The sequence below is a fragment of the Cyanistes caeruleus genome, unplaced genomic scaffold (assembly GCF_971803275.1).
Source record: "Cyanistes caeruleus unplaced genomic scaffold, bCyaCae1.hap1.1 HAP1_SCAFFOLD_117, whole genome shotgun sequence".
In the NCBI taxonomy this organism is placed as follows: Eukaryota; Metazoa; Chordata; class Aves; order Passeriformes; family Paridae; genus Cyanistes; species Cyanistes caeruleus.
The window spans coordinates 225377-294870 of NW_028255917.1; the positions used below are offsets into that span (position 1 = coordinate 225377).

Here is a 69494-nt window from a genome sequence, read left to right on the forward strand (position 1 = left end):
AGCTCCAGCAGCTCCTCAGCCATCACGGCAGCAACACACGGGCAGCAGGACACAGATGGCGCTTCCTGCCTGCCACAGGGCTTGTGGCTTCAGCACAACCACCAAAGGCCATGGGGCTTCTGGCCATTTCCCCTGCGCCACTGCATGCCCCGGCAGGTTGCTGAACACAAGAACCCTTTTCCCTCTCTTCCCCTATGCCCCACACACCCTGGGCAGCAAAAGAAAGGTCTCGGGACTCCTGTGGTTTATAACATATTCTATATTATTTACATACTAGATGGAAACGAAACGAAGAACAATCTCTATGAAACAAAAATTAAAGATGGCCCATGTGGCCCCAGAAGACAGAGCCTCTCAGCCCTAACATTATCTATATTATTTACATACTAAAAAGAAGAGAAAAAAGGAAAAGAACAACCGTTATGAAATAAAAAATCCTGTCTTGCCTGTGTCGCCCCTGAAGACAAAATGTCTCAGGTCAGCTTTGAGTACACCTCCAGCAGCGCAGCCAGCCCAAGCCCGACAGACGAGGCCGTGTCCTCCATGCCCTGAGGATTTGGTCTTGCATCCTCTGGAGAATGGAGTAACGGGCACTCTGGATGGCCCGGAGGACATACAGCGTTTCAAGTGCCATGTCTGACACGGCACCGCTTCTGTCCTCCGTCAGGCGTTCGAGGGCTGCAAGAGAGACAAACAGAGCCACGGTCACACCCCAGAGCTGCAGGGGCCCAGCGAGAGCCCCCTGCCAGGGCCATGCCAGCCGGCTCTTGCCTTGGCCAGGAGGGAGCAGGGACCAAGGGGGTCAGCCCAAAGCTGCTGGCCACAAATGCCCCACGTGGCCCTGAAATCTCACTGTGCTCTGCCCACGCCGCCCCTCATCGGGACAGGGAGCAGAGCCCTCCACAGCCTGGCCAGGGCTTGCAGCTGCCCCCGACAGCCACCGCTATCAGCCTGCTGCCGTGGCTCACCTCTGCACAAGACCTGGAGCTCTGCCTGCTGCCCCCTCAGCTGCTCCCCGGCCATCCCTGAGAACACAGAGCCTGTCAGTGTCCCAGCAGCACAGCTCCCTGCCAGCGGCGCTGCCAGCCCTGTGGCCACACGGCCTCCTGCCCCGGCAGGGCTCAGCCCGGGCCCTTGCCGCATCCTGACTCAGCCCAAGGGCACGGCTGCCAGAGGCCGGCAGCAGCAGCCCCGAGGGCAGACGGGGCTCCCGGCCGCCGGGCCCGGGTGCCGCTGCCGGGGCAGCAGCCGGGGCTGGGGCCGAGCTGCGGAGGGGCGGGGAGGGAGCCCGGGCTCGGGACTCACTGATGACCCTGATGGCCGCCGCTCTCAGGGTCTCCTGTGGGTCCTGCAGGTACTGCAGGGCCCGGCGCAGGTGCTCGGCCAAGGGGATCCTGTGGTCGGCCAGCTGGAGAGAGCGGCAGGAGGGAAGGGTTGGCGCGGGCTCTGCCCCTCGGCCGGGCGCTGCTGCCTGCGGCCAGTCCCGGCCTCCCGTGCCCGGCCAGCCCTGAGGCCCGGCCAGCAGCCGCTGGCGCCGGGCTCTGGAGGGGGTAGAGGGCCGGCTGCTGTCCGAGGAGCCGCGGTGCTGGCCCGGCCCGCAGCCCCGCTGGGCCGGGGCTCCATCGGCACCCGGCTCGGGGCCACAGGGGGCTGGAGAAGAAGCCGTGCGGCCCCCGGCTGCAGCAGGGGACACGGGCACAGCTGCCAGCCCCACACACTGAGCACCGGGGCCAGGGGGCTTCTCTAGCCTGAGGCTGGCACTTCCAGGCCGTCCTTACCACGAGCCTGGCAAACTTCCACAGTTTCTCCTTCCTGACAGCTTTTTCCAGGTCTGGCCTCTTCAGGAAGTCAGCCGCGCGAAGGAGCGTTGTCCGAGAGGCCTGGGGAGCAGCAGAGAGCCGCAAATGGCCCCACAAGGCAGGGCACAGGAGTGTCCCAGTGCCAAGGGCTGGAGGAGGCTGCAGCCTGCAAGCCTGCGTCAGGGCAGGAGGCAGCTGAGCCCCCTGCCAAGGCGCAGCAGCAGCCCAGGAGTCCTCACCTCTGCCACATGCCGATTCTCATCTTGGCAGTGGAAAAAGAGTGGGAGCAGGCTCTGGTACACTCGTTCCTTCAGGGGCTTTCTTCCTTCTTCTTCTGCCGAAGACATCACTCTTCGAAGGAGAAACATGGAGAGCAGCTGCACCTGGCTATCGGGCTGTATGAAAGAATGGAAGGAAAAATGACCTCTTCATTGGCTTCTTGTGGCCCACATTGGCGCAGGCCTGCAAATGCACAGGACACAAAGTGTCCGGGCAGCAGGCAGTGGCCGTGGCTGGGGCACAGAACCTTACATTGTCCAGGAGTTTCAGGAGCGGCTCAGCCAGCTGCAGGGCCCTGCGCCAGGATATTGGGGTGTCTTCATCCATGAAAATATAGCTCAGGAGAGCAATGTTCATCCTGGCCACGTCACTGTCAAAGTGACACCGCGGCCCAGCAGCGAGTCGATCCTGTAGTGCTGCTGCAGGGCCTGCTGCGCCTTCCCTGGGGAAGAGACGCTGCCGTCAGCGCTCGGCCCGGGGCCAGGAACGGCCCCCGAGCGCTCCCCGACCTCCCCGGGCTGGGCATTCGCAGGCGTTCCCTCATTGGAACGCGACAGTGGCGGAGCTCAGGCCCGGGAAGCCGCAGCGGAGGCGGCGACAGCGGCCGCGCCGTCTGTGTCCTCCGCGGGCCCCAGGAGGAGCCGGGGCCGGGGCCCGAACCAGAACCGGAACCGGAGCCTGCATCGGGGATGGGGCCGAGGGCAGGGCAGGCGGAGCCAAAGGGTGGCAATGCCGCCCCAGCCCCAGGCACTGATGCCCACCCAGCACAGCCAGAGCCAGGCAAAGAGGAGACCTCCACGGGACGGGCAGGGATGGGGACAGGGACGGGGACGGGACAGCCCCACCTGGGGCCGGGGGTGGGCCGGGGGCATGGAGAGGGAGGCTTGGAGAGGAGGGAGCACTGGGAAAGGGAGACCAGGAGAGGATGCGGGACTGCGGGAGAGGGAGAGGAGAGACAGAAAATTGCTAAATTCTCTTCTTGCCGCGGCTGCCGCTGCTGCCGCTGCTGCCGCGGCGACTGAAGCACCGGGGCCGTTTGTCCCCGTGTCCGTTTGTCCGTTGCCCGCTCGGCCCCGCGCCGAGCCCCACGCTCCCCGGGCAGCCCCTGAGCCTGGCCAAACACGGGAACTTTGCCCTGGTGAGCCAAGAGCCAGAGTCTGGACTCCTGCACAGGGACACAGCAATGCCCTTGGCTGCTGCTGTACCTTGTCCCTGCTGAGCGTCAAACACTGTCTGAGCACATTCCCTGAATGCAGAATTTGTACCTGACCCAAGCACTGCACTTGTGTCTCCAGCATTGCTTTCCAAGGAAAACAGGGCAAGGCAAACTGGGTATAGCTCATGGTATTTTACAGTGTCTAAAACTTGCCAAGTCTCAAATCTTACAGGTGAGATCCATTTGGAATGAATGGGATGGAGAAACAGTGCAAGATGGAAAAGGGGAACATAAAAATAAATAGAGAAAAATAGAGAAAAACATATTGGTTGTCTCTTTTGATTTTATTTTCATTTCTTTAAAAAGCTGTTTCAATTTTCCCAGAATTTTCTCCACAGTCCCGTCTGTTCTTTCCAAAAACCTGTCCTGGAGAACGAGGCGCAGCTCCTGTCACAAGATGTGCCCCCAGCTGCAGCTTCTCTTGGCTCCCCACACTGTGAGTGCAGCACAACTCTTGCAGCAAAGCAGGACAAATGGTTGAAGAACCTGACAACTTGTTCTTTCTTTTCCTTGTGCACTGGGGAGTTGTGCCATTGCTAAGGTTTTCATCGTTACTCTTCTAGCCAAAGAAAACATGATGAGGTACCAGGAATTGTGAGGGAATACAAGCCTGGCTGAATGTGGAGAAAGAATCTCCAGAGCCTGCAGCCAGCAGTGGAGAGCTCATCATTCCAACAGCCCCATGGACATGTTGAAAGTGATCTGGAACATGAAGATGGGCTGACAGAGAGAGTTTGTTTCTGTGTTCAGTTGAGATGATTCTATATCTTTTGCAGTGGTAGAAATCAAGAGCACAATCAGTGGATGATAAGCAGCAGAACATGATAAGCTGGACCTCTCAGTGGATGACAGAAAGACTGTGAAAAGGAGAAATGCAGGGAATGACTTGGTGAACTTTGTGTGTAAGAAGGGTCATTTTTTCCTAATAATTCCCAATTCATTCCCTTTGCTTTTATCCTTTTAACAAGACCAATTGCATCTCCGATTCCCCAGGAAATGAGAACCCTGAGCTTGTGGAACTGCCTGAAAGGTGCCCTGTTCCTTTTTCTTCTGCTGCTCAGAAGAAACAATGAAGTGAATTGGGAAGTTCTGGTTTTTCTTTCTCCTGGTGGATTTTTTCATTTTATTTGCCACTGCAGAGGCAATTTCTGTGATGGCCTCTGTCAGTTGATTCTATTTCAGCAGCAGCAGCAGCAACAGGGCTGTGTTTGAGCACTGCAAATGTGACCTGTGTGGCTTCAATTCCCCTCGACTTAGTGCTCAGGGACCTGGGAGCATTTTAATGTCTGCTACTCATGATGCCTGAAACAAAAATCCTGAGTTCCCCATCACAAAAGCATAGTGGGTAGCACTGATTGGAAGAGGCAATTGCAGCTGTACTGCTAAAATTCAGGTGGCAAGCAGAAGAGGGGCAAGAGCAGCCGGGATCTAAAACTGCCACGGCAAATGTAGGTTAAATAATTTTGTGGGACTTTTCTCAAATTTTGTGGGATTTTTCTGAAATTTTGTGAGATATTGAGAAGATTTAAATAATTTTGTGGGATCTTTCTTTCTAAATATATTTTGTGGGAATTCTGAGGTATTTTTCTTGAATTTTGTGAGATTTTTGTGGAATTTAGTGGAAATTTGAGGAGATTTTGTGGGATGTTTCTGGAATTTGGTGGGGTTTTGAGAACTTTTAGGGAATTATGTGGGATTTTTTCATAATTTTGTGGGATATTAAGGAGACTTGAATTTTGAGGGATTTTTTTAGAATTTTTTGAGATTTTGAGGAGACAGGAAGAATTTTGAGGAATTTTTCTGGAATTTTGTGGAAATATGTGGAGATTTTGTGGGATGTTTCTGGAATTTAGTGGGGTTCTGAGAAGATTTCTGCAATTCTGTGGAATTATTCTTGAATTTTGTGGGATTTTTCTTGAATTTTTTTGGATATTCAAGAGATTTTGTGAGATGTTTCTGTAATTTTCTGGGTTTTTGAGAAGACATGAAGAATTTTAAGGTATTTTCTTAGATTTTGTGGAAATTTATGGAGATTTGGTGGGATGTTTCTGGAATTTAGTACAGTTTGGGGAAATTTTAGGAATTTTTTTTAGTTTTTGCAATTTCGTTGAGATTTTCTTGAGTTTTATGGGATTTTGCAAAAGTTTAAATAATTTTATGGGATTTTTCTGGAATCTTGAGGGATTTTGAAGAGACTTGAAGAATTTTGTGGGATTTTTCTTAGATTTTGTGGAATTTTGTGGAGATTTGGTGGGATGTCTCTGGAATTGGAGGGGTTTTGAGAAGATTTAGGGAATTTTGTGGGATTTTTCTGTATTTTTGTGGAATTTCTCTTGAATTCTGTAGGATTTGGAGGAGACGTGAAGAATTTTGATGCATTTTCCTTGAATTTTGTGGAGATTTGTGGAGATTTTTTGGGATGCTTCTGGAATTTTGTGGGATATTGAAAAGATTTAGGGAATTTTGGGGGATTTTTCGTGAATTTTGTGGAAATATGTGGAGATTTTTGAGATGGTTCATGAATTTGGTAGGGCTTTTTCATGGAGTGACTTGACCTTTAAGACAGCTTTGGGAGCTGGGAGGAAGTTGGAGCTGCGAGAGGCTGATGGGAGTCTTTTCTTGTGACCAATTATTGGTCATTTCTAAGAACTGACAGCAGTTTTGACCATTGAAAAGTGAGATCAACTTGTGAACACCACCTTGAGATGTAAAGCCAGGGCTCTCTTGTTCTCTTTGGTTTCTGGCTTCTGACGAGGTAACAGGCTCTGTCTCGGCCTCCTCCCCCCTCCAGGCCGGACAAGGCCGCAGAGGGCGGGGGGGGAGAAACGGAGCCGGCCGGCCTGGCTTGGTTTGCAGTTTCTGCTGCTGGACTGAAACCTGACACCATCAACATCTGCAGCTTTCCAAGACTTTAACTCTTTTACTACCTGGATAAAACATACAGATTACTCCTTTTTCCCAGAGAGACAGAGAGAGAGAGACAATCAACATGAAGAAGACATCATAAAACTACCAAAGACAGTGAGGAAAAGAGTTAAGTTTTAGATGGGGAAGAGAGAATAAGGAGATGCTTTATAAGCTGAAATATTTGTCTGTTAAAGCTATGGGGATGGATAATAGTGTCCTGAAAAAACTCCTTTAATTCATGACAGAGTATATTGGGAGGAATGGAGTGTTCAAAGTGTGGATTTTGAGCAAGAGGTGGAGTAATTGTGATACAGTGAGGTGCTGGAACAGAGCGGGGAGAAGTAATAGTTGAAGATTTGATGCATTTTGAGAGGCAAAGAGAAAACTTCTGTTTCCAGGGAAGCTCACAGAGACAGATGAAAAGAACTTTTGCCTTTGAATAACTCATCCTCAAAAATGACACCCCTAGACTCATTGACCCATACACACCTCAGAGTGATGTGAAATGGGAGGAGTGAACTGGTGACAGATTTCTGGGCAGCTGGCATCAGGAAAATAGAAAACTATAACAGAAATGGTTTTTGTGTGAAAAACTCCATAGATTAGCAGAAGACTTCTTTTACTATACAAAGTCTGATGAAAAGACTCTAACAGGAATTGGGACTGTTTTAAACACCAAAGTTCCAAAGTTTTTTGTCTCTATGTTATCATGTGAACAAGAGAATGGTGGGTAGTGGGGGTTAAAAGTGTTTTCTGGAAGTTTTTTCTGGTGTTCTTATTCTTGTAGTTTTATTAATAAACTTTATTTATTTCTTTGACGTTTTGAGCCTATTTTGCTCTTGTTCTAATCCATATCTCATAGGAAGAAATAAGTGAGTTTTCTAGTAATTTCTTTTAGTTACTGCTTTAAAACCACGACACTTACTCTATTCCTTTTAAGTTTTAAGCATCTTTTGCCCTTCTCATAATCCACATCTCACAGCAAGAAATGAATAAGTTTTCCAGTGATTTTTGAACTAATGCTTTAAAACCACGACAGGTGTAACAGGGAGGAGGAAATTGGGGCTGTCACTGCTCTGGTGTCAGAGAGAGTGGAACACTGGGGCTGTTACTGCTGTGGTGTTTGATATATTGACATTTAAAAAAAAAGAGAAACAGCTATGGAAGTTAAGGTTGCTGGAGGCTGATGGGAGTTTTTCCTCCTGGCCAGTAACTGGCCATTTCTGAGAACTGACAGTAGTTTTAACCATTGAAGAGTGACATCAACCTGTGAACACCACCCTTTAAACCTTAATCCCAGGAATTTCTCTTTCTCTTTGGTTTCTGGCTTTTGAAGAGGTCACAGGGCTCCGGTTCAGCCTCCTCCCCCCCAGGTCTGACAAGGGCACGGGGGGAGCAGGGCTGGCCGGAGTTCTGCGGTTCCCGGCGGGGGATGGAGACTGTGAAGTGACAGGAGCCCCTTCCCAGAGGGAAGTACTCCCATCTGTACTACTGGACTGCCCTGACTGTCAATCTTTGACTTCTTCAAAGGGTCATTGCTAAACAAAACCTTGGTTTTGCCTGCTGACATTGCTGGCCAGGCAGTGTCCCGGGAGATGCTCTTGATGGTTTCCTCTTTTCCTGGTCATGGCACTGGAGGAGGTCCAGGCCCAGGTGATGCCACTGAAGGAAATGTGCCCTCATCCCAGGGACGCTCAACACGGACTCCCCCAGCCCCTCAGTGCCCCGCTGCTGGTCACAGCAGCCCCTGCCTGGCTCCTGCCACCCACACTCTGGTCAGCCCTGCCTGCTCCTGGACATGGGGCTCAGCCAGGGCTGGTGCTGTGTTGGCTTTGCTGGTGGCACCAGCCAGACACTGGGGTGAGAGCTCCATCTCTTTATTGGAACAGAAGAGCTGTGCTGGGCCCTGCCCTGGCAGGAGGGACCCACCTTCAGTCCAGGCCACAGAGCAGGGCGGGTCCCTTCAGGGACACAGGGCCTTGCTGTGGGTGGTGGCAGCATCTGCACAGCAGCAAGCTGGTAATGCAGCTGTGCCAGGGACATTGGGCATGGGCATGGAGATGTGAAATGTGTGGTGCAGGTGTCCCTGAGGGAGGTGTTTGGCCTTTCTCGTGAAGCTGCAGAGGGGCACCTATTGAGAGAGGAGATGGCTGAGGTCCCAGCTGCAGCTGGCACACAGGGACCCTCCTGCACAGCGGGAGATTCTCACTGTGCTCAAAGATTCCCTCTGAAGCCTAAGAGGGGAGCTTGTCAGAAGTCCCGAAAAATATCTGGGGAAAGGTCTTAGGTTAGTTGTTGAGACGAGGTACAAATCTCCAGCGGGAAAAGAGCCTCTCCAGTAGGCTGGGTGTTTTGGGGTGTCTTAGTTCTTCCTAGAATAAAGATTACCAATTGACTGCAATTTCAGTTTTTATTCTAGATGTGTAAAAATGTTCCGAGATTTTCTGAATTCTAAAACTACCTTGAAAAATACAGAACTACTATGGAAATAATAATCTATAATTGTAGATTTCTTTCTACAAAAAATATTTCTAAATATTTCTAAAAATTTCAAATTTCTAAAAATGAAAAGCAAAGGCAAAACGAGGTCGCCTTTTCAGAATTCTAAAACTAATTTGAAAAATCCTAAACAACTGTGAATATTGGGAAGAAACATTTGGGGATTACTTGCTACCAACAATATCTCTAAAGGGTTCTAAAAATTTCTAATTTCTACAAATGAAAAACAAAGATGACATGGTACCCCATGCCCGGCTGCTGCCTGCCCAGCCAAGGCTGTGGCCAGCCAAGCAGCTGTGCCAGTGCTGGTGGTACCAGCCAGAGCCCAGAGCAGAAGCCCAAAGGTGTTGCTCAAGCCCTTCCCTGGCAGGAGGGGCCCACATTCAGGCCTGGCCAGGCACCAGGGCCAGCACCTGCAGGGACAGAGGGTCCTGTTCTGGGTGGTGGCGGCACAGCAATAAACTGATAATGCAGCTGTGGCAGGGACAACGGACACTGGCTTGGAGATGGAGGATGACAGGTGCAGGTCTCCCAGACTAATGTGTTTGGCAGGACATCTGGAGGTGCAGAGGTGCTCCTGTGGAGAGAGGAGGTGGCTGAGGCCCCCAGCTGCCGCTGGCACTCAGGGATCCTCCTGCACAGCAGGGCCCAGAGCGGCCAAGGCTCCCCAGCACGGCTGGAGCTGCTGGCACAGCTTGGCCCAGCTGGACAGCTGCCCCTCAAGGCCCCGGCGAGCAGGGGATGGCTCTGGGCAGGGTCCCTGGCCAGGAGCGGGCCCCAGAGCGCCTCTGCCTTTCAAGGGCAATCTCGTCCCCGCTCTTTCTCCTGCCCACCTTGCTTTGCCTCTGCCCGCTGCTCCTGGGGCTGCTCTTGGCCAGGCAGCCTCAGTGGCAGCCAGCACTGGCTGCAGCCCCAGCGGGCTCCCCAGGACAAGGCCCAGCAATTAAGAGGCCAATTAAAGGCCTGGGCAGCAGCAGAACTCTTGGCAGAGTTATTTGGACAACCACTGACTATCTACAGGTCCACAGCAGCCTCACTGGGTATGTTTCTATTCTACAATAGACTTTCAAAAGAATCTGTTTGAGGGAAAGATGAACAAAACACTCACCGTTTTGTCTTCCAGCAATACCAGATTCCAACACCACATAAAACGAAGAAATGCACCAAAAAAATCAGGCCTGCCATTACTTCTGGCCAACAGCGTGTTCCCTGACAGAAACCTCTTCCGATGTCCTTCTGGGAATTGGGAACACGTGTTGTGGTGCTGGCTGCATCTGTGGGAGCAATGGGCAGTGAGAGCCCGTGCTGTGCTGCGCTGCTGAGCTGGCAGCATGGTGGGAATGTCCAGGATGTTCTCTGTTTCCCCCAGAGCTGGGGCCTGCAGGCACCTTGTTGGCCCTTGGCACAGGCTGTGCCACCCAACAAAGCCCAGAAGGCCGGGAGCAGAGCCCGGGGGACAGCACAGCTGCTTGGGCAGTGGCTCCTACCAGGGACACAGGCCAAACCCATCCCTGAGCAGCCGCTGCCACCCCTGACCCTCCCTTCTCCATGACATCTCCCCCAGCCCAAGGGAACAGAGCCAGGCCCTGTCAGGGGCCAGTGCAGCCCTTGCCCAGTTGGGAGCCAGGGCTGGCTGTGGCCCTGGGCTCGTGGCAGGGCTCCCGCTCGGGGCTGCTCCTGTGCCTTGGGCCTCTGGGAGCATGGCTCATGGCTACCTCTAGGAGCAGCTGCAGTGGGATAGATGTTGGTGCATGAGTCCCATTTCCCAGGAGCTGGAAACGAGCTCCAGAGGCCTGGAAGCCGAGGTGCCTCCAGCTTTGCCTGCTGCTGGGTCATGCAAGGGCCAGCCCTAGGGGAAGAGCTGCTGGCACACAGCCCTGCCAAGGGCTGAGCCCAGCACAGCAATTACCTCCTGTGTCTGGGCCTGTGCCTGGCATCGCCTTCTTTCCTGCCAATGAGCCACTGCTTCCTCTGGGAAACGTCTCCACCTGCATGGTCTTTTGGTCCATCCCTTGAGAAAGGAAGAGGCACAGCTGAACCAGATGGAGAAGTTCTTGATTTGGGTGCTGGTATTTTCAGGACCTCATGCTTGTCAAATATGGGGATAAGGTTCAAAAAATGCCTTGGCTTTTGGGCCAGGGCCAGGGCCCTCCCTCCTCCAAAAAGCTGCCAATTCTGAGCAGTAGTGAGGGGATCGTGCAGGGCGAGGGCACACACGTGCACGGCTCTGTCCTGACACCTGCAGCGATGCTGCCCTGGCTGAGCTTTGGGCTCTGAGCTGGCAGCTCTCCCAGGGGGAAAGGCCTTCACCTACCCTCGCCATCTCCCCGAGCCTCAGTCCTGGACGTGGGTTGGGAAGCCAGATCACCTTCACCAAGAGGCTTGGCTGCAAGGAAAGGCAGGACAGAAGAGCTCCCGTGGCTCTGTAGGAGATCCTCAGGCTCCCTGGGGCTGGCAAAGGAGCTGCACAAGGCACAGCCCCGGGGCACAGCCCCTTCCCTCTCTGCTCCTCTCCGTGGCTGCACAGAGCACATGGAAGGAGACACTGGCATTGCACATGGGAAGAAGATTGACAGCTAAATGCTCCTTCCTCCCACTGACAGCGATGCTGTGGGATCACTCAAGGCTCCAGAAGGGAGCAGGGCAAGGCTTCCAGAATCCTTCAGCCCTGAGATTATGTTAAGGGATATAGCACATGAGTGAGCTCTTGCCACCTTGACATTATTCCATCAGGAAAAGCACATTGAGAACTTGCCTCGAGCATTCTCCAAGTCTTGCCAGCTGTCATCTAGCCGGGCTTCCAGATAATCCATGTCCTGATCCCAGTCTAGAAGCCAGTACAGATCAGAGCCACGTCCATGCTGTGCTGGGATCCACTTCTGCCTTGGGGTAGTGGGCACTGCAAGGGGTTTGGGTTAGATCGTGAGTACCAGATGTCGATGGACATGGCCAAAGCTGCAGAGGGGCCTGGGGAGCTCTGGGCTGGCTCTGGTCACTCTCCACCCTCTTTGCAGTCCCTGTGCAACATCCCTGGTAGGGGGTGACAGGGCCAGAGCAGGGGTCCTGGCTGCTGAGTCTCAGGAGAAGGCTGAGGGACATGGACCCACCTTGTCCTCCCTGCAGCATTTCCTTCAGCATTTGCCTCATGGGTTTTGATGGCACATGGGGTTTCTGGTGTCCTGCAGCTTTGTTCTTTCCACTTGGAGGACCTTAAGAGAAAACAGTTCCCCTTTGCAGGAATGGATCCCAGAAAAGCAGTGCTCAGCCTGTGGGGTCAGGAGGGACACACCACTCACCCCTGCGATGGGAGCCGGGCTTGCGTACAGTTACCAACCCAGGAGCTGGGAAAGTCCTGCCTGCAGACACACCTGTAACTCAACAGCCACAGAAGCTTCTGTCACCTCTGCTCATGTGCACAGGCAGCACTGAGCCACGGGAGAGGTGAGGGGAACGCGATGGGCGAGGGCACACACGTGTATGTCTCTGTCCTGACACCTGCAGTGGTGCCAGGACATTGAAACTGCTTATTCTGCCAGGAAAGGACCATTGAGAACTTACCTCCAGCATTTCTCAAGTGTTTCAAGCTGTCATCCAGCAGGGCCTCTGGATAATGCAAGTTGTGATTCCAATCTAGAAGGGAGCCCAGATCAGAACCCTGCCATGGTGTGCTGAGATCCCCTTCTACTTTTGACAACTGGGCATTGCAAGGGTGTCGGGTAAGACCCTGGATGCCAAATGTTAGAGGACAATGGCCAAAGCTGCACAGGGGCCAGAGGACCTCTGGGTTGGTGTCTGGTCACTCTCCAAGCTCTTTGCAAGCCCTGTGCAACATCCCTGGAAGAGGTGGCTGGAGCAGCCCAAGGCCCATTGGGGCTCTCTCACGGCTACAGCTGAAAGTCTTGCTAAAGCAATGGGGAAAAACTGCAGCAGGCAGTTGCACAACTATCCCTCCCTCACTCCTGCCCTCTCTCCCTCCCTTCCTGCCTTCCTCTCTGTCTCCATCCCTCTTTTCCCTGGGACAGCTCTCCCAGCCCAAGGGGGCAGAGCCAGGCCCTCTCAGGACACACTGGAGCCTTGGCCTCCCCCTCTGCCCATTCCCCACCCTGGGCACCCCTTTGCAGTCACTGCCAGGTTTTGGGACGTGTCTCCCATGGATGGACCCCAGCAGGACTGCTCAGTAGCCGAGTGCCCTGAGCCTGCTGGGGATAATTCCTCTGGGCTGTGCCGGTCTTGGCCGGGCTGTGCCTGCACTGTCAAGCAGCAGAGATGGCAGCTCAAGCCTCAGCAGGGCTCAGGCCCAGAGGCACAGCAATTACCTCCTGTGACTGTGCCTGGCATGGCCTCCCTTCCTGCAGCAGAGGCTGCCCATGGGCCACTGCTTCCTCCGGGAAACGCCGCCTTCAGCACAGCCGCTCTGTCCACTTCTGCAGAAAGGGGCAGCTGGATCAGATGGAACCATTCCCCACTGGGGAAACTTCAGGAGGCAATGCTTGTCAAAGGCATGGTTAAGGATCAAGAATCCCTGAAAAGTTTTTGGCATTGGCCAGGGCCTACACTATCAAAACAGCTGCCCTTTCTGATCTACCTGGGGACCGAGAAATTGCAGGGGATCTCAGTGTGAGCATGACCCCTGCTGCACTTTGGGCTCCCTGCCTGCTGATGCCAAATGCCTTTCTGCAGAGGCTGGGGAGAAGCTGCAGCCAGGCCAGGCTGGGAAACAGCCCTGCAGGCCAGGAAAGCAACAGTGGGGCAGCGAGGCTGCCATGGATCCGCTTCCCGCTGTGCAAAGAAAGCCCCTGGCTGCTGAGTCTCAGGAGAAGGCTGAGGGACATGGACCCACCTTGTCCTCCCTGCAGCATTTCCTTCAGCATTTGCGGAGTGATTTTGGATGGCACATGGAGATTCTGGTGTCCTGCAGCTTTGTTCTTTCCACTTGGAGGACCTTAAGAGAAAAGAGTTCCCCTTTGCAGGAATGGAGCCCAGAAAACCAGTGCTCAGCCTGTGGGGTCAGGAGGGACACACCACTCACCCCTGCGATGGGAGCCGGGCTTGCGTACAGTTACCAACCCAGGAGCTGGGAAAGTCCTGCCTGCAGACACACCTGTAACTCAACAGCCACAGAAGCTTCTGTCACCTCTGCTCATCTGCACAGGCAGCACTGAGCCACGGGAGAGGTGAGGGGATAGCACAGGACAGGGGCACACACGTGCACGGCTCTGTCCTGACACCTGCAGCGATGCTGTCCTGGCTGAGATTTGGGCTCTGAGCTGGCAGCTCTCGCAGGGGGAAAGTCCTTCACCTACCCTCGCCATCTCCCAGAGCCTCAGTCCTGGATGTGGGTTGGGAAGCCAGATCACCTTCACCAAGTGGCTTGGCTGCAAGTAAAGGCAGAACAGAAGAGCTCCCGTGGCTCTGTAGGAGATCCTCAGGCTCCCTGGGGCTGGCAAAGGAGCTGCACAAGGCACAGCCCCGGGGCACAGCCCCTTCCCTCTCTGCTCCTCTCCGTGGCTGCACAGAGCACATGGAAGGAGACACTGGCATTGCACACAGGTAGAAGATTGACAGCTAAATGCTCCTTCCTCCCACTGACAGCGATGCTGGGGTATCACTCAAGGCTCCAGAAGGGAGCAAGGAAAAATTTCCAGAATCCTTCAACCCTCACGCGACCTTAACGCAAATGGCACATAAGTGAACACTTCCCACCTTGACAGGTTATTCTGTCAGTACAAGTGGCAATTCAGAACTTACCTCCAGCATTCTCCAAGATTTTCAAAGTCTCATTCACCAGCGATCCCAAATAATTCAAGTCATGTTCCCAATCTAGAAGGAAGCACATATCAGAACCATGGCCATGGTGCGCTGGGATCCCCTTCTGCCTTAGGGAACTGGACACTGCGAGGGGTTTGGGTAAGGCTGTGGGAGCCAGATGTCAATGGACATGGCCAAAGCTGCAGAGGGGCCTGGGGAGCTCTGGGCTGGCTCTGGTCACTCTCCACCCTCTTTGCAGGCCCTGTGCAACATCCCTGCAGAGGCAGCAGGACCAGCCCAGGGCCCCTGGGGACTCTCTCCCTCTCACAGAGGAAAGCCTCCCTAAAGCCCTGTGGAAAACCATCCCCAACTCTTCCCAGGAGAAGGAAGTGCTGTCCCAGGAAAGGGAAGCCAGGCCGCGGGCTCACCTGCTCCCTGTGCTCGCTGCGGAGCAGCCTGGGCAGCCCTGTCAGGCAGGGCCACTGCCAGGAGGAGCAGGAGGAGGAGACGCAGAGCAAAGGCCATGGTGCCTTGCCCTCTGCCAGTCCTGCAGCTCTTGCTGCCACCACTGTCCTGACACCGCTGTCCCAATGTCAGCACCGCTGCTGCCGCCGCCGCTGCTGCCGCAACAGTCGTGGTCAAGGACTGACTGCTCGGTCCTCGTGGTGCTGTGCAACCACGGGGCTCTGGGACCTCTGTGACCTCAGAGCCTGCTGTCACCTCAGCCTGCTGTCACCCCACAGGCTGCTGTGACCTCATGGCCAGCGTGGAATTGTGTGGGGAGTGGGATCTGCCTTTTTCACCAGGGAGCTCATCCTGCCCAGCAGCTCTGTCCAAGGGCTATGACAGGGTCCCAGCCCAGCTGATCTCACAGGCTGGGGGATGAAGGGATGGAGAGCAGCCCTGCTGAGAAGGACTTGTGGCTGCTGCAAGGAGAGAGGCTGGACATGAGCCAGCCATGTGCCTCCAAAGGAGGCTGCCCAGCAGCTTGAAGGAGGTGATTCCACCACCCCTCTGCTCTGGTGTGAGCCCTCCTGGAGTACTGCATCCACCTCTGGGTGCCCAGCACAGGAAAGACATGGTCCTGTTGGAGCTAGTCCAGAGGAGGGACAGAATGCTCTGAGGGCTGGAGCCCCTCTGCTTTGGAGACAGGCTGGGATAGCTGGGGGTGTTCAGCCTGGAAGAGGGAAGGCTCCACGCAGACCTGATTGCTACCTTTCAGTACTTTAAGGGAGCTTTTAGAAAAGACAGGACAGAATTTTTAGTAGGGCCTGTTGTGACAAGACTGAGGAGGAATGTTTTCAATCTAAAAGACAGTAGATTCAGACTAGACATAATGAAGATGTTTTTTACACTGTGGGTTTTGAAACCCTGGCACAGGTTGCCCAGAGAGGTGGGCATCCATCCCTGCTGACATTCAAGCTCATGCTCTGAGCAACCTGATCCAAAGGTGTCCCTGCTCACTGCAGGGCACTGCACTAGATGGCCTTTAAATGTCCCTTCCAAGCCAAGCCATTCTGTGCTGCTGTGCACCAGCAGAGCAGTGCTGGAATAATGCTGGGGTGATGATGCTGGCACCTGTGTTTTGGTAGTTGTGCCATTTAGCTGTTGGCCAAGAGAGGATTGATGGGCTGCACAGTGAAGTCTGCAGAGAACAGTGTGCTCAAGGAGAAACAGGAGAGGAACAGGGCTTCCAGCTCAGATAAATGCCAGCATTTTGCTGCCCATTTCTTGTTAAGAAATAAAGCAATGTTCTGAAGATCCCTTCAGAGTGGGTGCACTATTGGCTGTATCAGTGCTTGTGTTCTGTAAAACAGGTGAGTTGTTACAGCTTCTTGCCCCATTTACCACTGGATAAAACCCAAATACTGCATTGCTCCATGTCTCCTTTCTTCCAAGTAAAGGCAGATTTTCTTCATTCTTCAGTGGGACATATTCATCTGTTGACAAGCAAATTCTTCTTGCCACTCACACAATGTTGATTTGCTCTAATCCGATTATAATTAAGACCGTAATTTATCAGAGTATAATTAAGACCATATAATTAATTGTAATTAAGGCTGATGGATTGTGAGGCAAAGTGTTGCATCATTTTCCCTGGAGAGAGTTTTTCTCTAATTCAATGACATTTGAAGACAGCTGTAGCCTACCATACTTCTGGCATACTAGAAATGAAAAAACAGCCATGGAAACAGGCTGTTCTATCCTTTTCTCCTCCTCCCTGAAGTCTGAGCTCTTCAGCTGCCTCACAAACATTGTTTTAATTCACACAGGTATCCATCAGGACAGTGGCTGTGAAGCTTGGAGCAATGTAGGTTTAGAGCAGCAAAAATAATAATCCATTTCCCAGGTTAAGCCAAGCATTTCCCAAATAACTCTAGCTATCCTCAGGGATGTTTCCAAAAGTATCATAGTAAATGTTGGGAGCGGGGAGAGAGAATGTGAACAAAATTAAAAATACAGCTTTCTGAGATCTTTTTATTCCTATAAAAACAGAGTCAAAATTGTTTATAGATAGAACATTAACTAAGAAGTGAATAAGAGATTGTCAAAATAATAGCTTGGGAAACAAAAATATCTAAATAAAAATAAGTTAACATGTGGATTTATAAGAAAACAAACATACTAAGAAAAAATAGACCTACCAAATCTAAAAACAATAAGGCTGCCTCATCTGTCTCAATAACAAAAAAAAACCAAAACCAAACACCATTGAAAATAATCAGATCCTCATGACCATTACTATATACAGGACCCTCCAGGTAATGGGAATAAACAAAGGAACTTTTGAACAGTTTTTTATTCTCCTTGGGCTGGGGGAGCTGTCACAGGGAAGGGAGGGTCAGGGGTGGCAGTGGCTGCTCAGGGATGGGTTTGGCCCATGGCCCTGGAAGGAGCCACTGCCCAAATCAGCTGTGCTGCCCCCGGGCTCTGCTCTCAGCTTTCTGGGCTCTGTTGGGTGGCACAGCCTGTGCCAAGGGGTGGCAAGGTTCCTGCAGGCCCCAGCTCTGGGGGAAACAGAGAACGTCCTGGCCGTATCCAGCGTGCTGCCAGCTCAGCAGTGGAGCACAGCAGAGGCTCACGCTGCCCATTGCTCCACAGATGCAGCCGGCACCACAAGACATGCTCAGAATATCTGGGAGAGCATGAGAAGAGTTTTCTACCAGGGAACACATGGTTTGATTAAGTTAATGGCCATTGTGGCTGGTGGAGCACTTTTCCTGCTGATGTGCTATGCTGGAATCTGGTATTGCTGGAAGATAAAACAGTGAGTGTTTTGCTGATCTCGGCCTCAAACAGCTTCTTGAAAGGCTGCTCATAGTCGGGAAACATTCCCAGTGAGGCTGCTGTGCACTTGTGGCTAGTCCTTGGTTGCCCAAATAACTCTGCCGAGAGTTCTCCTGCTGCCCAGGCCTTTAATTGGCCTCTTAATTGCTGGGCCTTGTCCTGGGGAGCCCGCTGGGGCTGCAGCCAGTGCTGGCTGCCACTGAGGCTGCCTGGCCAAGAGCAGCCCCAGGAGCAGCGGGCAGAGGCAAAGCAAGGTGGGCAGGAGAAAGAGCGGGGACGAGATTGCCCTTGAAAGGCAGAGGCGCTCTGGGGCCCGCTCCTGGCCAGGGACCCTGCCCAGAGCCATCCCCTGCTCGCCGGGGCCTTGAGGGGCAGCTGTCCAGCTGGGCCAAGCTGTGCCAGCAGCTCCAGCCGTGCTGGGGAGCCTTGGCCGCTCTGGGCCCTGCTGTGCAGGAGGGTCCCTGCGTGCCAGCGGCAGCTGGGGGCCTCAGCCACCTCCTCTCTCCACAGGAGCACCTCTGCACCTTCAGAAGAGCAGCCAATGACTTTAATCACCGAGAAGCTGACCTGTCATCCCCGCTCTTCACCTCTGTCTCCCTCTGCTCTGCTGTGGCTCCATCCCCGTCTTGAGGGCGTCCCAAGACCCACACCTGCAAAGTGAGAGCCTCTGCCCCTGAGCCCCCTGGTCCTGGTCCCTGGCCAGGACTGAAATTGGGCAGCCCCTGTCCACCAGAGCAGGGCTTGGCCCATGGTTTTTGTTCCAATAAAGAGATGGAGCTTTCACCTCAGTGTCTGGATGGTACCACCAGCAAAGCCCTCATGGTTTTTGTTCAAATAAAGAGATGGAGCTTTCATCTCAGTGTCTGGATGGTACCACCAGCAAAGCCCTCATGGCACCAGCCCCTGCTGAGCTCCATGTCCAGGAGCAGCCGGGTGTGCCCACAGTGTGGACAGGCAGGAGCCAGGCAGGGGCTGCCATGACCAGTGGTGGGGCCACGAGGGGCTGGGGGAGCCCATGCTGAGCGTCCCTGGGCTGTGAGGGCACATTTCCTTCAGTGGCATCACCTGGGCCTGCACCTCATGAGGCACCCAGGGCTAATTTGGGCTCTCTGCTAAGGTGTGCAGGGATCCCCCATGAGGTGTGCAGCGGGGTTAAATTGAGAGGGTTTTTTCCTCTTCTCAGCACAGCAAAGGGGGCACTCTTGGCTGAGGTTTTGCAGAGCTGGGAGGAAGCCTCTTGCGAGCCCTTGGGCCCGGCCTGTGGGCACAGCGGGCAGGCAGAGCCCATCCCTTGAGGCCAGTCCGGGCTGCTCGGGCCGGGCCGGGCCGGGCCAGGTGAGGGCCCCGGCAGGGAAGGGCCGTGGCCGTGGGCTCTGATGAGGCTGCCGAGCTTCACCCTGGCCCTGTGCTGCAGCCAAACACACATTTACAGCCACAGCCATTCTCTGGGGCACAGGAGGCACCCGGAGCTAGAACTGAGGCCATGGCTTCTCACCCTGAAGGGAGGCTGGCTCTGTTGGTTTGGAGGGCACAGCTTAGATCTCAGTTCCCTTTGTAAACCTGCTGGGGAAGTGTGGAGGGGCAGAGAGTTCCAACCCTTCTCATTGGGAAGTGTGGCTGATGCTGTGGGGTTTTTCAATTTTTTGCCCTCTGAATTTGTGTCCTGGCAGAGGGTTAAGTTTGCTTGCTCTCACAAAGGCCCTTTTCTTCTTGGTGCTCAGTGGGACTGCAATGCAGCCGGGGTTGAAGGAGGATTTGCGGCCGCTTGGGCCATGATTGTGGGACACCGTGTGGGACCTGCTACTTTTGGCTGTGCTTTGTGGTGCTGCTGGTTCAGGCCTTTTACAGTAACTGACTTCAGTTCGTTCATCTTGTCACCATGGCTGGGAATAAATCTCTTGAACACCCCTGTAGTATTAAGAGGCAGGCATTGCTTTCTTGAAGTGCTGCATGCACAGGCCATAGGGATCACAGGGCCTTCTTGGTGGGGTCTTCAGGGAGCCTGGTGGTCATTGAGGGAGGAAGCTGATTCTACTGGAAAAAAGAGGGTTTTCCATGTGTGGAAAAGAATAACCTCTCACTTCCTCATCCCTTTCTATACAAAGTTATACAGGCAAGTGCATTCAAATATCTCTATCTGCCTTGTCAATCTATTTTTCTTTCCCTCTCTCTCTCTCTATCTATCTATCTATCTATCTATCTATCTACCTACCTACCTACCTTACTAATCTATTTCTATGCATGAGGTTTTGTTACTTTATAAATTATGACATTTCTATTGAGAGCTGGAAAATGATACCATCCATGTTTGATATAGCAAAGCTTGGGTTTAGGAACACACAAGAACTGTGATTTCTTTCTTGCTAGACATATGCTGGCTTGTTTAGATTGACTTTGAACTGATAGCCTGCAAAGCTGGAAAATGCCTGGTGGCCATTGCTGTGATATCCTTAAAAATCTTTTTTTCATTTTTATTTTTTTCTTTTGTGCTGGTTGGTAAATATCTTTCTTCCTTGAGCTGTGTGCTGGCAATATTGGAGGTAGAAAGTAACAGAATACTGCATTTTTTGGATACTTGATAGCTGTCCTGTGAAATTTTATTGTAGTATCTTCTGTCTAATACCAACTCAGAATTAAATCAGCTGGTCAGCTACTGAGCACAACTTACTGCACAGCTGCAGCTCATGTTTCCACAGTGCAAGTGGCTTTTTCTTCTTCTGTACGTGTATCAAACACAACCAAGTGCAAGGCTGCTGACAGAGGAAAGAGCCTTGTTTAGTGGAGCCAGGACTTTGGGAAGGTGGTAGCTGTTAGATCAACACCCAGCAAACTGCCTAAATTCCTTTTTGTGACTGCTGTCTGGTGACTTTGGCCTGGCTTCTTGAGGAGGTTCAATTTTCATTTAGAAATGGCACGAGAACACTCCGTGTGCTCCCGTGGAGCCAGGGCTGTCCCAGGACACATGGAGCTGGGACAAAGGGCACATTGATTCTCATCTCAAGAAGCCACCTGAGCTCCTCATGGCAGCAACCCCACACACTGCTAATGGATCCATTACAATTAACTCAGCACACAGCTTGGAACTTGAAGTTCTGACATACGGAGCTTGTTCAGTTCTGCCATGGAGGAATGGAGTTTGAAAACAAAGAGGTTTAGCAAGGAGATCCACGCACAGCTAAACTCTTTGTACTCTAGCAAAGGAAGTCTTAGGATGTAAACCCTCACCCATCCTCTGGTTTTACCCCTCCAATGAGCCAAATTCTTGGTCTTCATTCCTGTGTCAGTAGGAAAATATGACAGGGAAGTGGAGATTTTCCTTGGCTTCTTCAGCTGGCCAGCTTGTAACCTCATCCTCTGCTACAAACAGGAGCAGACAAACTGGGATTTTGTTATGAAACCTACTTGGTGTTTGATTTTACCCAGAAGTAACTGAGATTCACTGGAATATTTACAAGCCATAAATGATGGATTTTTTGTGGTTGCTAGAATCTTTCCGATTTTACAACTTTTCTGCTGCACGAGAACCTGGCACTTGCAGAACTCTTGCCCCATGCACTTCCCTAGTGCTTCTTGCAGAGAAGTGCTTTGGGATTAATCAGGATGAGTGCCATGTTCACGTGTGGTTTATGGAGCCCACAGGACAGGGAATTGTCTTTGCTGAGGGCACTGGCTGTCATTCCAACACCTGCATCACTTTTTCTACAGTAATCCTTGTGAAAAAGGTTGTTCTTTGCCATAGAGATTTTTAGTCCATATTTTTTATCTCAAACAGCCAAAACTTTTCCATCTCACAGGTTTCTGATGCTGATTTTTCCATTCCAGTCTGTTGTTGGCCTTGTCAGGAAAATTCATCTACAAACACCAGAGGTTTATGTCTAAAAAGGAGACAGAGGAGTCCTTTTACTTGATTTGAATAAAGGGAGAGGCCATGGGCCATTCTCCTGGGGTCTCTCAAATTTTTGGAGGACACAGCCTCCTTTTTATCCGAATTTCCCAGCCACGTCCCTGTCTCTTTCCCCATTGGCTGAGGTACTTGAGAGGTCCAGACTCCCCGGAGTACCCGATACCTAAGATTCCCCTCTAATGTATAACCCTCCTTCTTCATTTTTAATTCTTATGGAATTTATGGTTTTCCCCCATTGTTTCTTTCATCTTTCAATATCAAATTTCATTTATCAGCAAACTTACAGTTTATTTGTAAAAGCAAATATCTTTTTTCCATTCATCAATCAGAGGAATCCTTCCCATTGTTTCTTTTATCTCTCAGTGCTAGTTTTATTTACCAGCAGACCCCCAGCTTGTTTCTAAAGACAAATCTCTCATTCCTCTCAACCTCTCTTTTTAAAAAAAATTTCTTACTAATTGTCTTTACAAACTTTAGTTATCATTGACTTTATTTCCTATTCCTGGATTTTTTTTTTTGTTTTGCAATTATTTGCAGTGACATCAATTTCTGTCCTTTTGTAGCTATTCCTGGATTAGTAGCTATGGCTACTACCTGCATCCTCTTTATCAAATGTTGCAGAAATTGTACTAAGCAAGGGATCATGCATGCTAAAAGATAAGAGTTGCTACAGCACAAGAAAAGCATTTGTTAAACCCACAGTTTACTAGATAACCACGAAAACATATCTTATTCTCATTCTTTCCATGTTTGGACTGATACATGAGTTAACTTTCCTATTGCTTTTGTAATTTCTTTCACCACCTTTTAGCTATCATTTAATTTGCCCCATTCTCCCTTCTTCTGCTGACAGCGTTTGCATTTCTAAGCTCTCACACGAGGCTTCTACCTGCAGTTCCATTTAAATCTGTTTTGTTGGATCTGGACCAGAACCTATTACAAAGGATTTGAGTTTTGTTTCAGTGTTGCTACTTCTACTGATCATCACGGACAACACGTGTCCTGCTTATGGAATTGTTTTGGGGGCAGTTAAAAATAAGGGCTCCAAAAAACCTTCTCTTTCCCCTCTGCTTTATAGCCTTCAAAATCTTTTTGTTAATTATGGAAGGAACACCTTGCTTAGCTGCTGGTAGTGAACTTAACAAACATTTGATTCTATTTGCCTTGATATCTGAAACAATTATAAGGAGGGAAGTTGGGGGTCTAACACTCTGAACCTAAAGTCTAGTCAGAAATGCTTTTTCCCACGTATGTGCTTCTTGTTCTATTTAGACAATAAATGCTTTTTTTCAGAAGAATGAAGCCACCATAGACTTCCTTCTTCATCTCAAAATCTTGTTTATTATGGACTTAACTCACTGGTTAGGTTTGACTGGGCTGGCCACCCACAGCCAGTCTTCAGATCTTCCTGGCCTTCCACAGACTTCACAATTTTTCAGGTAAAAGGATTTGCTACTTCTTCTCTTATGGTTAAAAATTACTTTTCTACTTTTGGCTTCAACTTCAACTGGCTGACAATATCAAGGTAAGATTCTTAAGGCAAACATTTTAATGGTGTAATTTAATTTCCTAACTTAACTTTTACTTTTGTGTTCTCTTTACACGACCTGTAAAGGCGAGTGAAGGCACAGAAAGAGCTTTAACATAAAGAAAACAATGACAGTGAGGATTGGCCTCTAATGACTGGAGATTTGAGAGAAGGGATGCCCACACAAACTATTTCAGCAGCCAGGCTGTGGGAGGCACACGGGGCTTCCCCTGATGTTGATGGCCTGGCTACTGCTCCAGTCCCCTCTTGTGGAGCATCAGTGGCAGCCTGCCGAGCTTCTCCTCTAGCTGAGATGTCTGAATTTCTGGGGCCTTAGAGACCTTGACTCGAGAGGGATGGCTCTACCCGTGTTCAGCTCTCCTGATGGCTGTTTCTGTGCTCAGCAACACTTGCACAGGTCTACACTACTTTGCTGCTGCTGCTGCTGCTGCTTCTCTCTACTCCTTCACTAGGACTCAATCTCCTGGCTGGATGTTGTGAACAGCAAAGTCTAAAGGCAGGCTCTGTGCTAGCTGAGCTTCTTGTCAAAGAGCTTTTACAAGAGACACTATCCAGGCTACATATTGTTTCCAATAGATATCCTTTATCCCTACCCCCAGGTAATTCTCAAGGCTGAGGATTACCAGGATAAGGAATTCTAAACATCAGTTCAAAGGGAGATAATTGAGTATCCCCACTGGGTCTGGCCCTTCTTCTTGCCCAAGCCAGTGGCAAGAGCCGGCATCTTAGTTTCTATCACCAGCTTCAGAAGGTGTTTCTTTATTTCCCCATTCATCTTTTCATCTCAGCCAGAACTCTGGGGGTGCCAGGGGCTATGGAGGTTCCATTGGATCCTTAAAGCAGTCAAAACTCTGAGACATAAACTTTGAAGAATTTAAGAATTTAGACAAGCCGAGGCCTTCATTAGAAAGAAGCCTTGCTAAATCTAAACAAAATAAATAGATGGGCCTTGCTAAAATTAAAGGGAGCTAGAGAAGCTTTGCTAAAATTAGAGGTTAATCATTGGCTAATAACTAATTGTCTGTCAACTCTATGCTTGTTCAGCTGGGCTTATAATGAGAAGCAATGAATCTGGTAAGGAACTTGAAGAACAGAAGAGAATTGCAAATCAGAAACTCCTGGAAGACATGAAACTAGGAGCCCAGCCAAGGGTCCATTTGTCACTTTGCATTGAAAAGGTAGAAAGGTCAGAAGGAGGAAGAGCCATATCCCTTCCCTCCCTTCTCTCACCCCTCCTCATAAAAGGACCACCAACCCATTTCAAGGAACAAACTACGCATGCTTAATTGCTTTTTTCCTAATTAGCATAGGAAGCAGAGTGTGGGTGGCAACGGGGTTATGAATATGCATTTGTGTTCCATATTTCTGGAAATAAAAAGCCTGTATTCACCTGTATTCGGGGCCGTGTGTATTAAGGGGTGATCTGACACATCGGCCCAGCGCTGCTAATAATCATACACTTTTTAACCCTAAACCAGTTCAAGAGTCTTTGTCTGTCTCAGTTGGATAGTGATACTAGATCATATCCATATTTTAGTAAATCAGTCTTAGAATGCAGCCAAAAATTGCATGTGGAAAAAGGAAAAGAACTTGTGGGTTTGGGAAGATGAGGATGGATTTTGTTAACAGCACATTGGAAACAGCACCAAGAGAAGGAACAATTGTTTTTGGAATGCTCCCATGTGAAGGTACAGCAGGTTTTAGTCTTGAGCTCAGGTTTGTTTGTGCAAGTGAAACAACGACAACGATGATGATGATGATAATGATAATAATAATGATAATAATAGTAATAATTATAATAATGATAATAATAGTAATAATTATAATAATGATAATAATAATAATCAATAATATATTTTTATATCCAAAATTAAAAATTGATAATGTGAAATAATGTTGACAATTCATATTTGTGAGCTTTGGTTGCTCACTGTAACACTAAATACCCTACAAAAAAGGACTAGCAAAGGCCCAAATGTCAATAGTAAACTTTGTGAATTGTATACACAGAATAAAGGAGGAAGGGGTGAAGTTGGCTGTTTTTATATGGTTTGCTGATGCTGTGATGTGGAATGCTTTGTCTGTTCCTGGGAAAAATACAGAGATTAAAACTGCTGGGTTTTGTCATGTACCACACTATCCACAAGCTGCAGGATTGGTTCCATGGCTGGAGAGGCTGTTAATAGAGCAGTTGATAAAATGAGGAGATGGGAACCTGTCCCGGTGGAGAACCCATCTCCCAGATGGGCTCCATGCCCTTAACAATGGGCCCACTGGGAAATGGAAACCCCTGGGTGTGCACGGCTGCACCCAATTTGCAAACACAGCCATGGACAGTGAGACTTGGGCTGCCTGGGAAATTGTTCTGGCTGTGATGGCCCCTGACAGGGCCACCCCAGAGGCTGCAGGGCTGGACCTTCATGCACTGGAATTCATTAGGAGAAATCAGAAGCAAATGAGAGTTTACAATGCAGGAATAAGAATTCAGATTCCTCCAGGACACTTTGGTTTGATAACTGCTCACTGGAGCTTGGCCATGCAAAGGGTTCATGTCATGGGAGGAGGAATTGATGCAGATTATCAAGGAGAAATTGAAGTAAGTCTGTTAAACAATAATGAACAAGAGTTCGTTTTCCACCACAATGCAGGGTAATACAGTAGTCAATATTGCAGTTTTAAAAACAATTGTGAAAAAAGGACATCCACCTCAAATCACCTCCATTTGAGGAGATAAAAGGTATGGATCCAGCAGTCCTAATAAAGGAGCCAGAGTGTGGGTCCAGAGGCCAAATGGCCCTCCCGAGTCAGCTGAAGGAACAGCTCTGGGCAAAGACTACACTGTTGGAATCCTGAGACCTGAGCAGGAACAATGGGAATATGTCCCTGCAGCCAAGTGTTCTCTGCCAGAACAAGTCGATGGGATGGGATATTGTTTTACAGACCCTGCCAGACCAAATCTCCCTGTTTGCCCCAACGGCCCCTTTGGAAAATGCTCAGATCCACGGGGCTCCATGTGAAGGCTGATGTGACCCTGAGGGACTTCCACACCAATTCCAGCCAGGAGCCTGGCTGTCCCGCAGGGACTGGGACCCGGCACCTCTCCAGCCGAAGGGAAAAGGACCCCAGCAAGCCTTGTTAGCCACAGACAGCGCGGTAAAGCTGAACAGCAAAGGACCTTGGGGACATTATTCTGGAATTCAAAAGGTGCCAGTTCCATGGACAACAGAATTATTGTTCCTAACGTGAATGAGGGTGAGGAAAAAGAATGAGTAAGCTTGTGATGGTAAAGCACAGAAATCCTTTCACATTGTGGCCTCCAGCTAGAACAGGGCTTGGTTTCTCCGGAAGGGAAATCTCAGTCAATCCTGTAAAACTGATAATTGCATTCCTGTGTTCCACAGCACAGTTTTCTGTCAGTGTCCCTGCACTGGATCCGTTACAAGTCAGAGCCCATTGACAGAGTTTTGGCCACCCCACAGGGTGAGCCCTCCGAGGGAACCCCATTTCTCCCAACCTGAGCTGAGAACATACCCAGCAATTAGTTACATTGAGTATTTTGGCTACTTTGAGCTTTAAATTTTCAAAATAATTTTGATTACTAATGCCTTGATTAAACTTCAGAGGTGTTTCTGGCAAACAAAGATCCTGTCTGACTCTCAAGATACAACTTACAGGTGTTGGGAGTTAGGTGTCCTTTATTTTCTATTTAGTTCTGGCTTGCCTGTGGAATTTTTACTCATGACTTGCAGGGAAAACTTAACTGCAGGTACCTGGTGGGTGCTTGAGGAAAAACAAAGAGTTTGGCTGGGCCCAGGGGGGGAAGGGGGCAGGAAAAGGGGAGGGTGGGGACAGTTTGGTGGCTTCTTCAGTTTCGGAGAAGAACACTTTGGGTGCAGAGCTGTTGTGGTGGGGAGAAGGGAATTTCGCCATCACCCAGATGGAGCTGCTGCTTCTTCTCCTTCTTCCCTCTTCATTGGTGGCCTCGCACCCCCTGTCCTGCCGGGACGTGTGGCAGTGCCAGCCACCACCGTGGAGCTGCTGATCCACCTCAGCCACTGGCCCGGGATCTCAGCTCATCCCTGCTGTTCCAGCTGAGTGTTCCTCAGAGCCCTGCAGGAGCACCAGCACTGACTGCCAACCCGAGGGGGTTTGTGAAACAAAGCCTCTCCTCCATCCTTTCCCGTCTCAGCCCAGAAAGCTGTCACGGGGTCCCTGGCTCTGTTTTCTTGCTAACGCTGTAGTTATTGTTGTTTGTTTGCCTGGTTATAAATATTAGTAAAAAACTGTCATTCCTATCCCCAGATCTCTGCCTGAGAGCCCCTTGATTTCAAGATTATCATAATTCGGATGGAGGTGGTCTACATTTTTCATTCCAAGGGAGGCTCCTGCCCTCCCTAGCAGACACCTGTCTCTCAACACCGAGACGTTTCCATGAGTAAATTTTACAAAGTTTTAAATAAAATTCTTATTGATAAATTTGACTCCATTTCATTTCTAACAAGCTGTTCCTAAAGATCCCGTCAGGCTGTCTTAGACACTTTGGGCAAGGGATTCCTTCCAAGCTGGGCCACTTGGGGGGGGGATGGGGGCGGCCCCAGGGCGGAGGGCAGGGTGTGCAAGGGCCCTTTGTGACATGCTGCAGCACGGTCACCGTGGGATGATGGCAACGGGAGCAGATGTCAAAGGGCCCTTTGTGACATGTGCTGCCATAGGAGCTGGCGGTGACAGGGCCACGCCACAGTGCTCGGTGCACGCGACGGGTCAGGACGCGCCAGAGCGGTGCTGTGAGGAGCCCCCGCACAGCGCACTCCTTTGTGTCGGACCTGGAGCTTTTCTGAAGCACTATTACTACAGGTGACCTCGAGGCCAGACCACAGGTCTTGCTGACCTGTGGCCTTGCTGAGCCTTCCTTCTTAAGGTTCTCTTGAGGGCAGACCGTGGGACTTGGTGACCCGGAGCTTTTCCGACGTGTCGCCCATCCCTGCAGTCTCTGCCCTTGAGACCAGACCACAATCCCTGTCGAGGAGCCTCCTGTCCTTGTGGCAGGAGCCCTCAAGACCCAAGTGCAGGACTCGCTGTCTGGCAGTCTTGCCTGGACTTGAGTCTTGCAGGTGCCTTCCAGGCACAACTGCAGGACTTGCTGACTCTGAGCTTTTCCGAGCCATCTCTCCTGCAAGTAGCCATAAATCCAGTCACTGCCATGGAGCAGCGACCCCCAAGAGTGCCCAAGTTGGCCTGGCTTGAGGAGGAGGAAGAAGAAGGCTCTGGAGCTGTCCTGGCACAGGAGTCTGAAGAGGTGCAGGAGTTCCAGGCACCACAGGAGGGTGAGTTGCAGAGCTCGGCCTTAGGGCTAGTGCCTGTTGCCAGCTTGGCCCCATCCCATTCCATGCCATGCCATCCCCTGGTGCTGTTCCTATGGAAAGGATTGGAGAGTCTGGAGGAAGATATGGAGCAGCGACCCCCAAGAGTGCCCAAACTGGCCTGGGTGGATGAGGAGGAGGAGGAGGTCGAGGAAGAAGGCCCTGGAGCTGCCCCAGCACCAGAGACCGAAGAGGTGCAGCAGTTGCAGCCACTGGAGGAGGGTGAGTGTAAGAGACGGTCCGAAGATTCCCTCATCTGTCTCACAACCGTCTCAAGGACAGAGACTGAGACCCTGAATATCACAAGGGACTTGGTTTGGGGGTTTGGGCCTAGCTGAGATGGATGTTTGCTCAGTGATTGTTTGCAGGTGGTTGCACGGTACACTGCCCTCGTTCCTGCTGGTGAGCAGAGGCTTGGTAACCTGCGTAACGGGTTTTCCACGACTCATGGCTCTCATTCCTGCTGGTGAGCAGAGGTTTGTGCCTGGTACCCGGTGCAATGGGTTTTCCACAACACCTTGTCCTTGTTCCTGCTGGTGAGCAGAGACTTGCAAGACATGGATCGCTCTGTACCCTACACCTGCTCCCTGCGCAATGGAATTTCATTACAATGATCATCAATCTCATCTGGTTTTGGCCCTGCGCCCCTCGCTTTGCAAAAGACTATAAAATTATACCCCAAACTTACCTTCCTTTGAGATCTCCCCAACGGACAGAAGACTCTGCGTCGTTGGACGGCTGAGTGGACTTCGACGTTGGTAGCTATAATCCCCTTACTCTCTTTCTCTTATGCTTTGCTTTCTCTTTTCTTTCCCTCTATCGCATATTAGTGCTGATGAGCACTCAATAAACTGTGTTTTCTTGTTTAAGTCCTTGGTTTGCTGATAATCTTTTGTACTCTAAGACCGGCTAAAAGAACCACATCACGAATCCCACCTTGCGGATCGTGACATAAATTGGCGTCACGGACAGGATTCTGAGAGACAGAAGGGGTTGCAGGTTGTTGTGCAGTCTGTATCAGGGGAAGGACGTTTCGCTTCAGCCGCACCTAGCCTGCCACGCTGGTGAGCAGTGTCTAGAAAGCAAGGGAGGCGACTCGAATTTCTCGCAAACTGCACACGCCCAGGTGAAAAGCACCCCTACACTCATTTGAGGGCTCTGTCTTCAGAATTTTACACGGGATCTTTGAGTACAAAAGGTGGGACTTACTGGTTTTTTATATTTTGACTGCTTGGTGTAGCGGAGAGTCTGAATTTTAACATAAAGGTGTGCCTCCCAAGCAGATTTGGTCTCTCCACCCACGGCAGGGGGGAACGCAGCGTTGGCTGCGTCTGATGTAGTGTAACTGAGTTTTACCTCCCTGTAGTGGTTCTGTGTACTGTTATGTGTTTTTAATGAATTTTGACTGCTTGGTGTAGCGGAGAGTCTGAATTTTAACATAAAGGTGTGCCTCCCAAGCAGATTTGGTCTCTCCACCCACGGCAGGGGGGAACGCAGCGTTGGCTGCGTCTGATGTAGTGTGAGTTTTACCTCCCTGTAGTGGTTCTGTGTACTGTTATGTGTTTTTGATGAATTTTGACTGCTTGGTGTAGTAAAGAGACAACTTGAATTTTAACATAAAGGGGTGCCTCCCAAGCAGATTTTTGTCTCTTCATCCATACAGGGACGCGAAGGGTGACGTGGCAAAGGCTGCGTCTGTGCGTAACTTAAGTCTTACCTCCCTGTAGTGGTACTGAACCCTTCACACACACAAACATGAGTGAACACTCTGAAAACTCTAGTATAAAAGGTAAAGCTGCATTCATTGCTTTGTTAGCAAAACACAATGCTAAGCCCTCCCCAACTGGGGAAGAATGGGCTCAAAATAATTGGTACAACCTAGAAAATGTAACTGATAGAATTTGCTCCCTGCAACATGAGGCAAAATTCAAATTTGGCCGTAATAAAACCATAATTTGTTCTGTATTGGGAGCTTGCCTTACGTCAGCTGTAGAGGCTCGCACGAGACGAAGGCAGGAAGAAAATGCAATTATTGAATCCCTACAAAATTTAGTTGAAAGTTTGCAAAATGAAAATAATTTGTTACGAACTGCTCTGAGTGAGGAGTGTGCCAAAAATTCACAGTGTGCTGATTCCTTTAAGGAGTCGCTGGAAAAAGAAACTCCTCAGATAAATCACAAATATTCTCAAGCAGAATTACATTTGGTAAAAAACTGTGATGAAAACTGTTGCTCCCAAATAAGACCTTTGATTAAAGCAGAATATAACTATATCAATGATGAAGATCTTGATCCACATATAACCACTAAAGAAATCCCGTACACTGCTACTGAATTGGCTAATTTGAAAAAGGAGTATGGGCGTCTCCCTCACGAGTCAGAGACAGAATACGTATTTCAAGTGTCTCTCACAGGGGGAGATCAAATTCGATTATCTGAACAAGAAGCAAGTGGTTACTGGGGACATGGTGTTTTCTTAACAACAAGAGATAACCACAACCCACGGTCCCTAACACAGCGAGCTGCATATTGGGCAGGGGGACTTAAACCCCTGGAAAGGGGAGATCCTGTAGCTCTAACCGGCTCCCCAGACCAAATTCTCAAAAACATGCATAAGGCAGCTTGTCTACAACTGATTTATGAAAGAAAATTAATTGTTGGTTATGAATCACCAATTTTGTTACCTGTGAAAGCTGAAATTATGACCCCTTTAATTTGTGGTCTTTCAGAATCACTGAAACCTACAGCAATTCTCCTCCAAACAGCCATAGATGATATCCTTGTGGGAGGAGATGAAAAAGAAGTAATAAAAAATAAAGATGCTGAAAAGAGGTGCACTACCTGGGAAAAGGGATTGTTGGTAGTTAATCCAGCTCTCATAGAAGTAGAAAAAATTACACAACAACAACCAATTGCATTAAAAGGCCCTTTTGAAATTACTAAGACAGCCACTACTGGGACTCTCCACCCTGACGGGGTGGCCCAGAGGGCCACAGTGAGAAAGTGGTATGCCCAGATTGAACATGACTCTAACATCTTCTCAATAACAGAAGGAGCTGTAAAAAATCAGGTGATACAAAAAACTGAGAGCTTAAGTAGCAGCCATGACAAACCTGACTTGATAATTAAAGAAACCCCTCCCAACATAAAAACAGAAAAGGGTAGGCTGATTTCTAGCCTACAGTATTGGTGGAACTTGGGGGTGAAGAAAGGGGTACCGAAGGGTTTAATGGTTAACCTGCCGCTTAAAAAATTAAGCAAATTGGTCTCTCAGTGGCAGGATTCCAGCCCCATTGTACCAAGCGCTCCACCTCACCCTCAACTGATTCTGGGCAGTGGGCCAAAGCAACACCACTCACAGGTTCTGGACAGTGAGCAAAAACAATCAGCAAACTCTTGGTTCACTGATACCTCTGCCAAACGAGAGGGAGAGGTGTGGAGGTGCGGGGCAGTAGCCCTCCACCTTTCCTCTGCTGAACAAATCGTTACTGAGGGAGAAAGCAGCACTCAGGCTGCAGAGCTGATAGCTGTTTGGAGTGTTTTCCAACATGAGGTACAGAATACCTCTCCTGTCTGTATCTACACTAACTCCTCTGCTATGTTCAAGGGATATACTGAGTGGCTTCCTTTTTGGCAACAAAAGGACTGGGAAGTAAACAGAATTTCAGTATGGCAGAAGGAAAAGTGGCAAGAAATTCTACGCTTTCTGCTGGTAAGAGTGGGGATTATATCTTGGTTAGTCCAAACTGAAACTTTTAAAAGAACTACAGGAGAATATTCATGGGTAACCTCCGATGCCCTGGGGATAGAGCATTGGATAAACACCCATTGGATAATTCCATCATTTTAATCTCCTGCCCCTATGTGGCAGACTCTGTTTTGTTTATTTTCTACAGAAGAACACCGAGGGACATGAAGATCAGATATACCATGAACTTATAGATTTAAAATAAATGCTGTAACAAAGCCTATATTTAGTGTAATAATCACATACCATGGTGTGAATACCCCTTTTTGTGCTAAATGACAAAGCTAATATTTTCCCTTTCTTTTCTGTTAACTCAAGGTGATGATGTTTCAATACGCTGCAGACTGAGTACCGGATCCCATACTGAGCCTGTACACAGTCAAGTTGCCAGATCTCGTGGCCAGGTTATATCTTGTGAAACTCGGAATCAAGATTGTTGGCTGAATTTAACGGCTGTACAATTGTCCTCCAAAGTCGTGTGTGGTAAAAACAATACCAAATATTGGGGAGAGCTTAATGTTCAGGTTGTACTACCTACCACACAACCACCAATTAGATTGACTCCAAAAATTTCTGAAATTGGACCCTATGTAATCAGGAAAACTGGCCAACAACAAATGCTATTTAATCCAGCATGGTCTATCAAACAGGTTAAATTACTAATGCAAAACAATGTCTCAGAGATTCAGCCAGCTTGTTCACCTTTTTTGCAAACTTCCTTTGAGGGGTGGACAACCTGGTTGCGAAAGCGAAATCCTTTTCACAAACGGATGACAAGAGATATAACCGGTGTCGTGGGATCAGGACTAGGAATTTTGAATAGTATTGATTCAGAAGTATTGATGAATAAATTGGCTGTTGCAACTAAAGATTTGACCAAAATACAACAACCACTGAGGTCATCTTTAACAGCTTTGGGAACCCAACAGTGGTTGCTATCAAACATATTACCAAATTGGGAAAGGGTAAATGTAGATGATCACAAATTAATAATTGATGCACTCAGTGCTACCCAAAACAATGTTTCTCTGGCTCTTAGCTGTATTCAAGCCCAGTTGTGGATGCAGTCAGTTGCTGCATCAATTATCAGAGAGGGTGAAGAAGGCACCTTTCCCACTGAGATTCGGAAAATAGTCTGGGACAATGCCAATGATTTTGAAAAAGAATTTCAATCTTGGTGGAATTTGGTAAATTTTACCTACGATCCCATCACAAACACAGCCACAGCTTTTGTGTTGACAATACGTAATGCTTCAGTACATTCAATCTTTCCTATCATTGCATTGGGGCTGAATCATGACGGAGCTGTTCTCTATCCTTTAGAGCATAGGGAATGGGCCCGTCAGATTGGTGGGAAATAGCAAACTGTTGGTTTGGAAAATTGTATTGTCCGGGAACAACAAGGGTTTATCTGTGAAAGTAATGCAATCAAAGCTCAAGACATTTGTTTAGACACAGAACAGAATATCTGTCATTTTGAAATCCATCCTAATGACACTTCTGAAACAGTGCTTGTGTATGTAGGCAATGGATGTGTATGCTTGAGAACTGCTTGTGATAGTATGCTTGTAGAAAACATAGTAGTGGATACTAAGAATCATTCAAATTTTGTGTATGCAATTTTACTGAGATTATAGGTTGTGACTTTTCTTATTTAGCTCCAGTTACTTCATATTATCTTTTGCAGTATAATTACACTTTGATTCATCGTTTAGTGCCTGCTCCAATTGGAATGAACTTTACTCTGGTAAGGCAATTGTTGCTTCACCAGGATTTAATCGAAATTTTGGAAAAGATCAAAAAGGATGGACAAAAGACCTTAGTTACGGTTCACCACAATGTGAAAGGAATACATCGTGTTCTGGAAAGAGTAAGGAAAGATGCTGAACACAAGTGGTGGGACACTCTTTTTGGGTGGTCACCAACTGCTACAGGTGTTTTGAACAAATTGTGTCATCCCATCATCGTCCTCTTGGTTTTAGTTTTACTTGGTTTTGTTCTATCAGCAATTTTGTACATCCTGAATTGGAGAATGATGAAGCGGTTGACACAATTGACTGCCATAATGGATGCACACAATATGATTGGTACTTTACATGTTGCTGATACCCCTAAGGTTATCGATACTCGATGAATTATGCAGGCACTACAATAAATAATTTGACATTGTGACTATGAGGTTAATCATTTTATCATGGTGTATTTTAGAATATAATTTATTGTTTGTTTTAAGATAAGAAACCAATCTGTAAGTTTTAGTTGAAATTATATATATGGAATAGTTTTTCTTTGAAATCAATATATTGATTTTCTTATTGTTTTTGTTTTCTCTTTTTCCTTTTTCTGTCCCTTATCTTTTCCCTACTACCTGTCTCTGTTTTTTCTGGGATATACTACCAACTGTAACGAGTCCTGAAGACTTCAGAGAAGAATTCTGCAGCAGCACTACAACATCGTGCAGAAAGACCTCGACGATTGTGAGCCACGGGGTGGTGTAAGAGACGGTCCGAAGATTCCCTCATCTGTCTCACAACCGTCTCAAGGACAGAGACTGAGACCCTGAATATCACAAGGGACTTGGTTTGGGGGTTTGGGCCTAGCTGAGATGGATGTTTGCTCAGTGATTGTTTGCAGGTGGTTGCACGGTACACTGCCCTCGTTCCTGCTGGTGAGCAGAGGCTTGGTAACCTGCGTAACGGGTTTTCCACGACTCATGGCTCTCATTCCTGCTGGTGAGCAGAGGTTTGTGCCTGGTACCCGGTGCAATGGGTTTTCCACAACACCTTGTCCTTGTTCCTGCTGGTGAGCAGAGACTTGCAAGACATGGATCGCTCTGTACCCTACACCTGCTCCCTGCGCAATGGAATTTCATTACAATGATCATCAATCTCATCTGGTTTTGGCCCTGCGCCCCTCGCTTTGCAAAAGACTATAAAATTATACCCCAAACTTACCTTCCTTTGAGATCTCCCCAACGGACAGAAGACTCTGCGTCGTTGGACGGCTGAGTGGACTTCGACGTTGGTAGCTATAATCCCCTTACTCTCTTTCTCTTATGCTTTGCTTTCTCTTTTCTTTCCCTCTATCGCATATTAGTGCTGATGAGCACTCAATAAACTGTGTTTTCTTGTTTAAGTCCTTGGTTTGCTGATAATCTTTTGTACTCTAAGACCGGCTAAAAGAACCACATCACGAATCCCACCTTGCGGATCGTGACAGTGAGTGGCAGAGCTGGGCCACAGGGCTGGTGCCTGCGGCCATCTTGGCCCCATCCCATCCCATTGCATCCCATCTCATCCCATCCCACACTGTCCTGGGGACACACACCCATGGACAGCACAAAAAAGGGGCTGGGGCTGCCCCCGCAGCAGTGGCCGTGCTGCATCCCCTGGGGCATCCCGGGACTGTCCCTACCTGGGGAACGCAGGGCTGGGCTGTGCTCTCCCGCCTCTCCCGCAGCCCCTCAGCTCTGGCTGCTCTTTGCCAGATGCAGCCATGGACGGCACACAAGAGCAGGACACCGCCCGTGGCCGCTTCCGCAGAGCAGCGCAAGTACCTGCAGCCATCCCCACCTGCGCTGGGCCTGCTGGCACTGCTCAGCCCAGCACCGCACTTGGAGCACTCCATGCAACTTCCCTGCCTTCCTGCCCTTCTCCTACAGTTTCTTTACCAATACATCAAGAGAATTGGCAAGGAAGACACCAGACCTATGGACACTGAGGTCAAGACATCCTCAGAGGTCTTGGTAGAACAGAGCAGCGCTGCCCAGCTGGATCTGCTTGTAGAGACGGCTCTTTTCAATCCAGAGCAAGTAAGCAGCCTGTGGCCAGCCTTTGATCCTCCAGCAATTGCTTGGCTTTCCCAAGCCACGCCTGCTGCTCACTTGAAGCTTTTGAGGCCATGGCAGCGTGCTGGAAGAGAAGCACTTGTCTGGGGAAGAAGCTGGGCACATTGCTGACTCCCTCTGCTAGCATTCCAAGTCTCCCTGTGCCTTCTCCAGGTGCCCGCCGTGGTGAGGTACATCCACCAGTGGCTCATGGCCAATGAGGCTGCTGAGCACAGGATGGACTGGGCCCTGATGCAAGTGGCCGAGGCAGAGCCCGATGATGTGGCCATCACTCTCCTGCGGGTGGCCCCAACGTGTGACAGGTATGGGGCCCAGCTGCCCCGAGGCCTCAGGACTCCCCAGCCCTTCACCCTGTACAGCCCGGCCCAGGGCTGTGAGCAACACAGACTTCCAGGGCCCTCTGGCTGCTCCCTTTGCCAGCCCTGCTACAAAGTCGGCCCCCGAGCCCGCTGCCGTGCTGCCAGCCTGCCCCTCAGGGGCCTGTCCCCACAGGGCTGGGCTGCCTGGCTGCTGCTGCCGCTCAGGGCCAGTGGGCACAGGCAGAGCTGGCGGCCAGCTCAGCTCCCCTCTGCTGCCCAGCCCACGGTGCTGTGTCTGACCCCGCAGAGCTGCTATGGCCATGTGGACGACCATCTTGCTCTCGCCCTGGATTTCAGAGGAAGTGACACCGCTCCTCATCAATGTGGTGGGGAGCTGGCCGCAGAAAAACCTGGGCACCTCTGATGGGGACAAGACGGCTGTCTTTTCCCTGACTGTGAGTTTCTGGAGCTGGCCTTTGCTCACCGCAAGGCCGGCCGCCTCTCCAGCAGCTCTGTTGCCTCCTTCCCCCACTGCATCTCCCTGCTTCAGGCACTGGCCACAAACCTGGCCTAGGGGCAGCTTCAGGGCCACCAGGCCCGCTGCTCCCCCTGCGTCTGCCCTGGCCTCTCCCTGCCACGCTCAGGCCCTGCCACACGGACGCCCCGGCACTGAGCGCTGTCTCGGGCTGCTTTGTCCTCTGCAGGCAACTCTGGTGATGTGGAAGATCCTCCAGGGGCCCTGTTGCCCACAGATCCTCACAGTCTATTTCCCCCGCCTCTTTGTGCATCTGCTCTTCCAAATATACTTCAGTACTTTGTATATGACAGAGGACGTCCATACCTTCTGGAAGGAATGCCAGGAGCAACACGGCCTCTCCACCAGCCCCAACAGGTGCTCCATGCCACTCCTCCTGTCCCTGCCACTTCCCCAGCCTCAAAGCCAGCGCTCCCAGCGTCACCTGGGCTTTGCTGTGCACACAGGTTTGCAGTGCAGACCCTGAAGGCCCTGCTCTGCAGTCTCCACTTGGAGCATGTGGTGGTGGCAATGGAACGCAAGTGTGGCTGGGACACGCTGCTCTGTGCTGGCACCCACCACTATGCCATGGGTCTGCTGGCCAGGTGAGCCCCCCTTCTCCCCACTGCCTCTGACATTTGTGCCCCCTGCCCGGGATGCCCCCTACAGTACCCGTGGCCATGGGCCTGAGGGCCTCGTCACCGAGGGATGGCCAAGGAGACTGCAAAAGGCTGCGAGAGGAACGTGCCCAGGAGCAGCCACATCTCAAGGGCCCACATCCCCTCACAGAGTGCTGGGGCAATAGGACAACTGTGTCAGTCAGTCCTGGGAGAGGTTTTCGCACCCTTGCTGAGACTCTTTCTGCCATTTTCTGCCTTCCAGGGTAATGCGCCGTGCATCCGTCCACTTGTGCAAAAGCATCTTAAGCTACCTGCTTGAGGTGCTCAGCAAACCGTTGCCACTCTGGGATGTCTCTGCCATGGCATTCCTTGTGGAGGTGAGCCTGATGGCCAGCACTACCTCGTTCAGCTCCCTGCCAGCCCTGTCCCCTGGCATAGCCACAGCTGCCTGGGACGGCACCCGCGCCCTGTGCTGCTTCCTGGGCCCAGCCCTGCGCACTTCCAGGCTCCTGCCGGCCGGCTCCCCTCTCACTGCCCTGTGCCTTTCAGCTCCTAGATTGCCTGGACTTGAGTGACTGTGGTGACAGCCTAATGGAGATCTTGTATAAGTACCTGTGGTACAACTCCAGAGAGATGCATCACCAGGTTCTCAGGGCTCTCCTCCTGCTAAAGGACCGTCCCTCCATGGTGAGAAGGGGGCAGCAGCTGAAGCCGTGTGGGCAGCATGAGGCTGGGCAATGCTGTCACTTGGCCTTGGCTGGCCTTTGCCTTGGGCACTGAGGCAGCTCCTCGCAGCTCTCCTGCCTCCTGCTTCAGCTGCCCGAGTGCTTTGGGACAGCCCTTTGGCCTCTGGGCCCTGCGGCAGCTGCCCGGGCTTTCACACCCTTGTGTTCTGCACAGGCCGAAAGAATTCAGAGCCTGACAGGAAGACTAGTGCACCTCCTGTGGGACTTGGACAGTGACGTGGCCAGGATGAGCATTGCTCTCCTGAGCTATATTTTCACGGATGAAGACACCCCAATATCCTGGCGCAGGGCCCTGCAGCTGGCTGAGCCGCTCCTGAAACTCCTGGACAATGTAAGGCTCTGTGCCCCAGCCACGGCCACTGGCTGCTGCCCGGACACTTTGTGCCCTGTGCAGTTGCAGGCCTGCGCCAATGTGGGCCACAAGAAGCCAATGATGAAGTCATTTTTCTTTCCTTCCTTTCATACAGCCTGATAGCCAGGTGCAGCTGCTCTCCATGTCTCTCCTTCGAAGAGTGATGTCTTCGGCAGAAGAAGAAGGAAGAAAGCCCCTGAAGGAACGAGTGTACCAGAGCCTGCTCCCACTCTTTTTCCACTGCCAAGATGAGAATCGGCATGTGGCAGAGGTGAGGACTCCTGGGCTGCTGCTGCGCCTTGGCAGGGGGCTCAGCTGCCTCCTGCCCTGATGCAGGCTCGCAGGCTGCAGCCTCCTCCAGTCCTTGGCACTGGGACACTCCTGTGCCGTGGCTTGTGGGGCCATTTGCGGCTCTGCTGCTCCCCAGGCCTCTCGGACAACGCTCCTTCGCGCGGCTGGCTTTCTGAAGAGGCCAGACCTGGAAAAAGCTGTGAGGAAGGAGAAGCTGTGGAAGTTTGCCAAGCTCGTGGTAAGGGCAGCCTGCAAGTGCCAGCCTCAGACTAGAGAAGCCCCCTGGCCCCGGTGCTCAGTGTGTGGGGCTGGCAGCTGTGCCCCTGCCCACTGCTGCAGCCGGGGGCCGCACGGCTTCTTCTCCAGCCCCCTGTGGCCCCGAGCCGGGTGCCGATGGAGCCCCGGCCCAGCGGGGCTGCGGGCCGGGCCGGCACCGCCGCTCCCCCGGCAGCAGCCGACCCTCTGCCCCCTCCAGAGCCCGGCGCCAGCGGCTGCTGGCCGGGCCTCAGGGCTGGCCGGGCACGGGAGGCCGGGACTGGCCGCAGGCAGCAGCGCCCGGCCGAGGGGCAGAGCCCGCGCCAACCCTTCCCTCCTGCCGCTCTCTCCAGCTGGCAGACCACAGGATCCCCTTGGCCGTGCACCTGCGCCGGGCCCTGCAGTACCTGCAGGACCCACAGGAGACCCTGCGAGCGGCGGCCATCAGGGTCATCGGTGAGTCCCGAGCCCGGGCTCCCTCCCCGCCCCGCCGCAGCTCGGCCCCAGCCCCGGCTGCTGCCCCGGCAGCGGCACCCGGGCCCGGCGCCCTGGAGCCCCGGCTGCCCTCGGGGCTGCTGCTGCCGGCCTCTGGCAGCCGTGCCCTTGGGCTGAGTCAGGGTGCGGCAAGGGCCCGGGCTGAGCCCTGCCGGGGCAGGAGGCCGTGTGGCCACAGGGCTGGCAGCGCCGCTAGCAGGGAGCTGTGCTGCTGGGACCCTGACAGGCTCTGTGTTCTCAGGGATGGCCGGGGAGCAGCTGAGGGGGCAGCACGCAGAGCTCCAGGTGTTGTGCAGAGGTGAGCCACGGCAGTGGGCTGACAGTGTTGGCTGTCGGGGGCAGCTGCAAGCCCTAGCCTGGCTGTGGAGGGCTCTGCTCCCTGTGCCGATGAGGGGCGGCGTAGGCAGTGCACAGCGAGATTTCAGGGCCACGTGGGGCATTTGTGGCCAGCAGCTTCGGGCTGACCCCCTTGGTCCCTGCTCCCTCCTGGCCAAGGCAAGAGCCGGCTGGCATGGCCCTGGCAGGGGGCTCTCGCTGGGCCCCCACAGCTCTGGGGTCTGACCGTGGCTCTGTTGGTCTCTCTTGCAGCCCTCGAACGCCTGACGGAGGACAGAAGCGGTGCCGTGTCAGACCTGGCACTTGAGACGCTGTATGTCCTCCGGGCCATCCAGAGTGCCCGATACTCCATTCTCCAGAGGATGCAAGACCAAATCCTCAGGGCATGGAGGACACGGCCTCGTCTGTCGGGCCTGGGCTGGCTGCGCTGCTGGAGATGTGCTCAGCGCTGATTTGGGACGTTCTGTTTGCTGGGGCCACCTGGGCAAGCCAGGATTTTTATTTTCATAAGAATTGTTTTCTTCTGTTTTTTTCTTTTTAATACGTAAATAATATAGGATATGTTAGGGCTGAGAGGCTCTATCTTCTGGGGCCACATGGGCCATCTGTTATTTTTTTTTTCATAGAGATTATTCTTTTCTTCGTTTCGTTTCCATCTAGTATGTAAATAATATAGGATATGTTATAAACCACAGGAGTCCCGAGACCTTTCTTTTGCTGCCCAGGGTGTGCGGGGCATAGGGGAAGAGAGGGAAAAGGGTTCTTGTGTTCAGCAACCTGCCGGGGCATGCAGTGGTGCAGGGGAAATGGCCAGAAGCCCCTTGGCCTTTGGTGGTTGTGCTGAAGCCACAAGCCCTGTGGCAGGCAGGAAGCGCCATCTGTGTCCTGCTGCCCGTGTGTTGGTGCCGTGAATGCTGAGGAGCTGCTGGAGCTCCTGTGGGGCTGCGGCGCTGCTGCCGGGCCAGGCTGGGGGAGACCCTGAGGGCACGGGGTGCTGGGAGGCCGTGAGGGGATGAGGGGCTGCGGAGGCCCAGATGGGACAAGGCAGTGGGAAGGCACGAGGGGGATGTGTGAAGGAGTGGATGGCAGGAGGTTCCAAGGGGACAGAAGGCCCTGGAGGAGCCGGGGTGGTGGGAAGCCCTGAGGAATTGGGTGTCAGAGGCCATAAGCAGCCCCCGGGCTGCCTGGTCCCTGACACCCGGCTGCTCCGGTGCTGTCCCAAAATGTCCCCCAGGCCTGCAGCAGAAGGCCTGGAGGCTGGGACACCACCCCAGTGGGAGGGTGGGGACAGCCCGAGGTGCCCGGGCTGGGCTGGCTGGGGACATGGAGGGCAGGGGGTGCTGCCAGGCCACGGCCACTGGGTGCCTCCAGGAAGGGGCAGTGGGCAGAGGCAGGGCTGGCGGCCAGCCCAGGCCCTCGCGGCTGCCCAGGCCACGCTGCTGTGACCGAGGCCCTCCTGACACAGAGCTCAGGGCCCACAGAGCTGCTGCCACCATGGGGAGGGTGGCGATGTCTCCTCCGGCAGGGCTGCCCAGTGGCTGCTGCCCAAGCAGCTCTGGAGCCCACAGAAACAGCAGCAGAGTGTGCCCAGGAACAGCAGCAGCCCCAACGTCGGCACCTGCGCACTGAGGCGTCCGCAGCAGCCGGGTGCCAAACAGGGGGAGGCTTTGGGCACAATTGCCTCTGCTTTGGCAAAAGGCTTCAGCAGAGTTGGCCACAATGGCTTTCTCTTCACTTGCAGCCTCACAGCAACGCTTGCCAGCTTCAGCTGCCGCCTGTGCCCGTGACTGACTTGGATGGCCGTGCTTGAGGGCGAGCTCGCCTTCCACACTCAGGTGTCCCAAGGCAGCGGCATTGGCACCATCCTGAGGAAGAGAGAGAGAGAGAGAGAGAGAGAGAGAGAGAGAGTCTGATGGGGCAGCTGCCCTCCCTTTCATCTGTCCAGGCACCTTAAAGACACATGAAACCAAATCCTGGACTTGCTTGGAACAAAGGAAGAAGCAGCATGCGCTGAAAAAAAAGCAGGGACTTACACGGCTCAGTTTTGCTCTCCACTTGGGCAATCCCAGAATCCCTGAGCACTTGGTGTTGCAAAGTATCATCAAACATTATCCAGTCTCCAAGCCCACTGCCATGGGCACAGGTGGTGTGCAGGCACAGGTGTCACTAGAATTGGGAGAACACTTTTCCATGTTGACCTTTTCCTCTCCTGGATTTCAAGCAAAGATGAAAAAATCATCTGGTGAATGACAGGTGAATAGTGTAGCTCACAGAACTAGGAGTAGGAGTCTCCAGTGGCCCATGGTGTGTCCATTCAACCATTGTTAGATTGTCCAGTTGGAGCTCAGCGCGGTGCAGCCCGGGCACAGGCACCAGGCTGGTCCATTTCAGCATCCCAAAGTCTTGGTGGCTCCCTGTGCACCCACTGTCTCCTGAATCCATTCTTGAACTCCCAGTTACTGCTGTGCAGGACATGAGAACACAGGAGCAGCTTGTTTGGCTCATTCTTGCCTTTGCTGCTCCTGCCTAAAGGAATCATCAGGACTATATGCTGATGGAATGGGATCGCCGAACAGCAGGGACTTTGTCTGTAGAGTCTAAAACTAAAACCTTGCCTGACTGTTCAGGCACTCTAAAATCCAGGGTGAGAATGACAGCTTTGGTATGGAAGAATCCTAGAAATCTTGACTTGTGATTTTTCTAGTCAAGGATTTTAATGCCAATGTGGAAACTACCAAAATATTCAAACTTGTTTTCATTGGCAACCCCTTTGAAATGGCATCAGCAGACCTCCAGGGGACAGGGTATGACAGTGGGGACAGTACTTGGCAGCTCATGGCTTCAAATGTGGGAGGTAAATATTTTGCCTAGGTACACATTGAAGTTCAAGTTTTCCCAGGGTTTGGATTGACTGGTCGTTGCAGGTAACTTTAATCAATGCAAAAGGATGTAAAAGCAGAGTTTCTGGAGAATGTGCACTAGGGAGGAAATAGGGAGAAAACCTTGAACACAGCCAGCAGGCTCTGGAAAAATTTATAAAAGTTAAAATTAAAAATAGATGTAGCTTTGTGACTGTTCAGACAGGACTCTTTGTGTCTGGAGGTGATCGTAAAACATTTTAAAATCTCAGGAAATTCGGGAGCTCAGGAAGAAAGTTAGGCTTGGCAAGCCCTGGGAAAAGTAGGCCCAGGGAAATGTTAGGCCTTGTGCTTGCTAAAGATCATGTGAAACTGCACCTGTGTAATCAATATATGATAAATGATAGAATTGTTAGATGTGATTAGATATAATTATTGTTTAAAGAACATGAGGAACAATGTTAGGGGGCTGGGGTGGGATCACGAGAAATCCATGCTTGGGTAAAAACAATGCATACAATAGAACAATGTAAGTTTAATAATTAATATGTAAGTTGTATAACGATAGAGTATAAAACATGTTCAACTCAAAAACAAATCGGGTCAGATTTGGGTCTGTGTACCCCTGACACCCAGAGCTCTTCAATAGAGCACCTGCATATAATCATTGTGTGATGATGTGTGTTCCTGAACTCTAACATTTTGGTGACCCAGATGGGACCTTGTGAGTGCTGCTGAGTGAGCTCGTGACCCGATCCTGCTCCAGCCGGCACCGAGGGATTCTCGGGGAGCCCATCGGCCGCGACCGTCTGCGCTGCTCACAGTGTCCCCAGGAGAAGAGGTAAGGTGCTTTCACTTTGGTTTGGGTGCCTGCCAATAAGACGCAGCAAAAGCTGCGCTTGGTTGGGCTAAAGGAATTCCTGTTGGGATTGCCTGGGCGCCGTCCGTCAGACGACTGCGAAAGCGTTGCAGGTTCGGCATTTGTGGTGTATTGTAGTTGTGACATGGAGAAGCTTAAAGGGGTTTTGGGCAGCAATGCTCTCATAGCAGGTACTTCTCCTTTGGGGTGCTTATTAGCACATTGGAAACAAGGTCACTTTGGGGAAGAATTACATAAGGCTAAATTAATTTTGGTGAGATCTCCCCACGGAAAAAGACCCCTGTGACACTGTCTCATCTGTTGGTAGCTATAACCTCTCTCTTTCTTTACTTTGTTTTCTTTCTCCTCTCTCTCTCTCTCTCTCTCCCTCTCCTCTATCACATAACCCTTGTTATCACTAAAATAAATGTACATTATTGCTGTTGTGATTTCAACTGAAATCCCTTGTGTCCTTTTTGCCCTTTGAGATCAAACAAACTTCTCGCGACTCCCACTGGCATTAGTGAACTGTGACATTTAAACTGGAGTCACGGACAGGATTTCTGACAGACAGAAGGGGCTGCAGGTTTGTTGTGCAGTCTGTATTAGGGGAAAGATGTTATGCTCCCGCCGCACCCAGCCCGACACTCCCAAGAGAGTGAGCGGTGTCTAGAAAGCAAGGGGGGCAACTCGAATTTCCCACAAACTGCACACGCCGAGGTGAAAAGCACCCCACACTCACTTGAGGGCTCTGTCTGCAGAATTTCACAAAAGATCTCTTAGTGCAAAAGGGTGGGAATGTTTTTGTTGTTGTTGTGTGTGTGAATTTTGAGTGCTTGGTGTAGCAAAGAGACAATCAGAATTTTAAACTGAAAGAGTGCCTCCCGAGCAGATTTGGTCTTTTTATCCACACAGGGAAGCAAAAAGCAGTGTGTGTGGGTGTGGGTGTGGGTGTGGGTGTGGGTGTGTGTATAATTGAAGTTTATACCTCCCTGTAGTGGTTTTCCCTTTGTAAAAATGACTGAAAAGGGCAGTGCAGAAGTTAAAGCTGCATTTTATGCTCTGTTAGCAAAACACAATGCCAGACCTTCTCCAAGAGGGGAGAAGTGGGCGCTTAGTTCCTGGTTTAATTTGGAAAATGTGATTGATAGAGTGTGTTCTTTACAAGGTGAAAGAAAATTTAAACTGGGCAAAAATCAAACTCTACTCTGCTCAGTTTTGGGAGCTTGTTTTACAGCAGCTCTAGAAACTGGCTTTAAGCAAGGAAGTGAGGAAAGAACTAGAATAGACTCCCTCCAGAACCTAGTTGAAATTTTGCAAAAACAATTCAATGAAGAAAAGAGTAAGATCCATCTGTTGTGAGCAGCCCTCCAGGATGAAAATTCAAAAATGCTGACTCACTAAAGGAAACAGAAGAGGGGGAAACCCCTCTCCTGAATCAAATTTACCCTCCAAAAGAGCTAATTCATTCCAGTAGAAATGATGGACCTGTAAAAATGGCAGAAGAAAAATCAGAGAAAGCAAAGGTGTTAGATGCATTGGTTCTCTTAAGGAAAACCCAGACAAGAGAAAAGGAATCTCTCACTGCCAGTATTGGTGGTCACTGGAGATAAAGAAGGGGGTCCCCAGCAAGGTAATAGATGGCTTCTCACTTCAAAGTTGAGTGAAGTTGTTTCTAATTGGCACTGTCCCAAGTTCATTGTATGGAATGCCCCATTGGATAACCCAGCACAGCTCCACAGGCTCTGGGCTGTGAGCCAAAGCCGTCTCCTTCTCAGCTTCTGGGAGTGGAGCCCAAAGAGCCTCAGAATCAGGGAAACTGGGAACTCTGCTTCTCCTGGGTGAGCAGAGAGGCAGAGGTTGCTTTTATTTCAAATGCGCACGAGAAATAACAAAACTGGAGACATACTGATTACAGCAATAGTGTGTAGAGAATATTTGAACAGAAGGTGGGCATGATATTTTAGTAAAGGCCTGTCTGCACAAACCAGCCTTTGGTATAAGTTGTGATATTAAAGGCTCATGTCCTTGAAACTTTCCTGAAGCAGAGAGAATGAAGCAAAACAATATCCTTGTGTATAAGAGAAAAAATGTAAACCTGTGTGGATTAACCAAGAGTAACTTGCTTAGCCCAGGGACCCTGTAAAACCCTATAAAAGTGTGCTAAAGATAGAAATAAACGATGTTCTCCATACTTCTGTGAAGACTAGGCTGAATAGTCTGAGCGGTTTCTCAATAATAGTGGCTCCTATACATCCACTTTTTACTTTTGTAGTTAACACTGGAGCCCAAATTTCTGTGTTGACCAATAAAGACTAGTGCAGGATTTGAGAGTAATAAATTGAATAACTAAAGATATTTACCCAGTGGTAGCTAATCCTTGCACATTGTTAACATCTATAAAAGAGAAATAGAAATGGTTTACTGTACTTGATTTAAAAGATGCCTTTTTCTGCACACCCCTTGAGAAAGAAAGTAGGAAACTGTTTGTCTTTGAGTGGGAAAATCCAGAAATCAGAAGGAAAACTCAGCTCACTTGGACACGACTTCCACAAGGATACAAGAACAGTCCAACCCTATTTGGAAGCCAGCTGGGGAAGGAGCTGGAGATTTGGACCGAGAACGGGCAAGTACCGAGAAAACAATACCTGCTGTTACAGTATGTTGAGGATATACTGATAGCTACAGAAGAGAGAACAACCTGCATAAAGGTAACAATTGAAATTTGAAATCAGCTGGGAATGGGAGGATATAAGGAGTCTAAAGAAAAGGCACAAATTGCCTGTCAGACTGTGATTTCCCTGGGATGTGAAATCTCACCAGGGCAATGTAAGCTGGGTACTAATTGTATTCAAGCTATTTGTGCTATTGCAGAACCCCAGAACGTGCATGAGCTGCGAGTCTTCCTTGGGATGACAGGGTGGTGCTGCCTGTGGATCATGGACTATGGACTGATTGCAAAAGCCCTGGACGAGGCCCAGAAGACGCAGCCGTTTACCTGGGGCAGAGCACAGAAGGAGGCCTTCCTCAAACTGAAGGAGGCATTGACAACTGCTCCGGCGTTCAGATTGCCAGATTTGTCCAAAGATTTCCAGCTGTTTGTGCATGAAAGACTACACCTAGCACTGGGAGTGCTGAGCCAAGGTTTGGGAAGCTGGGAAAGGCCGGTAGGCTGCTTTTCCAAACAGCTTGACAAGGGGAGTGCTGGATGGCCTTCATGCCTGCGGGCAGTTGCAGCCAGCGTGATGCTGCCACAAGAAGCCAGGAAACTCACCATGGGTAGACACATAGATGTCTCTGTGCCACACATGGTGAGCACTGTTTTAGAACAAAAGAGGGGCCATTGGCTATCTCCAAGCAGGATGATGAAATTCCAGGTAATCCTGACTGGGCAGGATGATGTCACACTAAAGACAACTGACCTCTTGAATGCAGCTCTGTTCCTGGGTACCACAACTGAAGAAGGCCCATTAGAGCATGACTGTGTAGAAGTAATAGAGGACACCTATTTGGCAAGAGAAGACCTGAAAGACATCCCACTGGAGCAAGCAGAGTGAGAGCTATTCACAGATGGAAGCAGCTTGGTGGAGAACGGGACCAGATACGCTGGATATGCGGTAACAACAGTCAGTGCAATAGTGGAGGCAAAAGCATTATCAGCAAATGCATCTGCCCAGAGGACAGAACTGGTTGCCTTAAGCAGAGCACTAGAATTGAGTAAAGGGAAAAGGGGAAACATCTGGACTGGCTCAGAGTGTGCTTTGGAGTAGTGCATGTCCACAGAGTGCTGTGGAAAGAAAGAAGACTGCTGTCTGCTCAAGGCACACACATTAAACATCAAGATGCAGTCCTGCAATTGATAAAAGCAATACAAAACCTGAACAAGTAGCAATTATGCACTGCAAAGGACACCCATCAGAAAACTCCAAAATTTGTGAAGGGAATAGAAAGGCAGACTGGACAGCTCGACAGATTGCTTGAGAAGTGCAAAGAACAATGGCATTGATATCTTTAAAAGTTAATGTATCTCAATTTAATTTGCCTCCAAAACAAATATATTCAATTGGAGATGAGAAATTGGGGCATTTGCTAAATGTTCTGAGTTTTGAGACAATTTAGGGAATTTTGTGGGATTTTCTTGGAAGTTGTGAGAAATTGAGGAGATTTAGGGAATTTCATGTGATTTTTCTGGAATTTTGTGGACCTTTGTGTAGATTTTGTTGGATGTTTCTGGAATTTGTTAAGGTTTTGAGGAGATTTAGGGAATTTTGTGGGATTTTTCATGAATTTTTTTTATATTTGAGGATATTTTGTAGGATGTTGGTGGAATTTGGTAGGGTTTTGAAAAAAGTTAGGGATTTTTGTGAGATTTTCTGGGATTTTGAGGTAACTTGAAGAATTTTGAGGGATTTTACTTAGATTTTCTGTGAATTGATGGAGATTTTGTGGGAGGTTTCAGGAATTTGGTTGGGTTTTGAGAAGATTTAGGGGATTTGTGAGATTTCTCTGGAAATTTGTGGGGCTTATAAATTTTGTGGGATTTTTCTTAAATTGTGTGGACATTTGTGGAGATTTTGTGAGATGGTTCTGGAATTTTTTGGGATATTGAGGAAATTTAGTTAATTTTGTGGGATTTTTCTTGAATTATGTGGACATTCGTGGACATTTTGTGGGATGTTACAGGAATTTGGTTGGGTTTTGAGAAGATTTAGGGAATTGTGTGGGGCTTTTCCAGAATTTTGTGGGATTTGGAGGAGACTTGAAGAATTTTGAGGGATTTTTCCTAGATAATGTGGAAGTTTGTGGAGATTTTTTTGCGACGTCTCTGGAATTTTGTAATGTTTTGAGAAGATTTAGGGAAGTTTGTTGCATTTTATGCAATTTTGTGGGGCTTTCCCAGAATTTTTTGCGATATTGAGGAGATTTTGTGGGATGTTTCTGGAATTTTGTGGGATTTTTGTGGGATTTGTACGAGACATGAAGAATTTTTGGGGATTTTTCTTAGATTTATTTGGAAATTGCTGGAGATTTTGTGAGATGTTGCAGGAATTTGATTGTGTTTTGAGAAGATTGAGGGAATTTTGTGGGATTTTCCTGGAATTTTGTGGAATTTCTCTAGAATTTTGTGGGATATTGAGGAGATTTTGTGAGATGTTTGTGGGATTTTGAGAAGATTGAAGAATTTTGTGGGATTTTTCTTGAATTTTGTGGCAATTTGTGGACAATTTGAGGGATGTGGCTGGAGTTTGGTCAGGTTTTGAGAAGATTGAAGGAATTTTGTAGCATTTTCCTGGAATTTTGAGGATTTCTCTTGAATTCTGTGAGATTTGGAGGAGACTTGAAGAATTTTGAGGGAATTTTCTTAGATTTTGTGGGACATTCGTGGAGATTTTGTGAGATGCCTGTGGAATTTCGTGGGATATTGAGGAAATTTAGTGATTTTTGTGGGATTTTTCTTGAATTTTGTGGACATTTGTGAAGATTTTGTGGGATGGTGCAGGAATTTGGTTGTGTTTTGAGAAGATTTATGGAATTTTGTGGGATTTTTCTAGAATTTTGTGAAAATTCTCTAGAATATTTTGTGATATTGAGGAGATTTTGTGGGATGTTTGTGGGATGTTTGTGGAATTTTGAGGAGACTTGAAGAATTTTGAGGGATTTTTCCTAGATTTTGTGGAAATTGTTGGAGATTTTGTGGGATGTTGCTGGAGTTTGGTAGGGTTTTGACAAGATTGAAGGAATTTTGTAACATTTTCCTGGAATTTTGAGGATTTCTCTTGAATTTCTTGGAATTTGGAAAAGACTTGAAGAATTTTGAGGGAATTTTCCTAGATTTTGTGGAAATTTGTGGGGGTTTTGTGAGATGTCTTTGGAATTTTGTAATGTTTTGAGAAGATTTAGGGAAGTTTGTTGCATTTTATGCAATTTTGTGGGGCTTTCCCAGAATTTTTTGCGATATTGAGGAGATTTTGTGGGATGTTTCTGGAATTTTGTGGGATTTTTGTGGGATTTGTACGAGACATGAAGAATTTTTGGGGATTTTTCTTAGATTTATTTGGAAATTGCTGGAGATTTTGTGAGATGTTGCAGGAATTTGATTGTGTTTTGAGAAGATTGAGGGAATTTTGTGGGATTTTCCTGGAATTTAGTGGAATTTCTCTAGAATTTTGTGGGATATTGAGGAGATTTTGTGAGATGTTTGTGGGATTTTGAGAAGATTGAAGAATTTTGTGGGATTTTTCTTGAATTTTGTGGCAATTTTTGGACAATTTGAGGGATGTGGCTGGAGTTTGGTCAGGTTTTGAGAAGATTCAAGGAATTTTGTAGCATTTTCCTGGAATTTTGAGGATTTCTCTTGAATTCTGTGAGATTTGGAGGAGACTTGAAGAATTTTGAGGGAATTTTCTTAGATTTTGTGGGACATTCGTGGAGATTTTGTGAGATGCCTGTGGAATTTCGTGGGATATTGAGGAAATTTAGTGATTTTTGTGGGATTTTTCTTGAATTTTGTGGACATTTGTGAAGATTTTGTGGGATGGTGCAGGAATTTGGTTGTGTTTTGAGAAGATTTATGGAATTTTGTGGGATTTTTCTAGAATTTTGTGAAAATTCTCTAGAATATTTTGTGATATTGAGGAGATTTTGTGGGATGTTTGTGGGATGTTTGTGGAATTTTGAGGAGACTTGAAGAATTTTGAGGGATTTTTCCTAGATTTTGTGGAAATTGTTGGAGATTTTGTGGGATGTTGCTGGAGTTTGGTAGGGTTTTGACAAGATTGAAGGAATTTTGTAACATTTTCCTGGAATTTTGAGGATTTCTCTTGAATTTCTTGGAATTTGGAGGAGACTTGAAGAATTTTGAGGGAATTTTCCTAGATTTTGTGGAAATTTGTGGGGGTTTTGTGAGATGTCTTTGGAATTTTGTAATGTTTTGAGAAGATTGTGGGAATTTTGTGAGGATTTTCCAGAATTTTGAGGGGCTTTCAAGAATTTTGTGGGAGTTTTCTTGAATTTTGTGGAAATTTGTTGAGATTTTTGTGAGATGGTTCTGGAATTTTGTGGGATATTTAGGAAATTTAGTTAATTTTGTGGGATTTTTCTTGATTGATGTGGACATTCGTGGACATTTTGTGGGATGTTAAAGGAATTTGGTTGGGTTTTGAGAAGATTTAGGGAATTGTGTGGGGCTTTTCCAGAATTTTGTGGGATTTTTCTTTGATAATGTGAAAATTGGTGGAGGTTTTGTGAGACGTCTCTGGAATTTTGTAATATTTGGAGAAGATTTAAAGAATTTTGTGGCATTTTTCTGCAATTTTGTGGAATTTCTCTAGAATTTTCTGTGATATTGAGGAGATTTTGTGGGATGTTTCTGGAATTTTGTGGGATTTTTGTGGGATTTGGAGGAGACTTGAAGAATTTTGTGGGATTTTTCCTAGATTTTGTGGAAATTGGTGGAGATTTTGTGAGATGTTGCAGGAATTTGGTTGGATTTTGAGAAGATTCAGGGAATTTTGTGGGATGTTGCTGGAATTTTGTGGAATTTCTCTAGAATTTTGTGGGATATTGAGGAGATTTTGTGGGATTTTGTGGGATGTTTGTGGGATTTTGAGGAGACTTGAAGAATTATGGGGGAATTTTTTTAGATTTTCTAGACATTTGTGGAGATTTTGTGGGATATTGCAGGAATATGGTTGGGTTTTGAGTAAATTTGGGGAATTTTTGAGATTTTTCTGCAATTTTGTGGGATTTTGTGGGATGTTTGTTGGATTTTGAGGAGACTTGAAGGATTTTGTGGGATTTTTCTTGAATTTTGTGGACATTTGTGGACATTTTGTGGGATGTGGCTGGAGTTTGGTAGGGTTTTGAGAAGATTGAAGGAATTTTGTAACATTTTCCTGGAATTTTGAGGATTTCTCTTGAATTTTGTGGGATTTGGAGGAGACTTGAAGAATTTTGAGGGAATTTTCTTAGATTTGGTGGAAATTTGTAGACATTTTGTGAGATGTCTGTGGAATTTTGTAATGTTTGGAGAAGGTTTAGGGAATTTTGTGGGATTTTTTTAGAATTTTGAGGAGTCTTTCAAGAATTTTGTGGCAGTTTTCTTGAATTTTGTGGAAATTGGTGGAGACCTGAAGAATTTTGAGGGAATTTTCGTAGACTTTGTGGAAATGTGTGGAGATTTTTTGAGATGTCTGGTATTTTGTAATGTTTTGGGAAGATTGTGGGAATTGTGTGGGATTTTTCTGGAATTTTGAGAGGCTTTCAAGAATTTTGTGGGAGTTTTCTTGAATTTTGTGGAAATTTGTTAAGATTTTTGTGAGATGGTTCTGGAATTTTGTGGGATATTGAGGAAATTTAGTGATTTTAGTGGGATTTTTCTTGAATTTTGTGGACATTCGTGGAGATTTTGTGAGATGTTGCAGGAATTTGGTAGAAATTTGAGAAGATTTAGAGAATTGTGTGGGGCTTTTCCAGAATTTTGTACGATTTGGAGGAGACTTGAAGAATTTTGAGGGATTTTTCTTAGATTTTTCTGGAAATTGTTGGAGATTTTGTGAGATGGTGCAGGAATTTGGTTGTGTTTTGAGAAGATTGAGAGACTTTTGTGTGATTTTCCTGGAATTTTGTGGAATTTCTCTAGAATTTTGTGGGATATTGAGGAGATTTTGTGAGATGTTTGTGGGATTTTGAGGAGACTTGAAGAATTTTGAGGTATTTTTCTGGAATTTTGTGGCAATTTGTGGAGCATTTTGTGGGATGTGGCTGGAGTTTGGTCAGGTTTTGAGAAGATTCAAGGAATTTTGTAGCATTTTCCTGGAATTTTGAGGTTTTCTCTCGAATTCTGTGAGATTTGGAGGAGACTTGAAGAATTTTGTGGGATTTTTCCTAGATTTTGTGGAAATTGGTGGAGATTTTGTGAGATGTTGCAGGAATTTGGTTGCGTTTTGAGAAGATTCAGGGAATTTTGTGGGATGTTGCGGGAATTTTGTGGAATTTCTCTAGAATTTTGTGGGATATTGAGGAGATTTTGTGGGATTTTGTGGGATGTTTGTGGGATTTTGAGGAGACTTGAAGAATTATGGGGGAATTTTTTTAGATTTTCTAGACATTTGTGGAGATTTTGTGGGATATTGCAGGAATATGGTTGGGTTTTGAGTAAATTTGGGGAATTTTTGAGATTTTTCTGCAATTTTGTGGGATTTTGTGGGATGTTTGTTGGATTTTGAGGAGACTTGAAGGATTTTGTGGGATTTTTCTTGAATTTTGTGGACATTTGTGGACATTTTGTGGGATGTGGCTGGAGTTTGGTAGGGTTTTGAGAAGATTGAAGGAATTTTGTAACATTTTCCTGGAATTTTGAGGATTTCTCTTGAATTTTGTGGGATTTGGAGGAGACTTGAAGAATTTTGAGGGAATTTTCTTAGATTTGGTGGAAATTTGTAGACATTTTGTGAGATGTCTGTGGAATTTTGTAATGTTTGGAGAAGGTTTAGGGAATTTTGTGGGATTTTTTTAGAATTTTGAGGAGTCTTTCAAGAATTTTGTGGCAGTTTTCTTGAATTTTGTGGAAATTGGTGGAGACCTGAAGAATTTTGAGGGAATTTTCGTAGACTTTGTGGAAATGTGTGGAGATTTTTTGAGATGTCTGGTATTTTGTAATGTTTTGGGAAGATTGTGGGAATTGTGTGGGATTTTTCTGGAATTTTGAGAGGCTTTCAAGAATTTTGTGGGAGTTTTCTTGAATTTTGTGGAAATTTGTTAAGATTTTTGTGAGATGGTTCTGGAATTTTGTGGGATATTGAGGAAATTTAGTGATTTTAGTGGGATTTTTCTTGAATTTTGTGGACATTCGTGGAGATTTTGTGAGATGTTGCAGGAATTTGGTAGAAATTTGAGAAGATTTAGAGAATTGTGTGGGGCTTTTCCAGAATTTTGTACGATTTGGAGGAGACTTGAAGAATTTTGAGGGATTTTTCTTAGATTTTTCTGGAAATTGTTGGAGATTTTGTGAGATGGTGCAGGAATTTGGTTGTGTTTTGAGAAGATTGAGAGACTTTTGTGTGATTTTCCTGGAATTTTGTGGAATTTCTCTAGAATTTTGTGGGATATTGAGGAGATTTTGTGAGATGTTTGTGGGATTTTGAGGAGACTTGAAGAATTTTGAGGTATTTTTCTGGAATTTTGTGGCAATTTGTGGAGCATTTTGTGGGGTGTGGCTGGAGTTTGGTCAGGTTTTGAGAAGATTCAAGGAATTTTGTAGCATTTTCCTGGAATTTTGAGGTTTTCTCTCGAATTCTGTGAGATTTGGAGGAGACTTGAAGAATTTTGAGGGAATTTTCTTAGATTTTGTGGGACATTTGTGGAGATTTTGTGAGATGTCTGTGGAATTTTGTGGGATATTGAGGAAATTTAGTGATTTTTGTGGGATTTTTCTTGAATTTTGTGGACATTTGTGGAGATTTTGTAGGATGATGCAGGAATTTGATTGTGTTTTTAAAAGATTCAGGGAATTTTGTGGGATATTTCTGGAATTTTGTGGAAATTCTCTAGAATTTTTTGGGATATTGAGGAGATTTTGTGGGATGTTTGTGGGACGTTCGTGGAATTTTGAGGAGACTTGAAGAATTTTGAGGGATTTTTCCTAGATTTTGTGGAAATTGTTGGAGATTTTGTGGGATGTTGCTGGAGTTTGGTAGGATTTTGAGAAGATTGAAGGAATTTTGTAACATTTTCCTGGAATTTTGAGGATTTCTCTTGAATTTCTTGGAATTTGGAGGAGACTTGAAGAATTTTGAGGGAATTTTCTTAGATTTGGTGGAAATTTGGGGGGATTTTGTGAGATGTCTTTGGAATTTTGTAATGTTTTGAGAAGATTTAGGGAATTTTTTGAGGATTTTCCAGAATTTTGAGGGGCTTTCAAGAATTTTGTGGGAGTTTTCTTGAATTTTGTGGAAATTTGTTGAGATTTTTGTGAGATGGTTCTGGAATTTTGTGGGATATTTAGGAAATTTAGTTAATTTTGTGGGATTTTTCTTGAATTTTGTGGACATTTGTGGACATTTTGTGGGATGTTACAGGAATTTGGTAAGGTTTTGAGAAGATTTAGGGAATTGTGTGGGGCTTTTCCAGAATTTTGTGGGATTTTTCTTTGATAATGTGAAAATTGGTGGAGGTTTTGTGAGACGTCTCTGGAATTTTGTAATGTTTGGAGAAGATTTAGGGAATTTTGTGGCATTTTTCTGCAATTTTGTGGAATTTCTCTAGAATTTTCTGTGATATTGAGGAGATTTTGTGGGATGTTTCTGGAATTTTGTGGGATTTTTGTGGGATTTGGAGGAGACTTGAAGAATTTTGTGGGATTTTTCCTAGATTTTGTGGAAATTGGTGGAGATTTTGTGAGATGTTGCAGGAATTTGGTTGGGTTTTGAGAAGATTCAGGGAATTTTGTGGGATGTTGCTGGAATTTTGTGGAATTTCTCTAGAATTTTGTGGGATATTGAGGAGATTTTGTGGGATTTTGTGGGATGTTTGTGGGATTTTGAGGAGACTTGACGAATTATGGGGGAATTTTTTTAGATTTTCTAGACATTTGTGGAGATTTTGTGGGATATTGCAGGAATATGGTTGGGTTTTGAGTAAATTTGGGGAATTTTTGAGATTTTTCTGCAATTTTGTGGGATTTTGTGGGATGTTTGTGGGATTTTGAGGAGACTTGAAGAATATTGTGGGATTTTTCTTGAATTTTGTGGACATTTGTGGACATTTTGTGGGATGTGGCTGGAGTTTGGTAGGGTTTTGAGAAGATTGAATGAATTTTGTAACATTTTCCTGGAATTTTGAGGATTTCTCTTGAATTTTGTGGGATTTGGAGGAGACTTGAAGAATTTTGAGGGAATTTTCTTAGATTTGGTGGAAATTTGTAGACATTTTGTGAGATGTCTGTGGAATTTTGTAATGTTTGGAGAAGGTTTAGGGAACTTTGTGAGGATTTTTTTAGAATTTTGAGGGGCTTTCAAGAATTTATGGGAGTTTTCTTGAATTTTGTGGAAATTTGTTGAGATTTTTGTGAGATGGTTCTGGAATTTTGTGGGATATTGAGGAAATTTAGTTAATTTTGTGGGATTTTTCTTGAATGATGTGGACATTTGTGGACATTTTGTGGGATGTTACAGGAATTTGGTATGGTTTTCAGAAGATTTAGGGAATTGTGTGGGGCTTTTCCAGAATTCTGTGGGATTTTTCTTTGGTAATGTGAAAATTGGTGGAGATTTTGTGAGACGTCTCTGGAATTTTGTAATGTTTGGATAAGATTTAGGGAATTTTGTGGCATTTTTCTGCAATTTTGTGGACTTTCTCTAGAATTTTCTGTGATATTGAGGAGATTTTGTGGGATGTTTCTGGAATTTTGTGGGATTTTTCTAGGGTTTGGAGGAGACTTGAAGAATTTTGTGGGATTTTTCCTAGATTTTGTGGAAATTGGTGGAGATTTTGTAGGATGTTGCAGGAATTTGGTTGCGTTTTGAGAAGATTGAGGGAATTTTGTGGGATTTTTCCTGGAATTTTGTGGAATTTCTCTAGAATTTTGTGGGATATTGAGGAGATTTTGTGAGATGTTTGTGGGATTTTGAGGAGACTTGAAGAATTTTGAGGTATTTTTCTGGAATTTTGTGGCAATTTGTGGAGCATTTTGTGGGATGTGGCTGGAGTTTGGTCAGGTTTTGAGAAGATTGAAGGAATTTTGTAGCATTTTCCTGGAATTTTGAGGTTTTCTCTCGAATTCTGTGAGATTTGGAGGAGACTTGAAGAATTTTGAGGGAATTTTCTTAGATTTTGTGGGACATTTGTGGAGATTTTGTGAGATGTCTGTGGAATTTTGTGGGATATTGAGGAAATTTAGTGATTTTTGTGGGATTTTTCTTGAATTTTGTGGACATTTGTGGAGATTTTGTAGGATGATGCAGGAATTTGATTGTGTTTTTAAAAGATTCAGGGAATTTTGTGGGATATTTCTGGAATTTTGTGGAAATTCTCTAGAATTTTTTGGGATATTGAGGAGATTTTGTGGGATGTTTGTGGGACGTTCGTGGAATTTTGAGGAGACTTGAAGAATTTTGAGGGATTTTTCCTAGATTTTGTGGAAATTGTTGGAGATTTTGTGGGATGTTGCTGGAGTTTGGTAGGATTTTGAGAAGATTGAAGGAATTTTGTAACATTTTCCTGGAATTTTGAGGATTTCTCTTGAATTTCTTGGAATTTGGAGGAGACTTGAAGAATTTTGAGGGAATTTTCTTAGATTTGGTGGAAATTTGGGGGGATTTTGTGAGATGTCTTTGGAATTTTGTAATGTTTTGAGAAGATTTAGGGAATTTTGTGAGGATTTTCCAGAATTTTGAGGGGCTTCCAAGAATTTTGTGGGAGTTTTCCTGAATTTTGTGGAAATTTGTTGAGATTTTTGTGAGATGGTTCTGGAATTTTGTGGGATATTGAGGAAATTTAGTTAATTTTGTGGGATTTTTCTTGAATGATGTGGACATTCGTGGACATTTTGTGGGATGTTGTGGGAATTTGGTAAGGTTTTGAGAAGATTTAGGGAATTGTGTGGGGCTTTTCCAGAATTTTTTGGGATTTTTCTTTGATAATGTGAAAATTATTGGAGGTTTTGTGAGACGTCTCTGGAATTTTGTAATGTTTTGAGAAGATTCAGGGAATTTTGTGGGATGTTGCTGGAATTTTGTGGAATTTCTCTAGAATTTTGTGGGATATTGAGGAGATTTTGTGGGATTTTGTGGGATGTTTGTGGGATTTTGAGGAGACTTGAAGAATTATGGGGGAATTTTTTTAGATTTTCTGGACATTTGTGGAGATTTTGTGGGATATTGCAGGAATATGGTTGGGTTTTGAGTAAATTTGAGGAACTTTTGTGAGATTTTTCTGCAATTTTGTGGGACTTTGTGGGATGTTTGTAGAAATTTTGAGGAGACATGAAGTATTTTGTGGGATTTTTCTTGAATTTTGTGGACATTTGTGGACATTTTGTGGGATGTGGCTGGAGTTTGGTAGGGTTTTGAGAAGATTGAAGGAATTTTGTAACATTTTCCTGGAATTTTGAGGATTTCTCTTGAATTTTGTGGAATTTGGAGGAGACTTGAAGAATTTTGTGGGAATTTTCTTAGATTTTGTGGAAGTTTGTAGACATTTTGTGAGATGTCTGTGGAATTTTGTAATGTTTGGAGAAGGTTTAGGGAATTTTGTGGGATTTTTTTAGAATTTTGAGGAGCTTTTCAAGAATTTTGTGGCAGTTTTCTTGAATTTTGTGGAAATTGGTGGAGACCTGAAGAATTTTGAGGGAATTTTCGTAGATTTTGTGGAAATTTGTGGAGATTTTTTGAGATGTCTGGTATTTTGTAATGTTTTGGGAAGATTGTGGGAATTGTGTGGGATTTTTCTGGAATTTTGAGAGGCTTTCAAGAATTTTGTGGGTGTTCTCTTGAATTTTGTGGAAATTTGTTGAGATTTTTGTGAGATGGTTCTGGAATTTTGTGGGATATTGAGGAAATTTAAAGATTTTAGTGGGATTTTTCTTGAATTTTGTGGACATTCGTGGAGATTTTGTGAGATGTTGCAGGAATTTGGTAGAAATTTGAGAAGATTTAGAGAATTGTGTGGGGCTTTTCCAGAATTTTGTGCGATTTGGAGGAGACTTGAAGAATTTTGAGGGATTTTTCTTAGATTTTTCTGGAATTTGTTGGAGATTTTGTGAGATGGTGCAGGAATTTGGTTGGGTTTGGAGAAGATTGAGGGAATTTTGTGGGATTTTTCCTGGAATTTTGTGGAATTTCTCTAGAATTTTCTGTGATATTGAGGAGATTTTGTGGGATGTTTCTGGAATTTTATGGGATTTTTCTAGGGTTTGGAGGAGACTTGAAGAATTTCGTGGGATTTTTCCGAGATTTTGTGGAAATTGGTGGAGATTTTGTGAGATGTTGCAGGAATTTGGTTGCGTTTTGAGAAGATTCAGGGAATTTTGTGGAATGTTGCTGGAATTTTGTGGAATTTCTCTAGAATTTTGTGGGATATTGAGGAGATTTTGTGGGATTTTGTGGGATGTTTGTGGGATTTTGAGGAGACTTGACGAATTATGGGGGAATTTTTTTAGATTTTCTAGACATTTGTGGAGATTTTGTGGGATATTGCAGGAATATGGTTGGGTTTTGAGTAAATTTGGGGAATTTTTGAGATTTTTCTGCAATTTTGTGGGATTTTGTGGGATGTTTGTGGGATTTTGAGGAGACTTGAAGAATTTTGTGGGATTTTTCTTGAATTTTGTGGACATTTGTGGACATTTTGTGGGATGTGGCTGGAGTTTGGTAGGGTTTTGAGAAGATTGAGGGAATTTTGTAACATTTTCCTGGAATTTTGAGGATTTCTCTTGAATTTTGTGGGATTTGGAGGAGACTTGAAGAATTTTGAGGGAATTTTCTTAGATTTGGTGGAAATTTGTAGAATTTTGTGAGATGTCTGTGGAATTTTGTAATGTTTTGAGAAGATTTAGGGAACTTTGTGAGGATTTTTTTAGAATTTTGAGGGGCTTTCAAGAATTTATGGGAGTTTTCTTGAATTTTGTGGAAATTTGTTGAGATTTTTGTGAGATGGTTCTGGAATTTTGTGGGATATTGAGGAAATTTAGTTAATTTTGTGGGATTTTTCTTGAATGATGTGGACATTTGTGGACATTTTGTGGGATGTTACAGGAATTTGGTATGGTTTTCAGAAGATTTAGGGAATTGTGTGGGGCTTTTCCAGAATTCTGTGGGATTTTTCTTTGGTAATGTGAAAATTGGTGGAGATTTTGTGAGACGTCTCTGGAATTTTGTAATGTTTGGAGAAGATTTAGGGAATTTTGTGGCATTTTTCTGCAATTTTGTGGAATTTCTCTAGAATTTTCTGTGATATTGAGGAGATTTTGTGGGATGTTTCTGGAATTTTGTGGGATTTTTCTAGGGTTTGGAGGAGACTCGAAGAATTTTATGGGATTTTTCCTTAGATTTTGTGGAAATTGGTGGAGATTTTGTGAGATGTTTCAGGAATTTGGTTGGGTTTTGAGAAGATTCAGGGAATTTTGTGGGATGTTGCTGGAATTTTGTGGAATTTCTGTAGAATTTTGTGGGATATTGAAGAGATTTTGTGGGATGTTTGTGGGATGTTTGTGGGATTTTGAGGAGACTTGAAGAATTATGGGGGAATTTTTTTAGATTTTCTGGACATTTGTGGAGATTTTGTGGGATATTGCAGGAATATGGTTGGGTTTTGAGTAAATTTGGGGAACTTTTGAGATTTTTCTGCAATTTTGTGGGATTTTGTGGGATGTTTGTGGGATTTTGAGGAGACTTGAAGAATTTTGTGGGATTTTTCTTGAATTTTGTGGACATTTGTGGACATTCTGTGGGATGTGTCTGGAGTTTGGTAGGGTGTTGAGAAGATTGAAGGAATTTTGTAACATTTTCCTGGAATTTTGAGGATTTCTCTTGAATTTTGTGGGATTTGGAGGAGACTTGAAGAATTTTGAGGGAATTTTCTTAGATTTGGTGGAAATTTGTAGACATTTTGTGAGATGTCTGTGGAATTTTGTAATGTTTGGAGAAGGTTTAGGGAATTTTGTGGGAGTTTTTTAGAATTTTGAGGAGCTTTTCAAGAATTTTGTGGCAGTTTTCTTGAATTTTGTGGAAATTGGTGGAGACCTGAAGAATTTTGAGGGAATTTTCGTAGATTTTGTGGAAATGTGTGGAGATTTTTTGAGATGTCTGGTATTTTGTAATGTTTTGGGAAGATTGTGGGAATTGTGTGGGATTTTTCTGGAATTTTGAGAGGCTTTCAAGAATTTTATGGGAGTTTTCTTGAATTTTGTGGCAATTTGTTGAGATTTTTGTGAGATGGTTCTGGAATTTTGTGGGATATTGAGGAAATTTAGTGATTTTAGTGGGATTTTTCTTGAATTTTGTGGACATTCGTGGAGATTTTGTGAGATGTTGCAGGAATTTGGTAAGGTTTTCAGAAGATTTAGGGAATTGTGTGGGGCTTTTCCAGAATTTTGTGGGATTTTTCTTTGATAATGTGAAAATTGGTGGAGATTTTGTGAGACGTCTTTGGAATTTTGTAATGTTTGGAGAAGATTTAGGGAATTTTGTGGCATTTTTCTGCAATATTGTGGAATTTCTCTAGAATTTTCTGTGATATTGAGGAGATTTTGTGGGATGTTTCTGGAATTTTGTGGGATTTCTCCTAGATTTTGTGGAAATTGGTGGAGATTTTTTGAGATGTTGCAGGAATTTGGTTGGGTTTGGAGAAGATTGAGGGAATTTTGTGGGATGTTGCTGGAATTTTGTGGAATTTCTCTAGAATTTTGTGGGATATTGAGGAGATTTTGTGAGATGTTTGTGGGATTTTGAGGAGACTTGAAGAATTTTGTGAGATTTTTCTTGAATTTTGTGGACATTTGTGGACATTTTGTGGGATGTGGCTGGAGTTTGGTAGGGTTTTGAGAAGATTGAAGGAATTTTGTAACATTTTCCTGGAATTTTGAGGATTTCTCTTGAATTTTGTGGGATTTGGAGGAGACTTGAAGAATTTTGAGGGAATTTTCTTAGATTTGGTGGAAATTTGTAGACATTTTGTGAGATGTCTGTGGAATTTTGTAATGTTTGGAGAAGGTTTAGGGAATTTTGTGAGGATTTTTTTAGAATTTTGAGGAGCTTTTCAAGAATTTTGTGGCAGTTTTCTTGAATTTTGTGGAAATTTGTTGAGATTTTGTGAGATGGTTCTGGAATTTTGTGGGATATTGCGGAAATTTAGTTAATTTTGTGGGATTTTTCTTGAATTATGTGGACATTCATGGACATTTTGTGGGATGTTACAGGAATTTGGTTGGGTTTTGAGAAGATTTAGGGAATTGTGTGGGGCTTTTCCAGAATTTTGTGGGATTTTTCTATGATAATGTGAAGATTGGTGGAGATTTTGTGAGACGTCTCTGGAATTTTGTAATGTTTGGATAAGATTTAGGGAATTTTGTGGCATTTTTCTGCAATTTTGTGGACTTTCTCTAGAATTTTCTGTGATATTGAGGAGATTTTGTGGGATGTTTCTGGAATTTTGTGGGATTTTTCTAGGGTTTGGAGGAGACTTGAAGAATTTTGTGGGATTTTTCCTAGATTTTGTGGAAATTGGTGGAGATTTTGTAGGATGTTGCAGGAATTTGGTTGCGTTTTGAGAAGATTCAGGGAATTTTGTGGAATGTTGCTGGAATTTTGTGGAATTTCTGTAGAATTTTGTGGGATATTGAGGAGATTTTGTGGGATTTTGTGGGATGTTTGTGGGATTTTGAGGAGACTTGAAGAATTATGGGGGAATTTTTTTAGATTTTCTAGACATTTGTGGAGATTTTGTGGGATATTGCAGGAATATGGTTGGGTTTTGAGTAAATTTGGGGAATTTTTGAGATTTTTCTGCAATTTTGTGGGATTTTGTGGGATGTTTGTGGGATTTTGAGGAGACTTGAAGAATTTTGTGGGATTTTTCTTGAATTTTGTGGACATTTGTGGACATTTTGTGGGATGTGGCTGGAGTTTGGTAGGGTTTTGAGAAGATTGAAGGAATTTTGTAACATTTTCCTGGAATTTTGAGGATTTCTCTTGAATTTTGTGGGATTTGGAGGAGACTTGAAGAATTTTGAGGGAATTTTCTTAGATTTGGTGGAAATTTGTAGACATTTTGTGAGATGTCTGTGGAATTTTGTAATGTTTGGAGAAGGTTTAGGGAATTTTGTGGGATTTTTTTAGAATTTTGAGGAGTCTTTCAAGAATTTTGTGGCAGTTTTCTTGAATTTTGTGGAAATTGGTGGAGACCTGAAGAATTTTGAGGGAATTTTCATAGATTTTGCGGAAATGTGTGGAGATTTTTTGAGATGTCTGGTATTTTGTAATGTTTTGAGAAGATTTAGGGAATTGTGTGGGATTTTTCTGGAATTTTGAGAGGCTTTCAAGAATTTTGTGGGAGTTTTCTTGAATTTTGTGGGAATTTGTTGAGATTTTTGTGAGATGGTTCTGGAATTTTGTGGGATATTGAGGAAATTTAGTGATTTTAGTGGGATTTTTCTTGAATTTTGTGGACATTCGTGGAGATTTTGTGAGATGTTGCAGGAATTTGGTAGAAATTTGAGAAGATTTAGAGAATTGTGTGGGGCTTTTCCAGAATTTTGTGCGATTTGGAGAAGACTTGAAGAATTTTGAGGGATTTTTCTTAGATTTTTCTGGAAATTGTTGGAGATTTTGTGAGATGGTGCAGGAATTTGGTTGTGTTTTGAGAAGATTGAGGGAATTTTGTGGGATTTTTCCTGGAATTTTGTGGAATTTCTCTAGAATTTTCTGTGATATTGAGGAGATTTTGTGGGATGTTTCTGGAATTTTGTGGGATTTTTCTAGGGTTTGGAGGAGACTTGAAGAATTTTGTGGGATTTTTCCTAGATTTTGTGGAAATTGGTGGAGATTTTGTGAGATGTTGCAGGAATTTGGATGGGTTTTGAGAAGATTCAGGGAATTTTGTGGGATGTTGCTGGAATTTTGTGGAATTTCTCTAGAATTTTGTGGGATATTGAGGAGATTTTGTGGGATTTTGTGGGATGTTTGTGGGATTTTGAGGAGACTTGAAGAATTATGGGGGAATTTTTTTAGATTTTCTAGACATTTGTGGAGATTTTGTGGGATATTGCAGGAATATGGTTGGGTTTTGAGTAAATTTGGGGAATTTTTGAGATTTTTCTGCAATTTTGTGGGATTTTGTGGGATGTTTGTGGGATTTTGAGGAGACTTGAAGAATTTTGTGGGATTTTTCTTGAATTTTGTGGACATTTGTGGACATTTTGTGGGATGTGGCTGGAGTTTGGTAGGGTTTTGAGAAGATTGAAGGAATTTTGTAACATTTTCCTGGAATTTTGAGGATTTCTCTTGAATTTTGTGGGATTTGGAGGAGACTTGAAGAATTTTGAGGGAATTTTCTTAGATTTGGTGGAAATTTGTAGACATTTTGTGAGATGTCTGTGGAATTTTGTAATGTTTGGAGAAGGTTTAGGGAATTTTGTGGGAGTTTTTTAGAATTTTGAGGAGCTTTTCAAGAATTTTGTGGCAGTTTTCTTGAATTTTGTGGAAATTGGTGGAGACCTGAAGAATTTTGAGGGAATTTTCGTAGATTTTGTGGAAATGTGTGGAGATTTTTTGAGATGTCTGGTATTTTGTAATGTTTTGGGAAGATTGTGGGAATTGTGTGGGATTTTTCTGGAATTTTGAGGAGCTTTCAAGACTTTTGTGGGAGTTTTCTTGAATTTTGTGGAAATTTGTTAAGATTTCGTGAGATGGTTCTGGAATTTTGTGGGATATTGAGGAAATTTAGTGATTTTTTTGGGATTTTTCTTGAATGATGTGGACATTCGTGGAGATTTTGTGGGATGTTACAGGAATTTGGTAAGGTTTTCAGAAGATTTAGGGAATTGTGTGGGGCTTTTCCAGAATTTTGTGGGATTTTTCTTTGATAATGTGAAAATTGGTGGAGATTTTGTGAGACGTCTTTGGAATTTTGTAATGTTTGGAGAAGATTTAGGGAATTTTGTGGCATTTTTCTGCAATTTTGTGGAATTTCTCTAGAATTTTCTGTGATATTGAGGAGATTTTGTGGGATGTTTCTGGAATTTTGTGGGATTTCTCCTAGATTTTGTGGAAATTGGTGGAGATTTTGTGAGATGTTGCAGGAATTTGGTTGGGTTTTGAGAAGATTCAGGGAATTTTGTGGGATGTTGCTGGAATTTTGTGGAATTTCTCTAGAATTTTGTGGGATATTGAGGAGATTTTGTGAGATGTTTGTGGGATTTTGAGGAGACTTGAAGAATTTTGTGAGATTTTTCTTGAATTTTGTGGACATTTGTGGACATTTTGTGGGATGTGGCTGGAGTTTGGTAGGGTTTTGAGAAGATTGAAGGAATTTTGTAACATTTTCCTGGAATTTTGAGGATTTCTCTTGAATTTTGTGGGATTTGGAGGAGACTTGAAGAATTTTGAGGGAATTTTCTTAGATTTGGTGGAAATTTGTAGACATTTTGTGAGATGTCTGTGGAATTTTGTAATGTTTGGAGAAGGTTTAGGGAATTTTGTGAGGATTTTTTTAGAATTTTGAGGAGCTTTTCAAGAATTTTGTGGCAGTTTTCTTGAATTTTGTGGAAATTTGTTGAGATTTTGTGAGATGGTTCTGGAATTTTGTGGGATATTGCGGAAATTTAGTTAATTTTGTGGGATTTTTCTTGAATTATGTGGACATTCATGGACATTTTGTGGGATGTTACAGGAATTTGGTTGGGTTTTGAGAAGATTTAGGGAATTGTGTGGGGCTTTTCCAGAATTTTGTGGGATTTTTCTATGATAATGTGAAGATTGGTGGAGATTTTGTGAGACGTCTCTGGAATTTTGTAATGTTTGGATAAGATTTAGGGAATTTTGTGGCATTTTTCTGCAATTTTGTGGACTTTCTCTAGAATTTTCTGTGATATTGAGGAGATTTTGTGGGATGTTTCTGGAATTTTGTGGGATTTTTCTAGGGTTTGGAGGAGACTTGAAGAATTTTGTGGGATTTTTCCTAGATTTTGTGGAAATTGGTGGAGATTTTGTAGGATGTTGCAGGAATTTGGTTGCGTTTTGAGAAGATTCAGGGAATTTTGTGGAATGTTGCTGGAATTTTGTGGAATTTCTGTAGAATTTTGTGGGATATTGAGGAGATTTTGTGGGATTTTGTGGGATGTTTGTGGGATTTTGAGGAGACTTGAAGAATTATGGGGGAATTTTTTTAGATTTTCTAGACATTTGTGGAGATTTTGTGGGATATTGCAGGAATATGGTTGGGTTTTGAGTAAATTTGGGGAATTTTTGAGATTTTTCTGCAATTTTGTGGGATTTTGTGGGATGTTTGTGGGATTTTGAGGAGACTTGAAGAATTTTGTGGGATTTTTCTTGAATTTTGTGGACATTTGTGGACATTTTGTGGGATGTGGCTGGAGTTTGGTAGGGTTTTGAGAAGATTGAAGGAATTTTGTAACATTTTCCTGGAATTTTGAGGATTTCTCTTGAATTTTGTGGGATTTGGAGGAGACTTGAAGAATTTTGAGGGAATTTTCTTAGATTTGGTGGAAATTTGTAGACATTTTGTGAGATGTCTGTGGAATTTTGTAATGTTTGGAGAAGGTTTAGGGAATTTTGTGGGATTTTTTTAGAATTTTGAGGAGTCTTTCAAGAATTTTGTGGCAGTTTTCTTGAATTTTGTGGAAATTGGTGGAGACCTGAAGAATTTTGAGGGAATTTTCATAGATTTTGCGGAAATGTGTGGAGATTTTTTGAGATGTCTGGTATTTTGTAATGTTTTGAGAAGATTTAGGGAATTGTGTGGGATTTTTCTGGAATTTTGAGAGGCTTTCAAGAATTTTGTGGGAGTTTTCTTGAATTTTGTGGGAATTTGTTGAGATTTTTGTGAGATGGTTCTGGAATTTTGTGGGATATTGAGGAAATTTAGTGATTTTAGTGGGATTTTTCTTGAATTTTGTGGACATTCGTGGAGATTTTGTGAGATGTTGCAGGAATTTGGTAGAAATTTGAGAAGATTTAGAGAATTGTGTGGGGCTTTTCCAGAATTTTGTGCGATTTGGAGAAGACTTGAAGAATTTTGAGGGATTTTTCTTAGATTTTTCTGGAAATTGTTGGAGATTTTGTGAGATGGTGCAGGAATTTGGTTGTGTTTTGAGAAGATTGAGGGAATTTTGTGGGATTTTTCCTGGAATTTTGTGGAATTTCTCTAGAATTCTCTGTGATATTGAGGAGATTTTGTGGGATGTTTCTGGAATTTTGTGGGATTTTTCTAGGGTTTGGAGGAGACTTGAAGAATTTTGTGGGATTTTTCCTAGATTTTGTGGAAATTGGTGGAGATTTTGTGAGATGTTGCAGGAATTTGGATGGGTTTTGAGAAGATTCAGGGAATTTTGTGGGATGTTGCTGGAATTTTGTGGAATTTCTCTAGAATTTTGTGGGATATTGAGGAGATTTTGTGGGATTTTGTGGGATGTTTGTGGGATTTTGAGGAGACTTGAAGAATTATGGGGGAATTTTTTTAGATTTTCTAGACATTTGTGGAGATTTTGTGGGATATTGCAGGAATATGGTTGGGTTTTGAGTAAATTTGGGGAATTTTTGAGATTTTTCTGCAATTTTGTGGGATTTTGTGGGATGTTTGTGGGATTTTGAGGAGACTTGAAGAATTTTGTGGGATTTTTCTTGAATTTTGTGGACATTTGTGGACATTTTGTGGGATGTGGCTGGAGTTTGGTAGGGTTTTGAGAAGATTGAAGGAATTTTGTAACATTTTCCTGGAATTTTGAGGATTTCTCTTGAATTTTGTGGGATTTGGAGGAGACTTGAAGAATTTTGAGGGAATTTTCTTAGATTTGGTGGAAATTTGTAGACATTTTGTGAGATGTCTGTGGAATTTTGTAATGTTTGGAGAAGGTTTAGGGAATTTTGTGGGAGTTTTTTAGAATTTTGAGGAGCTTTTCAAGAATTTTGTGGCAGTTTTCTTGAATTTTGTGGAAATTGGTGGAGACCTGAAGAATTTTGAGGGAATTTTCGTAGATTTTGTGGAAATGTGTGGAGATTTTTTGAGATGTCTGGTATTTTGTAATGTTTTGGGAAGATTGTGGGAATTGTGTGGGATTTTTCTGGAATTTTGAGGAGCTTTCAAGACTTTTGTGGGAGTTTTCTTGAATTTTGTGGAAATTTGTTAAGATTTCGTGAGATGGTTCTGGAATTTTGTGGGATATTGAGGAAATTTAGTGATTTTTTTGGGATTTTTCTTGAATGATGTGGACATTCGTGGAGATTTTGTGGGATGTTACAGGAATTTGGTAAGGTTTTCAGAAGATTTAGGGAATTGTGTGGGGCTTTTCCAGAATTTTGTGGGATTTTTCTTTGATAATGTGAAAATTGGTGGAGATTTTGTGAGACGTCTTTGGAATTTTGTAATGTTTGGAGAAGATTTAGGGAATTTTGTGGCATTTTTCTGCAATTTTGTGGAATTTCTCTAGAATTTTCTGTGATATTGAGGAGATTTTGTGGGATGTTTCTGGAATTTTGTGGGATTTCTCCTAGATTTTGTGGAAATTGGTGGAGATTTTGTGAGATGTTGCAGGAATTTGGTTGGGTTTTGAGAAGATTCAGGGAATTTTGTGGGATGTTGCTGGAATTTTGTGGAATTTCTCTAGAATTTTGTGGGATATTGAGGAGATTTTGTGAGATGTTTGTGGGATTTTGAGGAGACTTGAAGAATTTTGTGAGATTTTTCTTGAATTTTGTGGACATTTGTGGACATTTTGTGGGATGTGGCTGGAGTTTGGTAGGATTTTGAGAAGATTGAAGGAATTTTGTAACATTTTCCTGGAATTTTGAGGATTTCTCTTGAATTTCTTGGAATCTGGAGCAGACTTGAAGAATTTTGAGGGAATTTTCTTAGATTTGGTGGAAATTTGTGGGGATTTTGTGAGATGTCTTTGGAATTTTGTAATGTTTTGAGAAGATTTAGGGAATTGTGTGGGATTTTTCTGGAATTTTGAGAGGCTTTCAAGAATTTTGTGGGAGTTTTCTTGAATTTTGTGGGAATTTGTTGAGATTTTTGTGAGATGGTTCTGGAATTTTGTGGGATATTGAGGAAATTTAGTGATTTTAGTGGGATTTTTCTTGAATTTTGTGGACATTCGTGGAGATTTTGTGAGATGTTGCAGGAATTTGGTAGAAATTTGAGAAGATTTAGAGAATTGTGTGGGGCTTTTCCAGAATTTTGTGCGATTTGGAGGAGACTTGAAGAATTTTGATGGATTTTTCTTAGATTTTTCTGGAAATTGTTGGAGATTTCGTGAGATGGTGCAGGAATTTGGTTGTGTTTTGAGAAGATTGAGGGAATTTTGTGGGATTTTTCCTGGAATTTTGTGGAATTTCTCTAGAATTTTCTGTGATATTGAGGAGATTTTGTGGGATGTTTCTGGAATTTTGTGGGATTTTTCTAGGGTTTGGAGGAGACTTGAAGAATTTTGTGGGATTTTTCCTAGATTTTGTGGAAATTGGTGGAGATTTTGTGAGATGTGGCTGGAATTTGGTGGGGTTTTGAGAAGATTCAGGGAATTTTGTGGGATGTTGCTGGAATTTTGTGGAATTTCTCTAGAATTTTGTGGGATATTGAGGAGATTTTGTGGGATTTTGTGGGATGTTTGTGGGATTTTGAGGAGACTTGAAGAATTATGGGGGAATTTTTTTAGATTTTCTAGACATTTGTGGAGATTTTGTGGGATATTGCAGGAATATGGTTGGGTTTTGAGTAAATTTGGGGAATTTTTGAGATTTTTCTGCAATTTTGTGGGATTTTGTGGGATGTTTGTGGGATTTTGAGGAGACTTGAAGAATTTTGTGGGATTTTTCTTGAATTTTGTGGACATTTGTGGACATTTTGTGGGATGTGGCTGGAGTTTGGTAGGGTTTTGAGAAGATTGAAGGAATTTTGTAACATTTTCCTGGAATTTTGAGGATTTCTCTTGAATTTTGTGGGATTTGGAGGAGACTTGAAGAATTTTGAGGGAATTTTCTTAGATTTGGTGGAAATT

General features: G+C 45.8%; 4 protein-coding genes across 4 annotated transcripts; 3 read left to right on the forward strand and 1 right to left on the reverse strand.

Moving 5' to 3' along the window:
* Positions 1 to 8597: 8597 nt before the first annotated feature.
* Positions 8598 to 15178, reverse strand: LOC147646165 (uncharacterized). Its single transcript, XM_086873826.1, has 14 exons — positions 14877 to 15178; positions 14449 to 14520; positions 14004 to 14075; positions 13730 to 13801; positions 13541 to 13642; positions 13017 to 13124; positions 12259 to 12330; positions 11997 to 12068; positions 11808 to 11909; positions 11456 to 11599; positions 11015 to 11086; positions 10610 to 10711; positions 9809 to 9974; positions 8598 to 9277 (listed from the first exon to the last, which is right to left on the reverse strand). The coding sequence occupies exons 1-14, from the start codon at positions 14971 to 14973 to the stop codon at positions 9052 to 9054; spliced, it is 1479 nt and encodes a 492-aa protein (XP_086729952.1). The 5' UTR covers positions 14974 to 15178; the 3' UTR covers positions 8598 to 9051.
* Positions 15179 to 27873: 12695 nt separating this feature from the next.
* Positions 27874 to 40743, forward strand: LOC147646166 (maestro heat-like repeat-containing protein family member 7). The gene is made up of 16 exons (XM_086873844.1): positions 27874 to 28513; positions 28613 to 28771; positions 35784 to 35848; positions 35958 to 36107; positions 36297 to 36445; positions 36750 to 36897; positions 37147 to 37334; positions 37424 to 37561; positions 37839 to 37953; positions 38126 to 38263; positions 38477 to 38653; positions 38790 to 38945; positions 39102 to 39203; positions 39574 to 39676; positions 39957 to 40013; positions 40304 to 40743. The coding sequence occupies exons 1-16, from the start codon at positions 28390 to 28392 to the stop codon at positions 40501 to 40503; spliced, it is 2169 nt and encodes a 722-aa protein (XP_086729970.1). The 5' UTR covers positions 27874 to 28389; the 3' UTR covers positions 40504 to 40743.
* Positions 30305 to 35431, forward strand: LOC147646167 (uncharacterized). Its single transcript, XM_086873825.1, has one exon. It carries the CDS (start codon positions 30305 to 30307, stop codon positions 32396 to 32398), a length of 2094 nt encoding a protein of 697 aa, XP_086729951.1. The 3' UTR covers positions 32399 to 35431.
* Positions 32572 to 34430, forward strand: LOC147646168 (uncharacterized). The gene is given in 2 exon segments (XM_086873849.1): positions 32572 to 33901; positions 33904 to 34430. Coding segments are annotated over 2 exon segments (1857 nt in total).
* Positions 40744 to 69494: the final 28751 nt, after the last annotated feature.

Coding starts and splice junctions, on each gene's coding strand:
- LOC147646165 (XM_086873826.1), bottom strand. CDS start 14,973: ATGGCCTTTGCTCTGCGTCTCCTCCTCCTGCTCCTCCTGGCAGTGGCC. Junction 13,125..13,540: donor AATGCTGCAGGGAGGACAAG/GTGGGTCCATGT, acceptor CCCTTTCTGCAG/AAGTGGACAGAGCGGCTGTG. Junction 9,278..9,808: donor TATTGCTGGAAGACAAAACG/GTGAGTGTTTTG, acceptor CTCTCTCCACAG/GAGCACCTCTGCACCTCCAG.
- LOC147646166 (XM_086873844.1), top strand. CDS start 28,390: ATGGAGCAGCGACCCCCAAGAGTGCCCAAGTTGGCCTGGCTTGAGGAG. Junction 35,849..35,957: donor GCTTCCGCAGAGCAGCGCAA/GTACCTGCAGCC, acceptor CTTCTCCTACAG/TTTCTTTACCAATACATCAA. Junction 36,108..36,296: donor CTCTTTTCAATCCAGAGCAA/GTAAGCAGCCTG, acceptor TGCCTTCTCCAG/GTGCCCGCCGTGGTGAGGTA.
- LOC147646167 (XM_086873825.1), top strand. CDS start 30,305: ATGAGTGAACACTCTGAAAACTCTAGTATAAAAGGTAAAGCTGCATTC.